Genomic DNA, 64,087 nt, shown 5'->3' with positions numbered 1-64,087 from the left:
TATTCTTCTCTATTTTCGGTGGGTGTTCCTAGTGTATAGTGTTGTGTGTATCACCAGCCTAATTTATCCCCACATCTCATCTTTCCAACCTCAACCTCCTCAACACCATGTGTCCGGTGGGTTTCCAAGTGAGATCTCAAGACAACAGGCGGGTGGTGGCCTGCAAGAGCGCATGCTCTGCCTTCAACTCTTACCCACCTGCACACACACAACTCATGGAATCATTGTTTCATTTTTTGTCATTTTGTAAGTTGGTTGGCTCAAGCTGCCAAAGAGAAAGGTGCAAAAGTTCACAGTGCATGGTTTAAATGGCCAACCCTCAAACTAATCCAATATATAAATCATTTTCATAGCCCAAATGGCTACCTCTCGGTTTTCAGCTTTCACCTCCATTATTCAACTTCAGTTTCACGCTGAAACAACCCAAAAGTGGCAATTGTTTTTTTTTTTTTTTTATGTTTTTCCTATTTTAATTCAAAATGGTAAGCATATTCGGATTCGGGGAGACCCATTTTTCTTTGTCTTTTGCTTTTTTTTTTTCACTTGCCTATGAAAAACAAATTGATAACTGATGGACTGTAAGCCTTTACCGGAGGCGGAGGTGAAGCGTTGTGTGAGCAGGTGAGGGAAGTTCCCTTGGAGGAGTGGAATATGCAGCCACTGTTATTATTAATCCTTTGACCGCACTAAGAATGGTTGAAGACTTTGCCAATCTAAGTCCAAATGATGCTATTGTGCAAAGTGGGGCTACGAGCATTGTGGGCCAATGCATCATTTAGCTTACACAAATTCGTGGTATCCACAACATTAGTATAATAAGAGACAAGGTTGGATCAAATGAAGCAAAAGAAAAAAATAAAGTCAACAAAGTACAATTTGATTGTACACAACTTATTATAAAATATATGAAGCCACTGCATATACCATTAGCATTTGATGGGCCAATTTTCTTTTTTATTTTCTTTAAATGCCCTCATCTCTTTCTCAATTCCCAATTCATGTTTTCAAATATTAATATTCAAAGCTTAGGTTTTTAAATCTAATTTCCAAAATCCCAATTCTCAAATAATTTTCAAAATTCCAATTTCTTTCAAATTTAATTTTCAAAATTCCAATTCTTAAATTTAATTTCCAAAGTTCCATTTCCTAAATTTAATTTTCAAAACTTCAATTCTCAAAATTTCCAAAATTTCCAAGAATTCCAATTTCCAAATTTAATCTTTAAAATACCATTTTTCAAAATTTCCAAAATTTTCAAAATTCCAAATTTAATTTTTAAAATGCCATCTTCAAATAAATTTTCCAAAAATTCTTAGATTCCAAATTTAATTTTTAAAATGTCATCTTAAAATAAATTTTCCAAAAATTCTCAATTCCCAATTCACGTTTTCAAATATTAATATTCAAAGCTTAGGTTTTTAAATATAATTTCCAAAATCCCAATTCTCAAATAATTTCCAAATTTAATTTCAAAAATTCTAATTCTTAAATTTAATTTTCAAAACTTCAATTTTCAAATAATTTTCGAGACTTAATTTTCAAATTTTAGTTTTTCAAATAATTTTAATTTGACTCCAATTTTCAAATATATATTTTTTAATTCTACCATTTTTCATCATTCATTAGGATTTTAAGTCACTAAAATTCTCGTTTTAAATAAACTTGCTACATTTCCTTTCAAATAAGCACTTTCACAAATTTTCCTTGATTTTAAAATGCTTTCCTTGATTTTTAATAAGCATGAAGACAATTCTCATAATTCTAAAACACTGGAATTTGTGGGATTAATTCAAACAAAATCAATTGGGCTTTGGTGGGGGCCCTACATATGATATCTTCCGATTGTCAACTACTATGCTTAATGAATATCGTTTGATCTTTGTCTTGCTCTTTGATATGCATGTGATAATTTTATACTTGAGCTAACCTTGTTTCCATGATAGTGCACTATTATTTGTTGTCAAGGTACTCTCTCACTCCCACTTTGCTTATTCTCATGCTCGATTTGTTTTATTATTTTATCATTTCATTCGTATCCATTAATTTCCTTATCAATTGTCACACTTGTTTCACCTTATTTAGTAGAGACCTTATTATAGGGCTTAGAGGAGTGTTACAGTTCACCACCGTACCTTCTTAATAGGTAACCTGACCCTCGGACTCGAACTCGATTTTTCACCGACCTATTTTTCCTTCCAAAGTCACACTTAGGGTTTTTTTTTCTTATTTTGTTTTTTCCTTTAAAAATAAAACATAAATAAGCAGTAACTCTAGGTCTTTTTCAAAAAAATAAAATTTTCAGCAAATAAATAAAAAAACAAGTTTCGCAATCGAGTGGGAACGCATTGAGCGAAAATGCGGGGTCCACACACCTACCTTTTGTGTCAATATTCAACCTAGAATTTGATCTCATTACTCTGTATCTCTAATGTGGTCCCATTGCATTGTACCTTAGTAATGTTATTGCTTTATACTTTGGTCCCATTATTTAATACCTTGGTCTCCTTTGTTTGTAATCTGGTTTCATATAGTTGTCCTTTCATTTAATACAAAAATTTTATTGGACAATTGAAAGGGTCCAAATTTGAATTTTAATTCATATTAATTTAGTGCTATAGACTTTTCCAAAATTTGAACTATTTTTTTTATATAAAATATGTTTCTAAATTTATTTTTATATGGTATTAACTTTGTTAGTGTATTACAATGGAGTGACAATTTTACTCCTAAGATTATTAAATCAAGACTACTTTCACTACAATGAGTATTATACTAACATATTCAAGTTGAAGACACAAAATTTGAAGCTCAAAATATAATTATGTTCTGAGTCTGAAATTAAAAATGGTATAGTGGTGTTATAAAATTAATAATTTAGTGGTAACTTAAGTTTTTAGGTGTTTTTGTCTAGATTTTTTTTTTCTTTTTGGGAAAATTGATGATTGAAAATTCTTATTTTTCTAGATTAAGTTTTAAAATATGATAAAACTAAAAAAAAAAAAAAAAACCAAGGTTTAGGTATGAAAAGGATTTGAAAAATTCATTTTGGGGTATGAAATAAAAAAAACCCCTAAGAAATTCCACAAGATAACCATTATTTTTCCTAGTTCCTATACTTCAAAAAGTCAAAATCAAGTCTGAAAAGTAAATCTTGAGAGTCCTTTCAATTAGCATGAAAAGCAAAGTTCGAAAATTTGAGCTCCAAAGCCATAATATGGGTTTGAGCAGATCCACTAATTAAGGAGCATAGAAAAATATTGCATTGTAGATATGATGAATACGCATAAGTGTTGATTGATATAACATTTATAAAAAGAAGTATTTGGGGTTAGGTAAAATGTGTACATTCTTTTATATTTAGTGGATTTTTAATATTGTGTTTAAGTTTTTGTATCTAAATTGGCGGAGACAATTTTTGTAAGAGTTTTTTCGAATATTTTTTATATTCTTGTGTGATTGAATATATTTTGAATTATGACTTGTATAATTTCTCGTTGATCAAAAGTAATAATTAAATCCCAATAATCAACCTATATGACAATGGAATCAATTTGAATAGATTTAAAATTTACTAATTTAATATATCCTATTTATGTATAAAAAATTGTGAGTATTGCCCCGAAATATGTTTCTAATATCAAGATAATATTTCTTACTTATTTTGTTTGGTTAATGAAAAATCATTATAAAAACAAAAAAGAAAATTGGAGATATTTGATTAAAATAATTAAAAAATCTCTAATTCAAACAATTCTCTTTATTTTTTTAAATATCGAAAATGATAATATTTTTTAAATAAAAATATCATTCATATATGCTAAAGCAAATTTTTATTTTTTATTTTTTTAAATTAAGATGTTTTTATTCCTTTAAAATTTTTATTTACGGAGCTTTAAACCAATATAGAGGTTGGATTTACAAATTTTGACCCAAATATCTCCAAGAACTTTATGTGAAAGGTGTAGCATATTGGAACCACCCATTTTGCCTCAATCTTCAACCAACGCCAACCACAAATCATACAAAAACAATAAAGAAAATACATTGAACCAGCTAAGACTTGACATCGGTTCCTTTGCCCTCCAATACTATCCAGCCACTAGTATAAGAGCGTGACACCACCGCAAAGCCCTCGAAACATCCCTTTTTTCTGTCTTGGCAGTAACTGCTAGTTGGTGATGGAGCAAACTGAGCTGGTCTTCATCCCATTTCCTGTCATCGGCCACCTTGCGTCTGCACTGGAGATTGCAAAGCTGATTACTAAGCGAGACCCCCGATTCTCAATCACGATTTTCATCATGAAGTTTCCGTTTGGGTCCACTGATGGTATGGACACGGACTCTGATTCCATACGTTTCGTCACACTTCCTCCTGTAGAGGTCAGCTCCGAAACGACCCCGTCTGGTCACTTCTTCTCTGAATTCCTCAAAGTTCACATACCACTCGTCCGAGACGCCGTCCACGAGCTCACTCGCTCCAACTCGGTTCGGCTCTCTGGGTTCGTTATTGATATGTTCTGCACCCACATGATTGACGTGGCCGATGAGTTTGGGGTGCCTTCCTATCTCTTCTTCTCTTCCGGCGCTGCTGTTCTTGGCTTCCTGTTACATGTTCAGTTCCTCCATGATTATGAGGGCTTGGATATTAATGAGTTCAAGGACTCGGATGCTGAGTTGGATGTTCCGACTTTTGTTAACTCAATTCCGGGTAAGGTCTTCCCTGCTGGGATGTTTGACAAGGAAAGCGGAGGGGCTGAGATGCTTCTGTATCACACGAGGAGATTCAGAGAAGTCAAGGGTATTCTGGTAAATACGTTTATTGAGCTTGAATCACATGCCATTCAATCACTTTCTGGCAGTACAGTACCCGAGGTGTATCCCGTTGGACCCATACTCAACACCCGAATGGGATCTGGTGGGGGTCAACAAGATGCTAGTGCCATCATGAATTGGCTTGATGATCAGCCTCCATCGTCCGTGGTTTTCCTGTGCTTCGGGAGCATGGGAAGCTTTGGTGCGGATCAAATCAAGGAGATAGCACATGCGTTAGAGCACAGTGGGCATCGCTTCTTGTGGTCCCTTCGCCAACCTCCCCCAAAGGGTAAAATGATTCCAAGCGACCATGAAAATATTGAGCAAGTTCTACCAGAAGGATTTTTACATCGGACGGCTAGAATTGGAAAGGTGATTGGATGGGCTCCACAAATAGCGGTTTTAGCCCACTCAGCTGTTGGAGGATTTGTATCTCATTGTGGGTGGAATTCTTTGCTAGAAAGCGTATGGTATGGTGTTCCAGTAGCCACATGGCCAATATATGCAGAACAACAAATCAACGCATTTCAAATGGTGAAAGATTTGGGGTTGGCAGTAGAAATTAAAATAGATTACAATAAGGATCGTGATCATATTGTAAGTGCTCATGAGATTGAAAATGGATTAAGGAACCTAATGAATATTAATAGTGAAGTGAGGAAGAAGAGGAAAGAAATGGAAAAAATAAGTCATAAAGTCATGATAGATGGCGGATCCTCACACTTTTCTTTAGGCCATTTTATTGAAGACATGGACAGCAAAGTGATGAAAGGGAAAGATGCATTGTAGGCTCCAATAATTTGTTAAGCAATTTGACTTTTCAAACTAGGAAATGTGTTCTCTCTTTCTTATTTAGGGAAGACGTTTACAAGGGCATGGATTTAGTTGTATGTCAATCTTATTGATCAATGAATACACAATTGGATATTTTCCTATGGGGAGCTGGACTAATGATAAAATCAACCATATGCTTAAAAATCTACAAAACCTATTGAATTTGTTTGACTGGAATAAATAAACATAAGAAGTTTTATAAGAATTTGTTCAATTGAATCACTAGTAGGGAGAACCCTCCATTTGAGATACAAATTGATAGAAATTTAATTAATTATTAGACAATATGTATCTTATTTTTTACAAGCACGATGCCTTAATAACAAATTAATGGTATCAAACTATTTGATGTGTTGGTATGAATTTAAGAAATTAACTATAGGAAAGAGTAATATCTCATCAATGCGGAACAAGGCATCCAAGCATGGAAGAGATTAATATATAGATTCAAAAGATTCTAATTATAGCCTTTTGAACGAGGAGGTAGTTGTTTTGAGTCTTGTAAGAAAGAAAATAAAGACAAGGAAGATGATTGGAATGGAGATGACGCTATAGAATTAAAGATTTTTTAGCTTTGATTATGGAAAGAGTTGATAGCAGATGATTTCTTTTTTTCTTTTAATATGAAAATGATTACCTTTGTTAATGAAAAATAAATACATATGGATATTGATATTTCAAATAGTTTCTCAATCATTTAAAGATTAAATTGGACAGATGTGGATCCTACATTTTCACGTGCATTCCCACTCAACGGCGTGATTCGTTTTTTTATTTGTTTAGTGAAAAATTGATTTTTAGAAAAGACTTGTAGTTGCCACTTATTTTAATTTTTTTTAAAGGGAAAAACAAAATAAGAAAGAAAAACCTTAAGTGTGACTCCTAAAAGAAAAACAGGTCTATGGAAAACCAAAGTCGGGTTCAGGGGTCAGATTACTTATTGGGAAGGTCCGTGATAAGCCGTAATACCCCTCTAACCCCGTATACATACGGCCTCTACTAAATGAATCAAGGGAATTGTGACAATTAATTAATTAATTATGGATATCAAGAAAAATAATCAATGTACAAGTCATGATGAAAATCAATATACACAAAAATAATGATGAAATCTAATTATAAGAATACATGAAATTAATAACAAAAGAATTGTGCAAAAATGATTTATTGAACTAAAAAAAATGGTTTTCAAGAAATTTCAAAGAATTTTATAAAAAATGATTTTGAATTAATGATTTCAATTTATTTATTTACAAAAAAAAAAAAAGAAGTTTCAATTTATTTATTCAATTTCATTTGTATTCAATTTTTAAAAAAGTTATTTACACTTATTGTATCAAAAGAATTTATTACAAAATTTCAATTTGAGCACAAAAATTATTTTACTTGATTTTACAAAAAAAAAAAAATGAATGAATTTTTACAATTTTATTTACAAAATTATTTTGATTCATTTTCATTTAAAAAAAAGAGTGATTTATACAAATTATTTAAAAATACAACTTTATTTGCAAAAGAAATTTTAATTAAAAAGAAGAAGAAAAAAAAAATTAAATCCTCTATTTCTAAAAAATGCTTTTAACCCCATTTTAATTAAGGAAAAAGAAAAAAAATTGGACAATTTTATTAAAAATTAATTTTTGGGGCAACTTTATTTACAAAACAATTTTTAGACAATTTTTATTAAACAAAGAAACTTTTGGACAATTTTATTAAAAATAATTTTTTAAATTCTATTAAAAACAATTCTTTTTTATTTTTCTAAATTTTTATAAATAAATATAAAAAAACTTTCTTTTATTAAGGAGAATATTTTTAAATTATTATTTTATTAAAACATATTTACTGAATTATTCTTCTTATTTAAACAAAATTTCTAATTTGTTCAATATTCAATTCTGTACGCAACAAATAAACATATACAAACAAATATTTACAAGAACTAATAAAAATAAAACCAAGTAAAAGTGGGAAATAAAATATGTACTCAAATTAACTTACAACAAGCTTCACGTGTTGTCAATTCGTACTCAGCCAACAAGGTTGTAGAGTGAACCCATGCAAAAACAAAAATAGCACAAATATAAATATCCAAAAACATGTAGAGTCCAAAAAAACTATTCAAACCCAAATTCAAATTTCCAATAAATTTCACCAATTAAAAATGGGCTCAAATTAATAAATATAACCCAAAAAAAACATCTCACATATCATAGACCTTAATCTAAAGTTTCAAAATCAATAGTCAAAATATAAGCTCAATTAATCAAACCCAAAACATGATAAATTAAGATAAAGCTCATTAGGCCGAAATTTAATATTCCATAATCCAAGCCTAATTTAATATATACCACAATTGTCCCATGTTCAAATGAAATAGTTCAAATTGGCCCAATCCATATCAAATATTCAAATCATCCAACAAATCTCACCTACTTGTGGGCCCAAAATTCACATCAATTAACAAGCTCACATTAATAATACACATGACCAAATGAAATAATATCTCAAACCCAATCTAATAAGTCCACATTAATAATACATATGACAAAAAGAAATAATATCTACACATGGCCAAAAGAAATAATATCTCAAGCCTAACCTAATAAGCTCAAACAAATAACCAATTAATAAGCCAAATAATATTTCAATCCCAATCCAATAAACATAAACAAATAACCAATTAACAATAGCCCAAGTCCAAATAAGCAATAATTGATATAGTCCAAATAAACAATATGCAATTGATATAGTCCAAATATCCTCAATTAATCCCACAAACCCAAATTAACAAATTTCAAATTAATTCACCAATAATAAATTAACCCAAATTTCATATTAATTAACAAAGCCCAAACATAAAGCCCACAAACAGACATAAATGCACAAGCCCAATTTCAACAACAATTACTATTAAAATCAAATCAAGAAAAATCAAGAAATAATGATAATAATAATAATAATAATAATAATAATAATAAACATGAAAACGGGTGTGATTGGGGAAGTGAGAGAATGAGGGAATGAGAGAAAAGATGAATGGGTCGCCAACCGTAGTTTAGTCATAGACATATATTATGTCGTATCTCCTTGCAGTTTAAGTTGAGAAGACCTCCAAACTGAAGGTCTCGAACCACATCCAATTTCTCAAATTGGGAGCCTGTTGCATAGTTTTAGGAATCTTGAAGATGAACAACGTGTGAATAATCTGGTGGCCTGCAAAAAAATTGTTGGAGATCATTAGCATCTTACACATGAATTTTAGTAATCAATAAAGAAATAAGAAAATCAATATGAATACATAAACGTGGTAAAAAAAGCAATACAATTGAATGAACTAACAAACAAATTAATGTGGATGAATAATTTACTAGTGGATGTTTATGTAATAATGAATCTTTAACACCCAAAACAAGTAACTGTCTTAAGTGGGTTAAAATATCAAGTCCCCGAAATAAGTGATGAAAATTAAAAAACAAGAAAGAATGCATTACCTCCGTAGTGGCCATTAAAGAATGAAATTATTGTTGTAAGCTTGAACCTTCAAAGAACCTGTAACTTGAAATGGGTGCTATAGTAGTTATCGGTCACTTGGAGAAGCTAATAATAAATGGAAAGGTCATTTGACCATTTGTACCATTAATTGGTTGGATAAATTTGGTAATGGTATATCATATTCAGATTTATAAGGTTAAAATAAATTAAATAAATAACAATAAGGCAATTTAAAAAAGGAAAGGGGAAGTCTCTCTGGATTGGAAAAAACAAGAATTGTGAACCCCAATATGTGAATAAATTAATAATAAACTGTCATCCTCATTTATTTGCACTGATGGAATGAAATAACAAGTGAAAAGAAACCACATTGAAATTGCACTTTCAATTAATTTGGTTAATCAAAGCAACCCTAAATCATGAAAATAACAAAATAGTGCATCGTGCCTATAACGAGGCCAATACATAAGAACAAAAATCAACAACCCCGTACCATATACCCTACAATAGAATGTATAGGATGATACAAAATATGAGAATCATACAAACACAAAAAATGTACATGTCACGATAATGGATTATTACATTTAGACCGGTTGTGACCTATGTCATTGCATCGAGAGCAATGAATTGCTCTCTTATGGCTAAACTGTGACTCAATACGTCCTTGTTGGGTTCTTCCTAGAGGACATCTCACATGGGGGGGGGGGGGGGGGGTTGGAGAGCAGGAAAGAGCTGCTTGTGCAATGTTGCAAACTCCCATCGTCACAAACTTTGGGCATATTATGTGTTGGTAATGGTTGAAACTGACCTGAGTAAATCAAATGTTACGTGGAGACATGAAAACATGGGTCAATATACTCATACACGTTGTGTCTCAGTGTGCGGATGACAGCACATACATGTGAACATGGCAAGCCGGACATTTGCCATGTCATGCAAGTACACGTACGTTGATTCAAATCGACAACCAAATAAACCTCCCCAGTAAACACCTTAAACGCCTCCCCCAAATAGGGCAACACACTAATCAGACCAGACCTCATGATATTTGACATTAGTTGCTCTTCAGTTTTTGGTCTGACCACGCTCTTCCACTTTTCTGTACCACACATGGGTGTCCAACATGGCTACAAGCTTATCCATGTGCATTAACAATAACGTATAAATTGTTTGGTGATGCTCATCTCTTAACCATACATTGAAGGACTTTGCAATGTTAGTTGTCATTTTATCCCATCACTTTCGAAGAAACTTTGACATTGCCCAATGTTTGGGATTGTTTTTCGCAACCCATTTTGCTAGGTTGTCATTGAAGCGCACAAGTTTTTGGAATGCCTCGTTGTAGTCTATATCCAACCTAGCATATGCAATGTTGTCCAAGAATAACAAAACATCTTCTTTCCCTTTCTTTCCTCTAATGTTTTGCTTATTAAAGAAGTTAGAAAAGTTTTCCTTCACATGTCAATAACAATATGCATGATTTCCTATCTCGAACAACTCGAAAACACTACGCAAGATTCCCTGATGTCTATCTGATATAATAACAACTTCTTTACCATCTAAGACTCCCTTTAATTTCTCCAAAAACCAATACTAGTCCTCATAATTTTCAAAACTGACCACACCAAGGGCTAGAGGGAACATTCCATCATCTGCATCATATGCAATGGTGGACAAAAGAGCTCCCTTATATGAACCGCTTAGGTGGTAAGAATCAATAGCCAATACAGGTCGACACCCCATGATGAACCCTTGAATTGAAAATGCATGGGCAATGAACAATTGCATGAAGTGACCTTCATGGGAAGTGTACTCTACAATAGTGTCGAGGTTGATTTCCCTTAGCCTATGGCATAACCAAGGGACAAACGTGTGGGACTCACGTGGAGCTCCATATATGCGCTCTTTTGCCTTCTCTTTAAGGTGCCATGCTTGGTTATATGTCAATTGAACTCCATGATCACGTTCAAAATCCTTACAAATTTGATGGGGAAGATAGTTTGGAGTGGTTCTAAACACATCTTCAACAACAACTGTGCCTCTCTTTGAAGAAACCTTGACCTTAGATGAACACTCATCTTGAGCTATATGATTATGATTCACTTGGTAAGTATGAACTCGCAAGATGACTTTTTCCTCTATAGCATGAGCTGTTATCTTTCAAGGACAACCCTCAACTGAACACTTTACAGACGTATGTGTAGGGGAATTTTTCTTGTACTTGTATTCAAACCTTCCACCTAATGACATATGGTAAATTGCGTTCCAAAACTCCTCAGCATTTTTAAATGTATGTCCCGATCCTAATATTGCCTGGCGAAAACAAATCGATTCCAAAGGGGTGTACTCACTAACTACACAATGCAACGCAAAACCTCTGGATAGCATCATAGTATTAGGAATTGCATCGCATGATGCATTAGAGGAAGGAAACGTGGTAGGTGGACCTCTACATTTACATACATTAACATAATTAGACTACATGATGCGTAAAATTGATATTCACAATATTTTAAATAGACATTCATGTTAAATTCCATTACCCAAATGCCAACTGTGTATTCGGTATATTTGCTTCAATGGCTTCCACATAAGGTAAGTCTACTAGGTATACATTTGCAAAGTCATCACAGTGGGAAACCACGTTATCCAAGTCATTCTCATCTTCTAAATCTTTGATGACTCTGGGGTTGAACTTGAGGGTGTAGTGCATTTTCATCGCATCAAAGGAGATGTCAAATTTCTCTAAGATTTTTTTGGTGAATTCTTCAAAAGGCATTCCTTTATAAATGTGAATACCTTTGCTTCTTCTACCCACGTATTCCTATTGCCCATCATTTTTTTAGAGAAGTTTTGCCTCCTATGAAAATGTAACAATATATCTTATTAGTTGCATCCATCAACCTATACAAACATAGCACAAATTTCATATTATAGAACAAACAATTATGCATATTATAGAAAATGGGGTTGATCTTTCCTCCCATGTGGGCTTTTGCTTTGAAGTTGACATTATTATTAGTTGCCATGTCCAGTTTATTAGTCATCATTTATACATAGACTTTTCCTTTTGTTACTTCACTTATTCTATTTTTTAACAAGTTGGTTGACTATTTCTCTATTTTTGCAGAGTGTTATGACTTTCTAGATCCCAATGGCAACATCGCACTTACTTTTGACACTCATAAATGGACAGATGATGGCTATGTGGTTAGTGTTTTGGCTCATGCTTAATAGTCAGCTTCAAATTTCTCTGAATTTTGTTCTGGTTGAATTGTATGCTGAAAATAATATTGACTTGCATGCATTTGATATTCAGCATCAATGAATAGTAAACATGGAAGGAGGTGTTTGGGCACTAGAATGATTATTGGAAACCATTTTGGATTTCAATGAGAAATCCCTTAATTGATTTGTTATGTATTGAATCCCTAGTTACTGGTCTGATTTAATATAATTAAGGGTCATTGAACTAGCTTTGAACTAATTTGTTTCTTTATTTGCCATTTATATTCATGTTAGCTACAAATTTCATGAAGTTGGAAATGATAATCTATCTACACATACTAAGTAGCCCACAATATCTCATACTATAGGGTGACCAGAACTTAGGTTTTATCAAAGAAAGTTAACAAACGAACTATTGTACTGAACTAGACTGCCACACGAGGAAGTAAATATAATGCTAACAGATTTGATTTGAACCAAAGGAGGAAAAATATGTCTGCAAAAGGAAAATCAATTTGCATTGACTAATCATATATTAGAATTAAAATATACGTATAAAACAAACTTCTAAAATGAATATGCAATACTAAATCGAACAAACATCAGTGAACCAAGTAAAATCCAGGCAAAATCAAAATATATTTTTATGTCATCTTCATCATCACCATTATCGTTCATGCTAATCACGGGTTGTCATATTGATGGAGAAACAAGTCAATCATGGTGACATCACAGGTTAATAAAAAGAAGTGGGTTTTGCATGTTAAGGCTATCGATCATGTAAATTGAACACAAACATAATTATCTAAACAAAAACTGTTGATACCACGACATGTAGTTGCAATTAACCCATGAAGATGCTCACTATTTCAAACTGTGAGCCATGTCTTATAAACACCATAACCCACAATGAAATATGGCAATCAAGAGATCAAGTCATCCACACAAAATAAAGAGTTGATAATCATAATGCTAAATAAAAAAATACCCATAAAAAAATATAAGTTAAACAAAAAAAACATCAGTTACGGGGTTTAAGTTTTTTAAAAAAAAGACTGCTTTGCCTGATGGTAAGAGAAGCTCCCTCCTCAATTCAGACAGCAATCAACCTCCAAAAAGTCCCATCTAATCTAAAAAATCCAACAATGCTCAACACGGAGGGCACCATCGATGGGGATCGATGAGAGAACAATATATGGCAAACTGAAATTGCGAGATAAATTAGGGCAATGTATTTGGGCTGAAATCAAATAGTCTGGATAGCCAAAATGAAGCATAAAATGAAATTGCTAAACCTACTAACCTCAACTATCAACTACTTCGCCACGGAGGCCAAATCCAGTGGTGATCGTCGACGACAATGGATCAATAGAGATGAAAAACTCCACTACCGACACCTAAAATCAGATGACCGGGAAAGACGAGATCAAGAGATAACGAAATTGGCATAGAGGATTAGGGCATTCTTTGGGAGGAAACGAGAGACGAAGTCAGGAATGTGAAAACACCTAATGCAGACTCCAATTTGGGGAAAACAAAGGGAGAAATCTAATGTGGATTTTAGTTTTTTTTTTTTTTTTTTTAAAAATACCCAACAAATGGCATTTTCAGCAAATTATACATTGTATATCCTCTTTATCAATTTTGAGACTTTGTTTGGATGTTGGGCTTAATTTTGTAACATCTATGGACCAAATGTTAATTTTTGGGCCCATCTGGGCCCAAAACACAATTCTCCCTACTTTAATTAATTGAAGGAAAAATCTGATACAGAAAGAGTCACCCGTTAGGATATATTACAAAACACAGTGTTAAGGCATGTTTGGAAATAGTTTCGAGAACAATATTTTCTTCTCTAAAAAAAAAAAAAAAAATCTGTAAAACATGTTTTTGATGAACAAAAAAAAATTATATATTTTCTTTTATCAAGAATAGAAAATATAATATTTTTTTTAAAATATCTTTTAATTTATTTCAACTATTTTCACTTGTTTTTTAAGAATTGTTTTAAGAAATAATTGTATAATAAAATAATACATATAAAAATTATTTTTAAAATATATTTAAAAACATTAAAAATTGATTAAAACATTTTAGGTTTTTAAACAGACTTTTGTTTTATAAAACCTTACGAACTAATTTTCAAAAACAATTATCAAAAGCTATTTTTCATAATTGTTTTCGAAAACAATTACCAAACAGAGCCCTAATTATTAATTTTTTCTTTACACTTGTAAGCTCGGTTCTGTCTTCAATTGATTTTTGTTTAATTTATTTTAAAAAAAATCTTTTTCAATGTATTAATCATAATATATATTTTTCACATAATATGTATGAATAAATAAATAATAAAAAATATAAATATTTTAAAAAATTTCTTATAATTAATTTGATAGAGTATTCTATTACCCATTGCTTGAGCATTTGAATACAAATTTAACAAGAGAAATGTTAATGCCTTAAAAGTGAATTAAATAAAAGATAAAATAGGGCTAATTATTTATGCTCACATAGAAATCAGTAAAACACTTGAAAATCTTGAAATGTCAAGATATAATGAAATTGGACTAAAAATGAGTCGTATAGGAATAAATGAAACATACATACAATTAAATGAGCCAAATTTCAATAAAATTGAGCAAAATAGAAATAAATAAGATTGATGTATGAACAAATAGGATGAACATATAAACAATGAGATAAATCTACAAATATATAGAACTAACTACTATGAAATAAGATAGACATGTGAATTAATTGAACCAAATTTAAAAGAGATAGGACTAGGCTATAATGAAGTGATAGAAGTCAACTTTCAATAAAATTATTGAAGGTGCAAAAAAATAAATTCAAGGTATGATCAAATAGTATCAAAGAATAGAAAAAAAAAATTAGATGAATCAAAATGCCACAAAATGTATGAATAAATGGGAATAAAGTATAATTGAAAGAGAAGTTAATTTCATTAATCTCTCTCGAGATTTTGGCTAAATACACCTAACCTCTATAGGTTTGAAATTTCATCAAATACCTCTTTTAGCTTTTCATTAATCTCCTATCTCACTCAAAATAAGTGAGGTTTTTGATGAAATTTAAAACCTATGAGGGTTAAAGCATATTTAGCCAAAGAAATGAGACCTATAAATAAACAATTATTATGAAAGTAATATAAATAAATTAGAGTCAATTTTGAATTAAGTTGTTCAAGATAGAAGGAAATGAAAATAATCTTCAAGAATTCCAATATAGTTATATCTTAAACACTTTATAGATTGCTTTCATCAAATGAGTGTGCTTTGCTCTCTATCTCTCAATATATATATATATATATATATACATATATATATATATAACCTACTTAGAAACCTGCTTATTAGAGCAGTTCAATGTTTAGGAGGTGATTTGATGAAGAAGACTGAGTATCAATCGTTATAAAATTCATTCCTATTGATCTCTAAAGTGCTAAGTAAAGAAATTTCATATCAAAGAAAATGTGTTTGCTTTCATTTTTTTAATTCCACTTATATATATATATATATATATATATATATATATATATATAGAAAACTACTCTCTAGAGCAATTCACTATTTAGGGAAAAATATGATCAAATCAATAGTAGGTGTTATAAATACCTGCTATATTTTAACACTTCCTTTAGACTTTTTAATCTTAGGTTGCTATGACATAATGTTTTAACTTTATTCATAGGTAAATTCCACCCTTAAGAGTTGAATTCCACTCCATTTATGTCATTTTGCCATAGGGAGTACTGAAATGCGCTTTTTAAAACACTATTTTTATGCTCTTATTTGTTTGCATAATACAATGGCCTAATCCGCTTTGACTTGAAAAAAAAAAATTCATTTTGGATAATATATACTATTAATAAATCCATGTATTACAATAATATCATACTTTACTAAATAGGAGTAAAATAATTGGGGACGACTTATTTATGGAAGAAAATGCTTGTGAATCCATTGTAGCAATAGTGGTATCAATGTGAAGTGGATACACATCCTACATATAGGACATAAGTTGCTAATTATATCTTATGAGTTATAAGTTATATGTTTAACTTCACAATAATCTATATAAACAATTGTAATTGATTAGTCAAACAGAACACGTAAACTAATCAATGGTCGATATGTTGATCTAGTTTCATATTTTCATGAAAAAAATATATGTGATCTTGTAGATACAATTTGAGAGTTACATAAATACTTCAAATCATTATAAATAATAGTGAAATAAGTATATATAAATAAATAAATAAAATAAAGGTTATTACTCGAGTCTTACTATGTTCTAGAATATGAGCATGATCCTCCTCATTTGATGTGTCAACTTGTATAAGTAAATTGAGGGACTCATCTTGTAAGGTGATATTGCTATTCAAATTTTGTATTTGATTACATCTTTGGCCATTTTCAAATTGTGTGACATGCACTCTTACATTTACCACATATTTTGGTTTATGTAGTTTGGCCTTTAAGCCACCTAGGTTCCCTTTATTCTTCACATTATTTAGATCCCAAAAAAGGTAATTCTCTAGGTTCATAGAATGAGTGTTTGTGTTTATGCCCATTTTTGAGGATATATGATCTTCCCTTTAAGATGTAATATTGAAAAGCTCATTAATTCTACATAATTTCAATATATTTGATGTTTGGTATCCATGAACACTTGATGTTTTTGTGAACCAGAATAAACTATCTTTTTTTCTTAGAGACCTCAAAGCACCAAAGCATATGGATTGTGAAGCATCATCACTTTCACTTTGGTTAGCAAGATTTGATTACATCTTAGATTTTTTTTTTTTAATATTTTGTCCACCTTTTCATGGTACAACTTAGGGAAATATCTTCTAAATGTGTCATTTTGATTATAACAATTATATGTGAACATGAGAATCTATTGGACTCAAACTATATGTATGTGCATTTCAAACTTTATCCCAACACTCACTCTTGTTTCTTGACTTTAAACTAATGAACTAAAAGGGTGGGGTGGCATTAAGCACTAAACGTATTTGGATAACCCTAAATCATAGGTGCATGCTCTTTAGTTATCTAGGCTCACTAGATCTACACAACAAAAATGATAATAATTCAAAAACTATAGATTTAGGGCTTAAAAAACATACCTTTGATCTAGATGTTCCTAAACCAAAATCCAAATGAAGAAAATGATGATGTAGGTCTCAAATACCTTGCAATCTTCTACTTGATAACTCTCACTTGGACTTTGACAAGTAATAATGGTGAAGTCCTCTCCATAAAGATGGAGTATAGGGTTCTTTGTTTTGGAAGACAGAATGGATAAAGCCACAAGCCTTAAACTATTAAGGGGGTTTATTGGAGCCAAAATATGTGATCTAATAACACATATATGATATGATTTATGCAATATGAAAAACTCACATCATCCAACTTAACTCAAATTGATGTTAAAACCTTAATTATGGATCGAACATATATTTTGAGTTTAATTTCAGGTTTGAAAGAGAAAAAAAAATACAAGTTGCTAAAGCCACTTTCATCCAAAGTAGAGTATAAGATCGATTATGCTTAAAGAGAGATTCAACACTTATAAGGCATGAGAAGGCAAAGGAAAAACAAGGAATTTATGAGCATTAAAGATGAAAAACTAATGTTTTGGATAGAGGTAGAGGGCAAACAATCATGAGGAAGAAGGTTTGAAATAATTACAATCATGCTTAATATGGAATTTCAGACTTAAACATTACAATAACAATATGACATACCTTGAATTTGACATGATTTTTAAAGCACTTTCCAAGATCTTTTTGGGGCAAGCTATACATGGTTTTGAAGCTTAAGAGGTTAAGAGTTCAACATTTCAAATGGTGCACAAATCAAAACTAAAACAAATAGGTTAGGGCCATTAGAAGGCAACTAGGTAGAATAGAAGGACCATTTTGAAGTTGAAATGGTGGTTTCATAAATTCAACTTGATTTTGAAATTTATTTTGAAATTTTGCTCAATTTTGAAATCACACACTACTATGGAATTTCACCTCCTCTACCTCAGGAATTGCATCTTTGGCACTCTATTAGCCTTAAGTGAAACTTAAACGATTAGAAATGAATATTTTAGTAATTTTAGAACAAAAAGAGGGAGAAATTCATATGATTATTTTGATATCTAATTGATAATTTGTATTAATATTTATTTATGAAGATATCCAATTTTTTTTTTCTAGTTGAATTAGATGTAACTATTTTTCCTAGCAAGATGGATTGTGATCATATTATATTATTTTATTGGTTTTTTTCCCACACACTACTTTTCACATGTTTTATTGATTAAGAATATGCAAATTACATGTTTTAGATTTCAAGAATTTTTTAGATGAGTTGTAGATATTGAAAATCAATTTATAGGATGTTTGGTTGAGATGAGTGACATTGATCAGCAATTTGTAAACTTTGTTTGAGAATATTAGGAGATTTATGTAATCATTAGTTTGTCAAAAAATTGCTAGAGAATGGGAGATTGTTAGTGGATTAGATTATTTAGATTAAGTTGATAATTTTATTCCATCCATTTTGGTTTTAGGACTATATGTACTTTCTTGTGGTTTACATATATTTTGAAGATTGAAGGTTGCTAACAAAATCAACCTAGAATTAAATAGGTATGTATGATTGAGTTAATTGAAAATAATGATATAAAAGACATAGAGTGGACTTATATGCATGGAAATTGAGAATAAAATTAATTTTGAAAGAATTTTAAATTGAGAATTTAAAAAAGAAAATATTTTTAATTGAAAAAAATAAAATCTTTTTAAGATTCTTAAATTTCCTAAATTGTTTTTTTATTTTTTTTGTTTTTTTTAAAAAAACATCTTTCCAAATCTTTCTAAGATTCTTAAGTTCCTAAATTAATTTTGGATAAAATATGATTTATAAATTAATTCTAAGTCCACTATATTTTCTCTAATATATACCTACTGGGAGAGTTCTCCAAAGAACTTATACGCATAAGGTTTAAGTTGTTTTATGTGCACTTAATAAGAAACTTTCAGATTGATTGTGATTTTTTTTTAGGGTTGTGAGAGAGAATCACATCTGCTAGGTGTTGAGGAGTCCATTGAGGAGCACGATGGTGCTATGTCATGGACATGACATTTAATGTAGTTGTGAGGTGTAAGTCTGAGGGAGTAGTAACCATAAAGTAAAAATAAATACCTGTTTTTCTTGTTTAGTGGATTATATCACTATGGTCTCTGACCTCATGGTTTTCACATGTTTAAAGTTTTTGGGAGACTTTATGGGTGGTTTTCCATGTAAATGGTTCTCTTTGTGCCATTGAATTTTTTTATTTTATCTATAATACTTAAAGAAAAATTTAAAAATAAAAATTTGAGCTAAAAAAAAGAGCTACCTATTTGCCTCTAAGTATTTCATAAGTAAGTTCTAAACTTTCATAATATAAATCATATTTTATTCTTTGTTTTAAGTTAAAATGAGATAAATGTAGAACTACCTTGTAGACCCTCATTTTGGTCTAGGTCTTTTTAGTTATTTTTGGAGCATATTTTCACCACGCATGAGAGAGCTGGCAACTGGTTTTTTGAGTGGGGGGACGGTTTTCGAAGGAGCCACATGCATGGGACGCATGGCCAAGGACACCACCAACTCACCATGGTGGTGGTTGGGGTAGAGACTAGCTAAGTGGATAGGGAGCAATGGAACGGGTGAGAGGGAAGGTGATATCTGGGGAGAAAAACAAAGGAAGAGTAGAGGAGATTTTCAGTTCCCGAGGGATAGGGAAGAAAAAATCTGGAGAGTGGGTTTTTGGGGTAGCTGGGGGGAGTGAGGGTCTAAGGATTTTTTTGGGGAAGCAAGAGGGGAATGAGCTAAGCATAGGATAAGAAAACGGACAGCAACTAGGGAGGATATCTGGATTTTTTTGGAGGAGTTCTCAGGTAAACACTGGTGCAGTTCTGTTTTTCCTTTTTGGATGCTCTCTTTTCTTGTTATTCTTCTCTGTTTTCGGTGGGTGTTCCAAGTGCATAGTGTTGTGTGTATCACCAGCTGAATTTATCCCCACAGCTCATCTTTCCAACCTCAACCTCCTCAACACCATGTGTCTGGTCGGTTTCCAAGTGAGATCTCAAGACAACAGGCGGGTGGTGGCCTGCAAGAGCGTATGCTTTGCCTTCAACTCTTACCCACCTGCACACACACAACTCATGGAATCATTGTTTCATTTTTTTGTCGTTCTGTAAGTTGGTTGGCTCAAGCTGCCAAAGAGAAAAGTGCAAAAGTTCATAGTGCATGGTTTAAATGGCCAACCCTCAAACTACTCCAATATATAAATCATTTTCATAGCCCAAATAGCTGCCTCTCGGTTTTTGACTTTCACCTCCATTATTCAATTTCAGTTTCACATTGAAACAACCCAAAAGTGGCAATTGATTTTTTTTTTTTTTTATGCTTTTCCTATTTTAATTCAAAATGGTAAGCAGATTCGGATTCGGGAAGACCCATTTTTCTTTGTCTTTTGCTTTTTTTTCACTTGCTTATGAAAAACAAACTGATAACTAATGGACTGTAAGCCTTTACCGGAGGCGGAGGTGAAGCGTTGTGTGAGCAGGTGAGGGAAGTTCCCTTGGAGGAGTGGAATATGCAGCCACTATTATTATTAATCCTTTGACTGCACTAAGAATGCTTGAAGACTTTGCCAATCTAAGTCCAAATAATGCTATTGTGCAAAGTGGGGTTACGAGCATTGGACCAATGCATCATTCAGCTTACACAAATTCGTGGTATCCACAACATTAGTATAATAAGAGACAAGGTTGGATCAAATGAAGCAAAAGAAAAAAATAAAGTCAACAAAGTACAATTTGATTATACACAACTTATTATAAAATATATGAAGCCTCTATATACACCATTAGCATTTGATGGGCCAATTTTCTTTTTTTTCTTTAAATGCCCTCATCTCTTTCTCAATTCCCAATTCACGTTTTCAAATATTAATATTCAAAGCTTAGGTTTTTAAATCTAATTTCCAAAATTCCAATTCTTAAATAATTTTCAAAATTCCAATTTCTTTCAAATTTAATTTTCAAAATTCCAATTCTTAAATTTAATTTCCAAAATTCCATTTCCTAAATTTAATTTTCAAAACTCCAATTCTCAAAATTTCCAAAATTTCAAATTTAATTTTTAAAATGTCATCTTCAAATAAATTTTCCAAAAATTCTTAGATTCCAAATTTAATTTTTAAAATGTCATCTTCAAATAAATTTTCCAAAAATTCTCAATTCCCAATTAATGTTTTCAAATATTAATATTCAAAGCTTAGGTTTTTAAATCTAATTTCCAAAATTCCAATTCTTAAATTTAATTTTCAAAACTCCAATTTTCAAATAATTTTTGAGACTTCAATTTTCAAATTTCAAATTTTTAAATAATTTTAATTTCACTCCACTTTTCAAATATATATTTTTAATTCTACCACTTTTCATCATTCATTAGGATTTTAAGTCACTAAAAATCTCGTTTTAAATAAACTTGCTACATTTTCAGGTAAACACTTTCACAAATTTTCCTTGATTTTAAAATGATTTTCATGCTTTCCTTGATTTTTAATAAGCATGAAGATAATTATCATAATTATGAAACACTGGAATTTGTGGGATTAATTCATGTAAAATCAATTGGGCTTTGGTGGGGGCCCTACATATGATATCTTCCGATTGTCAATTGCTATGCTTAATGAATATCGTTTGATCTTTGTCTTGCTTTTTGATATGTATGTGATAATTTTATACTTGAGCTAACCTTGTTTTCATGATAGCGCACTATTATTTGTTGTCAAGGTATGCTCTCACTCTCACTTTGCTTATTCTCATCCTCGATTTGTTTTATTATTTGATCATTTCATTAGTATCCATTGATTTCCTTGTTTCACCTTATTTAGTAAAGACCTTATTATAGGGCTTAGAGGGGTGTTACGGTTCACCACTGTACCTTCCTAATAGGTAACCTGACCCCCGGAACCCAACTCGGTTTTTCACTGACCTGTTTTTTCTTCAGGAGTCACACTTAGGGTTTTTCTTTCTTATTTTGTTTTTCCTTTTAAAAATAAAACAGAAATAAGTGGTGACTTCAGGTCTTTTTTTAAAAAATAAAATTTTTACCAAATAAATAAATAAATGAGTTTCGTCATCGAGTGGGAAAGCATTGAGCAAAAATACAGGGTCCACACACCTACCTTTTGTGTCAATATTCAACCTAGAATTTGATATCATTACTCTGTATCTCTAATGTGGTCCCATTGCATTGTACCTTATTAATGTTATTGCTTTATACTTTGGTCCCATTATTTAATACCTTGGTCTCCTTTGTTTGTAATCTAGTTTCATATATTTGTCCTTTCATTTAATACAAAAATTTTATTGGACAATTTAAATGGTCCAAATTTGAATTTTAATCATATAAATTTAGTGTTATGGACTTTTCCAAAATTTGAACTATTTTTTTTTATATAAAATATGTTTCTAAATTTATTTTTATATGGTATTAACTTTGTTAGTGTATTACAATGGAGTGACAATTTTACTCCTAAGATTATTAAATCAAGACTACTTTCCCTACAATGAGTATTATACTAACATATTCAAGTTAAAGACACAAAATTTGAAGCTCAAAATATAATTATGTTTTGAGTTCGAAATTAAAAATGGTACAGTGGTGTTATAAAATTAATAATTTAGTGGTAACTTAAGTTTTTAGGTGTTTTTGTCTAGATTTTTTTTTTCTTTTTGGGAAAATTGATGATTTAAAATTCTTTTTTTTTCTAGATTAAGTTTTAAAATAAGATAAAACTAAAAAAAAAACAAGGTTTAGGTATGAAAAGGATTTGAAAATTTCAATTTGGGGTATAAAATTGTTGAGATATTAGGAATGCTTTCCTTATATCATTATTTCCTTATATCATTTAGTGTTGAGATATTAGGAATGTTTAGATATTAGGAAAGTTGAGATATTATGAATATTGAGATATTAGGAATATTGAGATATTAGGAAAGTTGAGATATTAGGATATTAATTGTTATTTCCTTATGTCATTCTTTCCTTGTATCATTCTTTCCCATTCTTAGAATGACGATACCCTCTATATATACTCTGTACATGAACGAATGAAAAGATGAATGAAAAAAACTATCATTTATTAATTTGAACATGGTATCAGAGCCATGAAACTGAAATCCTGGATATTTTGTCGCTATGGTAGTCCGACAGCGATCAACCATCCTAAGACAAGCCCTAATATTGATAAGTCAACCTTCAAATGCACTCACTGCAATAAGACTGATCCCACCAGTCTGGATATCCCACAATTTCAAAGCAACGACTCTTGGTATGATCAGGAAAAAAATAAGGAACCGAGGGTTTGAACCATGGACCTTTAAATCATGTTTAGGTTATCAACGCTTTGTTATTAATGATAATAATCATGATCAACGGAAGAAGGATTCCAAGAAAACCTCGACCGCAACTATTGCCGAAATAAAAACAGAGGCTAATGTTGCTGAGAAAGCCTCTGCATTGGTAGCCGCTACAGATCATGGTGGTAAGTTTTTAAATACTTTTACACCTATTATTAATAGTGCATAGATAATTGATTCTGGTGCTACAGATCATATGACTTTTGAATCTAGACAGGTTTCAACCCTTAGACCTTCCTCACAAAAAAATTGTTCCCACAGCCAATGGTAACACAACCCCAGTCATTGGGGAAGGATCCTTAACTCTTACTGATACTTTGAATTTGGATTCTATTTTAGTTGTTCCATCTTTAGATTACAATCTTTTGTCAGTTTCTCAAATCACTGCAGCCTTATCTTGTATTGTCATTTTTTGGCCTGAATTTTGTGTGATTAAGGACATCCAAACAAGACAGGCGATTGGTTGTGGTATTAAGCGGGGAAAACTCTATTACTTGGACTTGCAGTCAAAGGATTCAAATAAGTTGCAACAAGCCTTGATGGCAGATGAATCTGAGGGAGAGAAGAAAAAATCTGAAATTTGGTTGTGGCATCGACGTTTGGGACATGCTTCCTTTGGTTATTTAAAAAAATTGTTTCCTAGTTTGTTTGCAAAGAGAGATATTTCTGGTTTCCGTTGTGATATTTGTGAATTGGCTAAAAGCCATCGTGCTTCGTTTCCGTTAATTTTAAATAAAAGTCTGTTTCCTTTTATGGTTATACATTCTGATGTTTGGGGCCCATCCAAAGTCCCAACTTTGAGTGGCTCACGTTGGTTTGTTACTTTTATTGATGATTGTACCAGAATGACATGGTTATGCTTGATGAAGACCAAAGATGAAGTGAACTTGTTGTTTCAAAATTTTCATAAAGTGATTGAAACTCAATACAATGCAAAGGTTCGGGTTCTGCGTAGTGATAATGGTGGAGAATATCAAAGTTATGATCTTCAAAAGTATTTGGAAGGACATGGCATCATTCATCAAACTACTTGTTCCAATACACCCCAGCAAAATGGAGTCGCTGAACGAAAAAATCGGCACTTGTTAGAGGTTGTTCGTGCTTCCTTGATAGCAGCAAAAACACCGATATCTTATTGGGGAGAAGCAATCACATCTGCCGCATACTTGATCAATCGGGTACCTTCTAGCTCAATTAACTTTCAAACACCACTCCAAGCTCTTATTAATGTCGTAGTTGCCCCAACCGTCCCAAATCTACCTCCTCGTGTTTTTGGTTGTGTGGCATTTGTGCATCTACACAAGCACCAACGCACCAAGCTAACTTCTCATGCATTACAATGTGTGTTTGTTGGATATGCATTGCACAAAAAGGGATATCGATGTTACCATCCTCCAACTCGACAAATGTATATTACAATGGATGTGGTGTTTCATGAAGATTCGATGTATTTTTCATCTGAGTCTGAACTTCAGGGGGAGTACCATAAGGAAATTCAGACTCTCGATTATGATTATCAGATATCTGAGGAAGATGAATCTAGACAATCTGAACTAGTGAACTAGGAAGTGGGTGAGTTAGATGTGAGTGGTCAACAATTTGGGTCCGAAGATGTCTTCACTGAAATACCAAACCAATCGTCGTCTGTTGAGGGTGTTCTTAATTTGAAACCTGATCCATTCATGAAACGGATACCACACCGTCATAATAGAGGTATTCCTAAACCCACATATGAACCTGAATTGTCTACTAAAGTCAAGTATCCCATGAGCAACTATGTGTCTAACCATCGTTTGTCTGAATCAAACAAGTCATTTGTAAATCAATTATCTACTGTAGCTATTCCTAACAGTGTGCAGGAAGCCTTAGCTGATCCAAGGTGGAAAGCAGCCATGAATGAAGAGATGAAATCATTGCAGAAGAATGAAACATGGGAACTCGTAGAATGTCCACCACGAAAGAAGCCAGTTGGGTGTCGTTGGATCTATACTGTAAAGTACAAGGCAGATGGTATTGACTATACAGAGGCATTTGCACCTGTACCTAAGATTAACACAGTTCGAGTATTACTGTCTTTAGCTGCAAACCTAAATTGGCCATTACAACAATTTGATGTGAAAAATGCCTTTCTACATGGCGAGTTATCTGAAGAAGTATATATGGATCTTCCACCAGGATGCATGGTGTCAGAAAAGCAATGTCAGAAGGTGTGCAAATTGAAGAAGTCATTGTATGGGTTGAAGCAATCCCCGAGAGCATGGTTTGGAAGGTTCACAAAGTCAATGAGAGCTTTTGGCTATCATCAAAGTAATTCAGATCACACTTTATTCCTGAAAAAGCAACATGGTAAGATTACGACACTCATCGTATATGTGGATGACATGGTAGTTACAGGAAATGATCCTGAAGAAAGAAAAGCTCTGCAAAATTATCTATCTAGAGAATTCGAAATAAAAGATCTAGGTCCTCTAAAATACTTTCTTGGGATTGAAGTTTCTCGATCAAGTGAAGGAATTTTTCTGTCTCAAAGAAAGTATGCCTTAAATCTTTTACAGGAGACTGGAATGTCGGGATGTCAACCTGTTAATACACCAATAGAAGAAGGTCTGAAATTGTATGTTGAGCCTAATCAAGTATCAACTGATAAGGGAAGATACCTGAGACTTGTGGGGAGATTAATGTACTTAGCTCATACAAGACCAGATCTTGCTTATGCATTGAGTGTAGTGAGTCAATACATGCATAATCCTGGAGAGCAACATATGAATGCAGTCATGCGTATTTTGAGGTATTTGAAGAATGCTCCTAGGAAGGGAATTTTGTTCGCTAAAAATGTTGATCATCAAAGTATAGAAGTATATACTGATGTTGATTGGGCCGGTGCAGTGGATGATAGGCGATCTACATCTGGTTACTTTACCTTTGTAGGTGGTAATCTTGTAACATGGAAAAGTAAGAAGCAAAATGTCATCGCTCGTTCAAGTGCAGAAGCGGAATTTAGAGGTATGACTCTAGGACTTTGTGAGGCATTATGGCTAAGACTCCTCTTACAGGATTTAGGTTACCTATCTAGGCAACCAATCCGATTGTTTTGTGACAATAAAGCCACGTGTGACATTGCTCATAATCCAGTACAACATGATCATACAAAGCATGTCGAGGTGGATAGATTCTTCATTAAGGAAAAGTTGGATGATAAGATTGTGGAATTGCCTAAGATTCGATCAGAAGATCAATTGGCCGATATCCTTACCAAAGCTGTCTCAAGTCAAGTGTTCTCAAAATTTTTAGACAAGTTGGGCATGTGTGACATCTATGCACCAACTTGAGGGGGAGTGTTGAGATATTAGGAATGCTTTCCTTATATCATTATTTTCTTATATCATTTAGTGTTGAGATATTAGGAATGTTTAGATATTAGGAAAGTTGAGATATTATGAATATTAAGAGATATTAGGATATTAATTGTTATTTCCTTATGTCATTCTTTCCTTGTATCATTCTTTCCCATTCTTAGAATGGTGATTCCCTCTATATATACTCTGTACATGAACGAATGAAAAGATGAATGAAAAAACTATCATTTATCAATTTGAACAAAAATAAATAAAAAAACCCTAAGAAAATCCACAAGACAACCGTTATTTTTCCTAGTGCCTATACTTCAAAAAGTCAAAATCAAGACTGAAAAGTAAATCTTGAGAGTCCTTTCAATTAGGATGAAAAGCAAAGATCGAAATTTGAGCACCAAAGCCATAATATGGGTTTGAGCTGATCCACTAAGGAGCATGGGAAAATATTGCATTGTAGATATGATGAATATGCACAAGTGTTGATTGACATAACATTTATAAAAAGAAGTATTTGTGTTAGGTAAAATGTGTACATTCTTTTATATTTAGTGGATTTTTAATATTGTGCTTAAGTTTTTGTATCTAAATTGGCGGAGACAATTTTTGTAAGAGTTTTTTTTTTAATATTTTTTTATATTCTTATGTGATTGAATATCTTTGGAATTATGACTTGTATAATTTCTCGTTGATCAAAAGTAATAATTAAATCCCAACAATCAACTTATACGATAATGGAATCAATTTGAATAGATTTAAAATTGATTAATTTAATATATCCTATTTATGTATAGAAAATTGTGAGTATTGCCCCGTAATATGTTTCTAATATCAAGATAATATTTCTTACTTATTTTGTTTGTCTAATGAAAAACCATTATAAAAACAAAAAGGAAAATTGAGATATTTGATTAAAATGATTAAAAAAATCTCTAATTCAAATCATTCTCTTTATTTTTTTTAAATATCGAAAATAATAATATTTTTTTATTAAAAATATCATTCATATATGCTAAAGCAATTTTTTTTTTTAAATATTAAGATATTTTTATTCCTTTGAAATTTTTATTTACGGAACTTTAAACCAATTGAGGTTGGCTTTACAAATTTTGGCCCAAATATCTCGAAGAACTTTATGTGACAGGTGTAGCATATTGGAACCACCCATTTTGCCTCAATCTTCAACCAACGCCAACCACAAATCATTCTAAAACAATAAAGAAAATACATTGAACCAGCTAAGACCTGACTATCCAGCCACTAGTATAAGAGTGTGACCCCACCGCAAAGCCCTCGAAACATCCCTTTTTTCTCTCTTTGCAGTAACTGCTAGTTAGTGATGGAGCAAACTGAGCTGGTCTTCATACCATTTCCTATCATCGGCCACCTTGCGTCTGCACTGGAGATTGCAAAGCTGATTACTAAGCGAGAGCCCCGATTCTCAATCACGATTTTCATCATGAAGTTTCCGTTTGGGTCCACTGATGGTATGGACACGGACTCTGATTCCATACGTTTCGTCACACTTCCTCCTGTAGAGGTCAGCTCCGAAACGACCCCGTCTGGTCACTTCTTCTCTGAATTCCTCAAAGTTCACATACCACTCGTCCGAGACGCCGTCCACGAGCTCACTCGCTCCAACTCGGTTCGGCTCTCTGGGTTCGTTATTGATATGTTTTGCACCCACATGATTGACGTGGCCGATGAGTTTGGGGTGCCTTCCTATCTGTTCTTCCCTTCCGGCGCTGCTTTTCTTGGCTTCCTGTTACATGTTCAGTTCCTCCATGATTATGAGGGCTTGGATATTAATGAGTTCAAGGACTCGGATGCTGAGTTGGGTGTTCTGACTTTTGTTAACTCAGTTCCGGGTAAGGTCTTCCCTGCTTGGATGTTTGAGAAGGAAAACGGAGGGGCTGAGATGCTTCTGTATCACACGAGGAGATTCAGAGAAGTCAAGGGTATTCTGGTAAATACGTTTATTGAGCTTGAATCACATGCTATTCAATCACTTTCTGGCAGTACAGTACCCGAGGTGTATCCCGTTGGACCCATACTCAACACCCGAATGGGATCTGGTGGGGGTCAACAAGATGCCAGTGCCACCATGAGTTGGCTTGACGATCAGCCTCCATCGTCTGTGATTTTCCTGTGCTTCGGGAGCAGGGGAAGCTTTGGTGCAGATCAGATCAAGGAGATAGCATATGGGTTAGAGCACAGCGGGCATCGCTTCTTGTGGTCCCTTCGCCAACCTCCCCAAAAGGGTAAAATGGAATTTTCAAGCGGCTATGAAAATATTGAGGAAGTTCTACCAGAAGGATTTTTACATCGGGCGGCTAGAATTGGAAAGGTGATTGGATGGGCTCCACAGATAGCAGTTTTAGCCCACTCAGCTGTCGGAGGATTTGTATCTCATTGTGGATGGAATTCTTTGCTAGAAAGCATATGGTATGGTGTTCCTGTAGCCACTTGGTCAATGTATGCAGAACAACAAATCAACGCATTTCAAATGGTGCAAGATTTGGGATTGGCAGTAGAAATTAAAATAGATTATAATAAGGATAGTGATTATGTTGTAAGTGCTCATGAGATTGAAAATGGATTAAGGAACCTAATGAATACTAATAGTGAAGTGAGGAAGAAGAGGAAAGAAATGAAAAAAATAAGTAGAAAAGTCATGATAGATGGTGGATCCTCACACTTTTCTTTAGGGCATTTTATTGAAGACATGATGGACAGCAAAGTGATATGAAAGGGAAAGGTGCATTGTAGGCTCCAATTAACTTATCATCTGCTTTGTTTCAATGGTCAAATAATATATATCTTAAGAAATTTGACTTTTCAAACTAGGAAATGTGTTCTCTCTTTCTTATTTAATGAAGACGTTTACAAGGGCATGGATTTAGTTGTATGTCAATCTCATTGATGAATGGATACACAATTAGTTGTTTTGAGTCTTGTAAGAAAAAAAATAAAGACGAGGAAGATGATTGGAGTGGAGATGAGGATTTAGAATTAATTTTTTTTTTAGTTTTGATTATGGAAAGAGTTGATAGTATATATGTAGACCTTAAAATTTGTTCAAATTTTATTTTTACATAAACTTTGAGCTCAATCTTGTTCTTAAATTTTAAATTTCAATTATATGTGTTTTTTGACTCACTCACCGTTTAATAGTTTTTATTATTTTATATTTTATTTTATTACTATTACTATTATTATTATTATTATATTCTATTTTATTTTTATTTATTTTTTATTTTTCTTTTTCTTTTCTCTCCTATCTCCTCTCTCCTCTCTTCCTTCTCCCTAACCACCCCCACCCACTCCTTCTCTCTCCTCCTCTCTTCCTACTCCCTAACCACCCCACCCACTCCTTCTCTCTCCTCCCACACCTCTCACCACCACCGACCACCATCTCATCTCTCCCTTTATTTTATTTTATTTTATTTTCCTTTTTCTCCTATTTCCTTCCCGAACTTTTCTCATACTCTCTCTCTTCCCCCAATTCCCAAGGTCGACCCCCTATTTTTCTCCCCCATTTTTTTCCCTTCCATTCTCTCCATCTTCTTCCTTGTCCCCTTACTCCCCTCCCCCCCATCTTCTTCCTTCTCCAACCCATAAACCTTGTCACCGATAGGATCACCGACTAGTCGTCGCTGGTGAGTCACTACCGGCCAACGACCCCTTCTCATTTCTCTCATTCCCTCACTTCCCCATCACACCCATTTTCATTATTATTATTATTATTATTATTATTATTACTATTTCTTTATTTTTCTTGATTTGATTTTAATAGTAATTGTTGTTGAAATTGGGTTTGTATATTTTTGTTTGTTTGTGGCCTTATGTTTGGACTTTGTTAATTAATATAAAATTTGGGTTAATTTATTGTTGATGGATTAATTTGAAATTTGTTAATTTGGTTTTGTGGTTATATTACATTTAGGATATTTGGATTATATCAATTGCATATTGTTTATTTGGACCTGGACCTATTGTTAATTTGTTATTTGTTTGGGCTTTTTGGATTAGGCTTGAAATATTATTTCCCTTGACCATGTATATTTTTTATGTGGGCTTGTTAATTGATGTAAATTTTGGGGCCCATAATGTGGGTAGGATTTGTTGGATTATTTGAATATTTTATATGAGCTTGGCCAATTCGAATTATTTAATTTGGACATGGGAAAATTGTGGTGTATATTAAATTAGGCTTAGATTATGAAATATTAAATTTAGGCATAATGAGATTTATCTTAATTTATCATGTTTTGAGTTTGATTAATTGAGCGTATATTTTTAATAACATTGTCCAAAAATTTATTTGTTTAACAAAAATTGTCCAAAAATTATTTTGTAAATAAAGTTGTCCCAAAAATTAATTTTTAATAAAATTGTCCAAAAATATTTTTTTAAATGAATTATTTTTCCTTAATTAAAACGGGATTAAAAGTGTTTTTTAGAAATAGATTATTTAAATCTTTGTTTTTCTTTTTAATTAAAATTTCTTCTGCAAATAAACTTATGTCATTTTAAATAATTTGTAAAAATCACTTTTTTTTAAAATGAAAATGAATCAAAATACTTTTGTAAATAAAATTGTAAAAATTCATTATTTTCTGAAAAAATAAAGTAAAATAATTTTTGTTGCCAAATTAAAATTTTGTAATAATTTTTTTTTTGATACAATAATTATAAATAATTTTTTTTTTTGAAAATTAAATACAAATGAAATTGAATCAAATCATTAATTAAAAATAAATTGAAACTACTTTTTTGTAAATAAATAAATTAAAATCATTAATTCAAAATCATTTTTTATAAAATCCTTTGAAATTTCTTGAAAATTATTTTTTTTTAGTTTAATAAATCATTTTGCATAATTCCTCATCATTTATTTTGTATATTCTTGTAATAAGATTTCATCATTATTTTTCTTATATTAATTTTCACCATGACTTGTATATTAATTATTTTTCTTGGTATTCATAATTAATTAATTAATTGTCATAATTTCCTTAATTCGTTTAGTAGAGGCTGTACGTATACGGGCTTAGAGGGGTGTTACGGCTCACCACCGTACCTTCCCAATAAGTAACATGGCCCCCGGACCCAGACTCGGTTTTTCACAGACCTATTTTTTTCTTCAAGAGTCACACTTAGGGTTTTTCTTTCTTATTTTGTTTCTCCCTTAAAAAATAAAACAAAAATAAATGACGACTCCAAGTCTTTTCAAAAAATCAAAATTTCGCCAAACAAATAAAAAAGAGAGTTTCACCATCGAGTGAGAACACATCGAGCGAAATGTGGGGTCCACAATATGATTTCCTTTTTCTTTTAATATGAAAATGATTACTTATATTAATGAAAAATAATTACTTATGGATATTGATATTTCAAATAGTTTCTCAATCATTTAAAGATTAAATTGGACGGGATATATTGCAATGAGTTGCTTCCAACCATGTGATTTTATTTGTTTTGAATCCAAAGAATTCACAGTTTAAAATGTGTTTATAAAATTAAGAAGAGTATATACATATGTGTTATTCATTGTGAGATATTACAATTACTACTTATGCAGACACAGTGTTCTCTAACTATGTAGATACTATCTATTCTGAACCTAAAGAATTTCATGATTTTAAAACGCATCTATAAAATTAAAAGAAGTATATACTTATCCAGTGTGGGATATCATAATCACTCCCCATGCAAATACAATATTCTCATGGGAGTCCATTTGTGTGTTTATGTGTGTGTGTGTGTGGATGTGTGTGTCCTATGAGATTGTAAGGCCAAAGAAACTCTCACATTGGAGTTTAAGATCACTTTGATACCATTTGTAATGACTTACTCCCATCTATATAGATATGTCTACTTTAGGCCCAAGGGGTCCTCATAACTTTAAAATGTGTTGACAAAATTAAGAGAAACTTGTGTATATATATATATATATATATATATATATATATATATAGTGTTAGAAACTTTTTCCACAATTTGATGTGAAATAAATATCACCTGTATTTCCTCAAAATGTTGATTCCAAGTAGATGCACAAAGGAACCATTTGGTATTAAAAAGAAAAAAAAAATACATGGATGGTAATATGTATTAATTCACTTTTGACTCTTGTAACACCCCATAGTTATTGTTAGGGACAAAACTGTAAATTAGAATAAAATACAAATTAATTAATTAAATAAATAAATTAAGGTATAAATGCCTTTTTGCATTAAAAGTCTAAGGTATAAATTAGATTTTCTTTGTCTTTTTAATTCAAAAAACCCTATTACACAGAGACTAGAAAGATTTGAAGGATAATGTAGGACAAAAAATTTGGAGGTTTAGGATTTGAAAATCAATTTTTTTAAGTAAGATTCTAACCCTTAGGTTAGTATTTTCAATTCATTAATTAGCTTTGAGAACTTTAAATATTATTTGAAAAGTCTTAATCTAGATTAGGGTTTGTTTATTTAAATTTTAAATAAAAAAGATTGAGAATTTATGAACATATGTTGATTTATTGATAGAGATAAGAAATTTTGAATATTCATTTAGCATATCTAAACAATTTTTTTTTTCAAAAAAAGAAGGCTAAAAATAAATCTTGAATCTTGAAAAAAAATAGTTTTGCATGGGCTTAGGATATTGAAAAAAAAAAAATTATGGATTTGGGATGGTGAATGTGGAACGACATGAAGGAAAAATATATATATAAATTTTTTTTGCTTTTGGTGCCTTGAAGAGTGTGTATTGGAAGTGTGGGTAGAAAAAAAAAATGAAGAAAAAGGAAGGTAACTTGTGTGTGTTATGAGGAAAGAAAAGAAATAAAATAAGAAAGAAATAACTAAGGGAATCCTACTGACGTAGGAGAATGGGGAAAATAGACATAATATTAATTAGGTGTTGAGAGTTGGGTGGGGTACAAGGTTAGTTGATGGTGTGATAATAATAATGATGATAGATATTAAGTAATAAAAAAATAAAATTTAATTAATGAAATAAAATTGTAGTTTAATTAAATTAGAGATGCATTCTTAGAAACAAATTTTGGAAAAGAGTTTTATATAAATTAGAAATATATTAATTTTATTTAAATAAGGAATAAATGAATTAAATAATGATTGGTACTTAGAAATCTTAATATTAATACATAATTTTTTTTTGGATTTTCAAACTTATAATTTTAAATAAATAATTAATAGTAATAGTTGTGTATGATGTTATGTTAGGTGAGAAGTAGATTCTTTAAAAATTTTAGTGTTTCTTCAAGGGAAAGGGAAATTAATGCAAATTTTGTAAAAGAAAATAATTTTATTTTTATATGTTATTTTGAAATGTGTAAAATGTTTTTTTTTTTTAACAAAAAAATATGGAGATCTTATATTTTTTGTAAGTTTGAATAAATTAAACAAAGTATTTGACTTTGATTTGTTTGACCCTAGTCAATAGGATATAATAATGGACATTTTTTACCATAGTCAACGTGATATAATAGTAGACTTTCTTTTGCTTGTTAATGTGATATAATAGTTGACCTTTACATTTCGTGGTGGGGAATGTAAATGATTTGGACTCCAACCTCTAGGGGTTTGGTTAAAGATTATTAATATTAGTAGTGTTTGGTTTTATCTACCTTAAAAGGAATAAATTTGAGGCTAACCACCTATTTGTAAAGTCCCACCTAACTCAACACCATTTATTATTCGATAATTAAAGTAAAAATATTTTGAATGTATTTGATTTGAATTTGATATGAAATTTTTTTAACATAAATATGATGAAAATATTTGGTTAAAAAGTGAGAAAACAAAGGCTATGTTTAGTTAAGAAAAACACCCAAAAGGGAGGGAGGGGGGTGAATTGGGTTTTTAAAATCTTTTCAATCACAACAAAATTAAACAAAAGATAAGCAAAGTAAAGAGATAGAGTTGAGAGAATTCATACTCGGGTTTATAGTGGTTCGACACTTCCTTGCCTACGTCCACTCTCCTCAACCTCCTAACTGAGTGAGGGTTCCACTAACTTGAAGCTTCAACCAAGCTTCCAATCTTCTTACACTTGGATTCCGGCTCCAATGGGCTCTTACACAACCTCTTCAAGATTCAACCCTCTTGAAGGCTTTAACACTCGGATTGTTACAAGATATAATCACTCAACCTAGCTTAAAGATGGCTCAAATACAAGACAAGGCTAGGATGACAAACAAGAGTGCACTAAAGGATATGCAAGTGGTGATTTAATGCACAATGAAAGAAATGAGAGCTTTTTGATCAAGAACAGGTAGGTAGGCTTTGAATGCAATTGTTCTCTTATCAATAAATGAAGTGGAGCTCTAAATTTATAGGTTTCTAAGCTCGGGAGTCAGAATCAGCAAAAGGCAACCTCGTCCGATCGAGTTAGGGGTCGACCGATTCACTAGCCGTTGGAGCATTTAATGCATGACAGGTTACCGTTGCCTCAACCAGACCTCGACCGGACATCGACAGGTAAAGGAATCACCTCGACCGGGAAGAGAAGGCTACTGGGAGAGAGAGAAGGTTTTTAACCTTCCTCGACCGGTCCTTGATCGGACGACCTCAACCGGTCGACCGGTTCCTCAACCAGTTGACCGGTTGGCCATAGCCTCGACCGGTTGAGCCATTTTGGCCCCGAAAAACCTATTTTTTTATTCCTTTCTTTTCTAACACATAGGCAAGGTCTTTAGGTAAATTATTAAGCCAATTTCGAAACATTTTGCCTAAGGTAGATTAGTTAAAAACTCGGGTTTTAATGAAGTCGACGTTTTAAAGAATAAACCGAGTTTTCTAAGATGCATGAAAAAGTATGAAAATCCTAAGTGCACTCATGCATTCATCTTACATTAGTTTCCTATGATCTCAAGTCTTCCAAGTGTCTCGATCTTATATCCATTTGGTCCTTTGATGAATTTTCGAGTTTATACCTGAGATTCTTAAACATTAAATCAATTAGTTACTTAACCATGGTTTGTTATCATCAAAACCCGATTAGGAGAACCCTTGGGCTAACAATCTCCCATTTTTTGATGATGACAAACCTTGGTTATCTAGGAGAGAAAGAAATCTCCCCCTCAAAACAATCATGGATCAATCAAACGATAAGCAATGTAAAACACGAAAAATCAATGGATAAAAATATCATATCATATATATAAGGAAATCTCACATGTACAATAAGATAGATATGACAATGATAACATGTGACATGTATGAGAGTCTCCTAGATCCTATAGATCATAGATCCTATAAATATCTCCCCCTTTGGCAACATAAAAAAGAAACGAAAGGGGATGTCTAGATAATCTCAAGGCTGAGGGGGTGGAGGAGGAAACACAGAGCGGAGATATGCCATCATCTCGTCATGCTGACTCGCCTGACGGCTCTCAATACGATCCATGCGCTGCTCGAGATGGTCGAAGGTAGCCTGCTGCTGATCCATACGCTCCTCTATGTGCTCAAATCGCTGTTGGAAGTGATCAAACCGAGAGGTGACTCCAGTCTGATACTGATCGAGATGCTCCTCCATAGAGTAGAAACAGGAGTCATGGACTAGGCCAAGCTCCTCCATACAAGTCCCAAGAGAGCTGATCTGCGCGGAGAGATCCATCCAAGGCGCATGATCAGGAACATGAGGTGTCTGAGATGGTGGCTCGGTATTATGGCTGAGATGAAGGACCTGCTGTGAAAGACGACTCAGTCATCATAGGCTCGGAGAAGGTAGCCTCAACATGAATGCCCTCTGATTGATGTGGAGGCGGAATGTCAAACTCGGGCCCTCTCTACTCAAAGTCCCTCTGAGGGTCCAACCCATCCTCCATCTCTCTGATCTCGGCCTCCTCCTCTACTCCGGGGTGTATCTGATCATGTCCCCGAGCCTGTCGCTCGGCTTTCCTAACCCAGGAGCCATCGGGTGCCTTCTCGAACTTCATGTGCCCCAAAGACTGGTCATCATACTTGTCATAGCTGGTGGGGGCCTCAAAATATGTCTCTCTACTCATGTTGACCCCGGCATCCTTGAAAGCACTGGTAAGGAAGCGGCCGAAGGGAAGTACTCGTGCCGATCTCTCAACACAAGAGATCATATGCATCATCATAAGGTATCCAATATGAATCCGTCTCCTGGTGAGGATCGAGTCCACAATGAAAGCCTCGAGGTAGGAGACCTCGTCTCGATGTCTTCCACGTGGCAAGAGAATCGAACAGATCATATGGTGAAGGACTCGGCTAGGGGAGTACTCGTGTCGAGCTCTCAACACAGGAGATCATATGCATCATCATAAGGTATCCAACATGAATCCGTCTCCTGGTGAGGATCGAGTCCACAATGAAAGCCTCGAGGTAGGAGACCTCGTCTCGATGTCCTCCACGTGGCAAGAGAATCGAATAGATTATATGGTGAAGGACTCGACTAGTCACTGTCAAGATGTGAGCCGATGGTTTCCCCATCCCCTAGGGATCGGCAAGTCCGCACAACCTCTGAACAGCCTTTCTAGGCTCAAATCCTGGCATAGTGGGCCACGCATTGGCCTCATAAACACGGAGTCCAACTGAAGGGATGTCGAGAATGCGGCAGATGCTCTCGGGACTCAATCGGATCTCAACGCCTCTCACAGTGGATAATACGAGTCCTCCAAGCTCGTAGGTCGCCCGAGAATAGAAAGCCCTCACCAGAGTCTGGAAGACCGGCTCAGAGATCATCACTATGGGCAGCCATCCCATCCGTCCAAATAGCCCCTCAAAGCCAAAGTGCTGAAGTTGGGAGAAATTGACACTTCTCCCTGGAATGACTTTCCTCTTGGCAAATTTTTGCTTGTAGCGCTGATAGTCCTCATTCGAACTGAAGAGTGCCATGTCAAACCTCGCCTTTCGGTGAGCCTCCGTCTGCTCGGGCTGAGATGGTTCAGCAGGGCGCTTGCCCTGAGCCCTGGAAGTGCCCGTCTCTCTCCTTGGTGCCATCAATGAAGCGAAAAAGGAGAAGAAGGAGTCCAAAGAGAGAATGAAAGCAAAGAGGAAGAAGCAACCACCAACCCGAAACCCTGGACGCCCGAAGATGGAGCTGAACAGCCTTGAGACGTGCAGTGCAGAGTGGAGACGCTCTCAAAAGGTGAAACACTGGGTTTCAAACCAAAACCCTAGCTCAAATCCATCCCAAAATCAAGTCCTCAGCCTGCAATCGGTCCGAAATCTGGCCAAAAAGTCTTCTGGAAGCAGGGATGTGAAGGGGTGGCAAGCTCTAGAGGAGAAAATGGGAGAAATGAAGCGCGCGCGGGGCATTTTAAATTCTCAGCCCCGATGAACCGGTCGACCGGTTCCTCAACCGATCGACCGCCTGGTCAACGATCAATTTTTCCAATTTTTTCTTGCATTTTCTTGTCTCGTGATCCTCCCCCCTACCCTTTTCAGTTGAAATCCCCAATTTTTTATGTCCAATGCCACGAGAATTTTGATTTTTGGTCAAAATTTGACCTCTTTCCTATGATTATTTCCATATGATGCATATGATATGAATTTCACGCAATCATAGAGTATATTCAAGAGTAATATCAACAAGAATTCATCAAGCAATCATTTGATCATAAAGAAATCACCCCTAGTTGTCTTCTAATATCAACAAATTGCTCTTCACTTAGGGGTTTTGTAAAAATATCGGCAAGTTGATCCTTTGTGCTTACAAATTCAAGTGTAATGTCACCCTTTTGTGCATGGTCTCTAAGAAAATGATGTCTGATTACTACTCAAAAAGTGTTATTTCATAGCTTGTAATTAACTCTTTTAAACACTTTTGAGTAGTAGTTATTGCCTTTTAACCCAATTAACATATTAAGGACCTTTGCAAGCACTTCTAATCAATTTGTGTTAAGTTTTGGTGTTTTGATAGCTTTTTGGTCACCAAAGCAATCCAAGAATGAGGGAGAGCTGTATATAGTTCATGGCAAAGCTTTTGGAAGCTCAAATTCATGAAGAACCAAGCTTTGGAGCTCCATAGCCCTTTGCCAAAGTCGTTCAAAGTATGCAAGCAAAGAACAACGGAGAGAGGAAAAACAGAGTGAAGAAAACAGAGGACAACAGCTGCAGTCTTATTTTTCACTTTTGGAGCACTTCCCGAAGTCCATTTTCTACATGCTATATACCATTTCAAAGCTCAGGAAGTCAAGAATCCAATGCTTCAAACAGTGTGCGATTCGGAGTTGAAATGAAGGAGTTACAGCCATTGGAAGCCAATCACTCCAAGTTAAAGGAAGAATTTTGCACGGCTGCGAAATCACCCTTTTGCTGCGAAATGATTTCGCAGCCATTTTGCACAGTACTGTGGAATTCCTCCTGAAGTTTCTCGATATTTGCGACACGTTGGAAGCCGAATACCGCAAGCTGAAAGCCAACTTCGCAACGCTGCGAAATCAGCCTTTTGTTGCGAAGTGATTTCGCAGCCCTTTTTGTGCGTCTGCAAAATCTCGCAGACCTCATTTTCACCTGCGAAATGGTCCTTAGTGCTTCCCGATATTTGCGACCGACACTTTTGGATATTTTTCTTCAGATTTTTTATGTCTAAATCCCCATTTTCTCCTTGTAACCCACCAATTATAGGATTCCTTAGTTATTAAGTTTGAAAAAAGGGTGAATAACCTCAGATATTTTGTTTTGTAATTTTCTTTATATATAGCTTTAGGGAGCTTGTTCTCAGATCATCATGTAATCCGACGGGATATAGATATATAAATATATAGAATATACAGAGCCTTGCTCTGCTTTTTTTTCTTCTCTTTCATTTTCATTTTCTAGCCAACCAAACTCTGAGGATTTTTCCTCAGAGGATGAGAGGCTAGGCTCTTTGTCTCTTGGAGTGAAGAAAGCCGGGTAAGTTTCCACATGCATAAATTGGAAGTTTTGTTGTTTTAGTTTTTAATGAAGAGAAAGTGTGACTCGTTAATGGTTTTTATCTTTTTAGTTAACTTAAAACACCTTTAAATCACCTAGGCCAACACTTGGTAAGGCAAGTGATCTCCGTCCATGGAGATTCACTAGTTTATCTCTTGCGAGCCTTTGGGAGGTGACTTGAAGGTAGGATTTTCTAGAATAGCCAACACTTGGTAAGCTTTTGGACTCCAAGGAGACATCCATTAGTTATCTCTTGCGAGCTTTTGATGGGTAATCCAAGGTTAAAGATCACCTTGAATGGAAAATGCTAGGTGAGAGGCACAAGCCATTGCAAGATGCATCAGTGAGAGGGATTTAGTGTTTGAACCCATTAATGGGAAGCATCTGTACAACACCGGTTGGAGAAGGAACTATATGTTAATTCTCTAATGCGAGGAAAAGAAACAAGTGACCGGAACTCCCTTTTTGTATGAGGAACCTGAGCCTAGTGATCTGAACTCCAAGAAACATTTTTCTTTGTAAGTAAAATCAGTTACTATTTTTGGTTAGTTTAAAACCGAACCTTTTTCATTCAAACATCTTTATGTTTTCTTTTAAAGCTAACCTTGAAATGAAAAAGCACCAATTCAACTTTGAATTAATATCATTTGTGAAATGAAAACTCATCCCAGTGAACGATCCTAGAGCCACTATGTTATAGTAGCTTTGTCTTTGCTACCCTAGTTCATGGTGTAATAGGTTATAAATTTTGTTGATTACTTCCTCAATCAAGGAGCACCAGCTGGACATGAATCAGCTGATACACCAAGTGGGCACGAATCAATGTCTTATCTCTATATGCTTCGTCCTAGAGTGTTGTACTGGATTTTTTGAGATGTTTATGGCACTAGTGTTATCACATTTTATAGGAACATGCTCAAAAATCAAATTGAAATCACTAAGTGTTTGTTTCATCCAAAGGATTTGTGCACAACATAAACCGGCTGCTATGTATTCGGCTTCCACCGTAGATAAAGCTACCGAATTTTGCTTCTTACTATGCCATGAAACAAGTGAATGTCCTAGGAAATGACAAGTGCCACTAGTGCTTTTCCTCTCAACTTTACAACCGGCAAAGTCGGCATCCGAGTATCCAATTAATTCAAAGTTATCACCCTTAGGAGACCATAGGCCTATGTCCATAGTTCCTTTTAAATATCTAAGGATTCGTTTTACAGCACTTAAATGAGATTCCTTAGGGCAAGATTGAAATCTAGCACACAAGCATACACTATACATGATGTCGGGTCTACTAGCGGTCAAGTATAGCAAAGAACCTATCATGCCTCTATACATAGTTGAGTTGACAGGCTTACCTTTCTTATCCATGTCAAGCTTGATGGATGAACTCATTGGAGTCTTCATTGTTTTGGCTTCCTCCATATTGAACCTTTTGAGGAGATCCCTTATATACTTGGCTTGATTGATGAAGGTTCCTTCCTTTAGTTGCTTGATTTGAAGTCCAATGAAGAAGTTAAGTTCTCCCATCATGCTCATTTCGAACTCACTATGCATGCATTTTGAGAATTCTTCATAAAAAGAGACATTAGTAGCTCCAAAAATGATATCATCAACGTATATTTGAACTAAGAGCATGTCATTATCTTTGGTTTTTATGAAAAGAGTTGTGTCAATTTTTCCCATTTTAAAACCCTTTTTCAAAAGAAATTTACTCAATCTTTCATACCATGCTCTAGGTGCTTGTTTCAAACCATAAAGTGCCTTTTTAAGTCTAAAAACATGATTAGGAAAGTTCAAACTTTGAAAACCAGGTGGTTGTTCAACATATACCTCTTCATTTATAAAGCCGTTTAAAAAAGCACTTTTCACATCCATTTGATATAAAACAAAGTTTTTAAAACATGCAAAGGCAAGTAGCATCCTAATGGCTTCCAATCTAGCTACGGGAGCAAAGGTTTCTTCATAATCTATCCTTTCTTCTTGATTAAAACCTTGGGCTACCAATCTTGCTTTATTCCTTATAATTATGCGATTTTCATCCATTTTGTTTCTAAAGACCCATCTAGTTCCAATAACACTTTGATTTTGAGGTCTTGGCACTAATTCCCATACTTCACTTCTTTCAAATTGGTTTAACTCTTCTTACATGGCATTTTAGGTTCAATTTGAGAGATAAAAGCAAGATTATTGCAAATATTTCTAAGGGATGATCTAGTTCTTACCCCACTAGATGGATTACCTATAATTTGATTTTGTGGGTGGTTGGTGACAAACTTCCAATCTTTAGGGAGGTCTTGGCTTGATTCACTTTGCACTTGTTGAGGAGGAGGTAGTACCAAAGGTGATTCCTCTTTCTTGGGATCCTCTACAACTTCTTCTTGTTGCCTTCTATCTTCAATTTGTAATTTTCCCATGGAGGTCTCCAAGCCTAAATCATCATCAAAGCTTTCTCTTTCTTGGAGAGAATTGTTAGATTCATAAAAAATAACATGGATGGACTCCTCAACTACCATGGTTCTTTTGTTAAAAACTCTAAAAGCTTTACTTGAAGTTGAGTAACCAAGAAAATTCCAACATCCGATTTTGCATCAAATTTTCCAAGATTGTCTTTGGTGTTTAATATAAAGCATTTGCACCCAAAGACTTTGAAATAGCTAATGTTGGGTTTCTTGTTTTTCCAAAGCTCATAGGGAGTTTTCTTAATAATAGGCCTTAATAAAATTCTATTTAAAACATAACAAGAAGTGTTAACGGCTTCAGCCCAAAAGTATTTTGGTAAATTGTTTTCATTTAGCATGGTTCTAGCCATTTCTTGAAGAATTCTATTTTTCCTTTCAACTACCCCATTTTGTTGAGGAGTTCTAGGAACCGAAAAGTTGTGGTTAATACCATGCTCATTGCAATAGTCTTCAAAATCAATATTTTCAAATTCTTTCCCATGATCACTTCTTATACAAGTAATTGTAAAACCTTTTTCATTTTGAACCTTGTTGCAAAACTTTGAAAACTCATAAAAGACTTCATTCTTTTGACTTAAAAATAAGACCTAAGTGTATCTAGAGAAGTCATCCACAATAACAAAAGCATAAGATTTTCCTCCAAGGCTTGGTGTCCTAGAGGGACCAAATAAATCCATATGCAACAATTCAAGAGGTCTAGTTGTTGAAATTAAATTTTTGTTTTTAAAAGAGTTTTTGATTTGCTTTCCCATTTGACAAGCTTCACAAACTTTGTCTTTTTGAAAATTTATTTTGGGAAGGCCTCTAACAAGTTCATCTTTGTTTAGTTGGGAAATGAGGTCCATGTTAGCATGTCCCAACCTCCTATGCCACAACCAACTTTGATCATGCATGCTTGAAAAGCATCTATCATGGCCATCATATTTTGAAATATTTATTGCATAAACATTATCACATCTATGGCCCATGAAGATGATTTTATCATTTTGAATATCTTTGATGATGCAATGAGATGCTTCAAAAATCACTTTAAAACCTTTGTCACAAAGTTGACTTATGCTCAAAAGATTATGTTTTAAACCATCAACTAATAAAACACTTTCAATAAGAGAGGATGTGTCATTACCAATGTTGCCTTGACCAATGATCCTTCCTTTTGAATTGTCTCCAAAGGTAACGTATCCTCCCTTTCTTTTTGTAAGGAAAGCGAACTTGGATTCATCCCCGGTCATGTGCCTTGAGCATCCACTATCCAAGAACCACTTATCCTTCATTGATCCCTACAAAATAAAATTCAAGTTGATTTAGGTACCCATATCTTTTTGGATCCTTGAGGGTTAGTGACCTTGGATTTCTCAACCCAAACCTTTTTAGCTTTAGCATTAGAAATCTTTTGAGTACCATTTCTTAAGGGACATGTACTACTAATGAGCCCTCCTCTTCCACAAAAGTTACAAGTGGTGGAAGGACTTGCACTTGCGGATTCTTTTACAAAGTAGTTTTTAAAATACTTTTGATTTTTTGATGATTTGAATCCTAGCCCTTGTTTGTCAAAGACACATTTTTGGCTAGCTAAGATCATTTCAAAAGATTTTTGTCCACAAGAGAAAATTGAAAGAGATGAGGTTAACCATTCATTTTTCTTTTTCAAAATCTCATTTTCACTCCTCAAAATCTCATTTTCCTTTTCAAGATGAGTTTTAGATAATTCATCAATTGAAAACTTTTCTTTCACTTCTTCAAGTTCCTTTTCAAGATCTTGAATTTTCTTTTTAAGAGAATTATTTTTCAAACTAAGTTTTTCAAAATCCTCATATAATTCTTAAAAAACATCATGCATATCTTCATCACTAAAGTTAGAGTTTACCTCATCAAGATCATCTATTGCCATGAAGCACATGTTTGCCACTTCCTTCTCATTTTCTTCTTCGGAGGATTCTTCACTTTCACTCCAAGTGGCCATCATTCCCTTCTTTATTCTTCTCTTGGCTTCACTCTTGTAGAGAGGACAATCATATTTGATGTGTCCCGATTTTTTGCACTTGAAGCATGTCAATTCTCTTTTCTCTTTTCATTTCTCCTTGTCACCATGGGATGAAGATTCCTTTTTAGAAGGATCCCTTCTAGAGGTGAATTTTCTTCCTCTAAACCTTTCACCTCTCATGAATTTATTGAGCTTCCTTGTGATGAGGGCGAGATCATCATCTTCATCACTTGGCTTTTCTTCTTCAACATCTTCTTCTTCCTTGGTTGTAGCTTTAAGGGCTATGCTCTTCTTCTTTTTGTCTTCACCCTCTTATAGCTTCTTTGTCGAATTGATCTCATATGTCATTAATGACCCTATGAGCTCTTCCATAGGTAGCTTACTCAAGTCTTTTGCTTCTTGAATTGCGGTGACTTTGGTATGCCACTTTGATGGGAGAGACCTCAATATCTTCATCACCTTCTCGGATTCTTTGTAGGTTTTTCCCAAAGCTTCAAGACCATTGACAATGTCGATGAACCTAGTAATCATCTCAACAATAGTCTCAGTTTCTTTCATTGAAAACAATTCATAATTATGAACAAGTAAATTGATTTTTGACTCTTTCACTTGATTAGTTCCTTCATGAGTTATTTCAAGCAACCTCCAAATTTCTTTAGCCAATTTGCATTGACATATTCTATTATATTCATTTCTATCCATAGCACATTGTAAAGTAAAAACGACTTTAACATTTAATTGAAAGTTTCTTCTATCAAGCGCATTCCATTCTTGTTTGGGTTTTGGAACCAAAACACCATCCACTAGTTTAGTGGGAAAAGTTGGACCATCTTCAATGACATCCCATACATCTAAATCAGTAGATTGCAAATACCAAGTCATTCTAGTTTTCCAATAGGGATAGTCAGTTCCCGTAAAGAATGGAGCTCTATGTTTTGAAAAATTTTCAGCTTGGGATGAGCTTGATGGAATAGCCATTTCCTCTTAGACGATTAAGTCTTAAAAGAAGAAGTCTAGCTCTGATACCAATTGAGAAAACAAAGGCTATGTTTAGTTAAGAAAAACACCTAAAAAGGGGGGGGGGGGGGGGGGAGGGTGAATTGGGTTTTTAAAATCTTTTCAATCACAACAAAATTAACAAAAGATAAGCAAAGTAAAGAGATAGAGTTGAGAGAATTCATACTCGGGTTTATAGTGGTTCGACACTTCCTTGCCTACATCCACTCTCCTCAACCTCCTAACCGAGTGAGGGTTCCACTAACTTGAAGCTTCAACCAAGCTTCCAATCTTCTTACACTTGGATTCCGGCTCCAATGGGCTCTTACACAACCTCTTCAAGATTCAACCCTCTTGAAGGCTTTAACACTCGGATTGTTACAAGATATAATCACTCAACCTAGCTTAAAGATGGCTCAAATACAAAACAAGGCTAGGATGACAAACAAGAGTGCACTAAAGGATATGCAAGTGGTGATTTAATGCACAATGAAAGAAATGAGAGCTTTTTGATCAAGAACAGGTAGGTAGGCTTTGAATGCAATTGTTCTCTTATCAATAAATGAAGTGGAGCTCTCAATTTATAGGTTTCTAAGCTCGGGAGTCAAAATCAGCAAAAGGCAACCTCGTCCAGTTGAGCTAGGGGTCGACCGGTTCACTAGCTGTTGGAGCATTTAATGCATGACAGGTTACCGTTGTCTCAACCGGACATCAACCGGTAAAGGAATCACCTCGACTGGGAAGAGAAGGCTACTGGGAGAGAGAGAAGGTTTTTAACCTTCCTCGACCGGTTCTCAACCGGTTGATCGGTTGGCCACAACCTCGATCGGTTGAGCCTTTTTGGCCTCGAAAAACCTATTTTTTGATTCCTTTCTTTTCTAACAATTAGGCAAGGTCTTTAGGTAAATTATTAAGCCAATTTTGAAACATTTTGCCTAAGGTAAATTAGTTAAAAACTCCGGTTTTAATGAAGTCGATGTTTTAAAGAATAAACCGAGTTTTCTAAGATGCATGAAAACGTATGAAAATCCTAAGTGCACTCATGCATTCATCTTACATTAGTTTCCTATGATCTCAAGTCTTCCAAGCGTCTCGATCTTATATCCATTTGGTCCTTTGATGAATTTTCGAGTTTATATCTGAGATTCTTAAATATTAAACCAATTAGTTACTTAACCATGGTTTGTTATCATCAAAACCCGATTAGGAGAACCCTTGGGCTAACACTTATAGGACCTCAGGCGCTACCAACTCTCCTAAAAGCAATTGCTTGTAGGAAAGACGCATACCCTAGCCTTATAGTGCATTCACCCAAGCGCCCACGGGCGAACACAAGGGGAGTTGATGGACGCGGCCAACCCTCCGATCTGCCAACAAAAAGTTTTGAATGTATTATTATGTTTGAACTCAAAAGTTTTTATGAAAAGGATTATACATTATATCTCTTATTTGAAATTTTAATTGAAAATGTTTAATCCATGAAAAAAATACTAATACTCTTGATTGGGCTTTGAGTTCATTCCTCTTCGTTGACAATTTTTTAGGTACCTTCAGTTCGGGCAAGGAGTGACTATTAGGATGTGATTTTAGCATTATTATGACTTTTGGTTTAAACTTTATTTTTTAGATATTATTTAAAAGTTAGAATTTAATGACTGTTTGAATTGTTAAGTTAGAAGTTGTTTGGACAATAGCACTTTAGTTGATGCGTTAATTTTAAAATTGAGATTTGAATATTATAAAATTTTGTTCTACTACTTTGTATAAGAATTTGGTAATTGGTAACTTCCACTTATAAAATGAATGTTTATGTTATTTCCAGTTTGAACCTTCGGGCTTGAGGTGTGAAATGGTTGTCACACCCTTAGAGTGGGTCTTAGGGTGTGACACAGTGGTATCAAAAATAGGTTTGTGATCTTGTTGGGAACTTGTTTTAGTTTACTTTGGGAATAGATGAATGACACATTATTTTAAGTTTTAGCTTCATCTAATATAAATTCCTATTATTCATTATAATTCTAAATTGCCTAATTGGTTTCTTAGCGAGTAATTCAACTATACCTTATTCTTTATGAGATAAGATGTCACTAAGAAGACCAACATTGATTTTCTCAAAACAGCCAGGTTAAAAATGATATACCTTCTCCACTTGAGGGTTTGCCTCTTATGAATGCAGAAAGGTTTTATAGGTACCTTAGGACTTTGGCTAGTTTGGTTGAACGTTAGGCTAGAGTTGTTGAGAACCAAGTTCATGGTCAATCCTCATCTTCCAAGGGTAGTTCCTTTGATGACTTTAAGAAGTTAGGTCTTCCTTACTTTTCTACTACTTCAGATCTAACAGAGACGGAGTCTTACATTCTTAAGATGAAGAAATTGTTTAACATCATAGATTGCTTTGAGGAGCAAAAGGCCTCTTATGCAACATTTATGTTAGACAAAAAGGCAGATCAATGGTGGCATATGACTAAGAAGCTTTTAGAGGATCAGAGACTTATAGTTTAGGGATAATTTAAGGAGACTTTCTATAAGAAGTACTTCCTTAATAGTGTTAAACGATAAAAGGTAGTAGAGTTTATTTGTTTGGAACATGGGGATATGGTTGTGGCCCAATATGAGACCAAATTTATAGAGTTGTTGCGTTTTTCTCCTCAATTGATTGTTATAGAGGATGAAAAGGCATTCGAAGTTTTAGGATGGATTGAAGCCCTACTTGAAGAATAAGATATTTATTCTAAAGCTTTGTGTCTATTAAGAGGTTGTGGACAAATCCCTTATTGTAGAAAAGGATAATAAGGAGTTTCATCAGCATAGGGAACAACAAAAGAAGAGGAATAAGAGTGATGGTGCTTATGATACCCAATCAAAGAAAAGGTCTATTTCAACTAGGAGTCAGAATAAAGGGAAAGTAGTGCCAAATTCATATGTGAGTTGTCTTACTTGTGGCAAGAAGCATAGGGGTAGGGCCATGCTATAGAGAGACTGGAGCTTACTTTGGTTATGGGCAGCAAGGAGATATGATTTGGGATTGTCCAAAGAATAAGGAGTTTATAATTGGGAAGCCTAAGGAGGAGAATAAGGAGGATAAACAAAAGCCCAAGGTCAAGGCCAGGTGTTTACTATGACTTAACAAGATGCTTAAGCCAATTTTGATGTGGTGATAGGTACTATTCAAATTCACACTTTATTTACTAGAGCCTTTAATCTAGGCTTGACACACTTTTTTGTTTCAATATCTTTTGCTGGTTGGTTGGGTATGCCTCTTGCTAGCATGGACTTTGATTTTAATATTGCTACTCCTATAAAAGATTCTGTTATGGCCAGTAGAATGCTTAGAGATTGTTTGGTGATGATTGGTTATAGGGAAATGTCAGTTGACTTAGTACTCCTTGACCTTTTGGATTTTGATGTGATTTTAGGGATAGATTGGTTAGCTTCCTACAATCCCCTTGTGGATTGTTTTGGGAAAAGGGTGATGTTTCACATTCTCGACTAGTCTAAGTTTAGTTTTGAGGGAAAACATGTGGATTGCCCACTGTGTATTATTTCAACCTTATGAGCTAGTTTCTTAGTTAGGAAAGGTTGTCAAGGCTTTTTGGTTTATGTGGTAAGTAATGAAAATGATTTAAAGTTGGAAGATATACCCATTGTAAGGGATTACCCTGATGTCTTTCTAGACAATTTGTTTGGCTTGCCACCAGAGAATAAGGTGGAGTACATATAATGTCATACTTAAATAAAAGGAAAATAATTAAGAAACAACTTCTTTGTGGGACTCTATCGTAATGTTAGTATTAGAAATGTAGAACAGAGATCTATAGTATCCTACATATAGGACATAAATTGTTACGTTAAGAGTTATAAATATGATATTTATTTAATTATATGATATGTTGATTTTACAATAATCCAAGTGAACATTGGTAACTTGATTTATACTATCAAGTAGAGCATGTAAGCTAACTCATGGTTGATGTTAGTTAAACTCTATGTTTTAATGAAAGAAAGACATGTCCCTTGTAGCTACTTGATAGTTAAATATACACATCAAACAATTATGAGCAATGGTAAGTAAAACAATTAAAGCTTACCTAAGTCATACTATATTTTGGAATATAAGAATAATTCTCTTTATTTGATGTGTTCACTTATATATACATTTGGGGATCCATCCATAAGATGATATTTCACTTTAGTTTTTGTATTTGATAACGTCTTTAGATATTTTCAAATTATGCAACCTTTTCTCTTACACTTACCACATTTCCTTGCTTTAAGGAGTTTGGTCCTTGAGCCATATGGTTCCCTTTGGTCTTCACAATATTTGAATCCCAAGCAAAGCAATATAGTCTTATTTTAATTAAGTAGAATTCCTAAAAAGCCATTTCGTTCTTGAACCTAATTAAAGCTTGAGTATAACCAAATCATGGAATTCCACATTTAATGAACAACAACATCGATAATTTAGATAAATTGTCATTCATCATATGATACTCTTTTTCTAAATTTTGTAATATGAAATTTAGTTTTTATTAAAATGAATTAAAATAAAAAATATATCCATAAAAAATTTTGATGTCATTGTACAGGTTTGATCAAAATTACTAAAGATAAAAAAGAGTTGAGAAAGAAACAAAAAAGTTAGAAAAAGGAGAAAAATTATGACTTCATTTTTAAATAGTTGGTAACTTATGAGATTCTTTGAATTTCAGTGTTACATATATTTTACCTTTATGAATTTCTTTTCGATGTAATTATAAAACAACTTTTTCTAGATATGAACATATAATTAAACCATATAAAATTGTTAGCTTTGGGTAGAGCAATAATCTAGCACCTATCAAAAAGTATCATCAATTAGTTAGGATCACATGTGCAATTCCAATCTTATTACTTTATATTTAAATCTTATTGCTTTATACCTCTTATATGGCCTCATTGCATTGGATCTTGATCTTCTTTGTTTATAATTTGGTCACATATGTTTATAATCTGGTCCCATATGTTTGTCCTTTCATTTAATGACCCAAAAAATTTGATTTTTGGTATGTACTAATTTTGGTACTTAGGTTTTCCAAAATTCTTAATATTTGCTTATATAAATTATCTTTCTATAGTTATTTTTATATGTTATTAACTTTATTAGTATTGTATTATAATAGATTGCCAATTTTGCTCTAGAAGGTAATAGTTCAAGACTAGTTCACTATCATGAGTCTTATACTAACATGTTCAAGTTGAAGACACAAAAGTTGAAGCCTAGGTAAGTATGTTGAGTTTGATATTAGAATAGTACAATATTGTTATACAATTCATAATTTGGTTATAACTTAAACAGCATTGCTATTTTTTGTTGGTTCTTGGTTGACTATAACCCCCCAACTATCTGCTTCAATACCTTCTAATCTCATGATCTTGCACAAAGGTGGGCTCGGACTTGTTCCAGGTAGACCCCTCCAATGATAAAGTCAGCTTAGAGGACTAAAGGAAAGAATTTATGGGGATCGATTCTCATACCTTTATTCCTTGTCTTGCTACTGTTTATATAGGCCTGATTTTGTAACCTTCACCTGGCCTTTATAACCCCTTTTCATTTTAGCATTTATCTTGTAACGTTAACCCATTAATGATGCATAATGGTTAGTTGTTTAAGGTTGCTCACTACTTACCGCTTGGATAAGCTTGGCTAAATAAGACCAATCAGGCAAACCTCGCTCGGAATAGGATGCTTATCTAGATGGGTCATTGCCTGGGGTGCCCCCATTTTTTACAATAATTTTTTTTTTAAATTATTTACAATTCAAATTTTTCTAAATTAAAATTTATTAATTTGATACAACTAAAATACCTCAGACTTGGATTTGAAAAAGATTTGAAAAATTCATTTTAGGGGTGCAAAATAAAAAAACCTTTAGAAAACCTGCAAGACCCATTTTTCTATCTTAGGTTCAAAACTCTAGAAAATCAAGATTATGTTTGAAGAATCTTAAGAGTCCTTTCAAGAAGGATAGACAAAGGTAAAAAATTTGAGTTGTTAATCCTTAATATAGTTTTGAGGTGACCTAGTAAGGAATATGATGGAGTAGTGCATTATGGTCATGAAGTGAAGAATTAGTATGTGTTGATCAGCATAAAACTTTTTGGAAGAAGCATATGTGCTACGTAAAGTCGTGTATAATTTTATTATATTTAGTGGATTTTTATTATTATTGATTTATAGTTATTGTATCTATAAAGATTAAGGCAATCTTTTGTAGGTTATTGTCCAAAAATGTGTTTTAGTTTTGTGTGATTGAATATATTTTAAATTATCATGGCTCATATAATTTCTTATGATGTTTATATAAATTGATAATTAAAATTCAATAACCAACCAGGTTACCCCCATGCAAGGTGTCATGGCTTGAACCCAATTGGCTATATATATTATAAGAACTTAAATTTTTAAATAAAACTAGTTGTGAAATAAAATCATTAGCAAAATTAAAGAGAGAAAAAAATATGACAATGGAAAAGAGTAAGAGGGTAATGATCCGCTCTCAATTGTATAGATATTGTCCACTCTATGCCCAAAAGGGATCGCACGACTTTAAAAGTTGTCTACATAGTTAAGAGAATCTTATACTTATATAATACAAAATTTGTTCTCCTATCGAATGTAAGATATTACAAATACCCGCTCATGCAAATATAACATCTTCGTTACGTCCCACAGGATTGCAGGACAAAACAAACCCCCACATTTAAGGTTAGAGATTGACTTTGATACCATTTGTAATAATCTGCATCCAACCGTGTAAATATCGTTTGCTCTAGGCTTAAAGAGACACTCATGGTTTTAAAACACGTGTATAGTGTTTAGAGGAACCCATATTTATATGATGTCATGAACGTTCTTTTTAATTCGATGTGGAACATCATAAAGAGTGCTCTTAAAAATTAATTTAATGGATTTTTTTATAAGGAGATAAACATTCCCCTTCATATAAAGTTAATTTTATAATTAATTAGTATAACACTTCTTACATATTGAAAATTTCCACTAATGGAAAAAACCACAAAAAAAGGGATTTGAGATATTTAATTATTAAAAATTGTTTAAAAATTAAAGTAATTTTTTTTATCACCTTGAATTTTAGTTTTCAAAAGCGCATAAGGCAATTTTATTTTTTTATTTTATTTTAATTTGTTTTGAATGATTAATTTTAAGGCTGAAAATGATTCTTTTAATTATTAATTAGCTATATAAGTAACAAAATTAATTATTCAAGATTCGTTAAATGAAAATATTATATATGAATGAGGATCCTTGCAACAAGAATCAGGCAATCTATTTATACATATTATCATCTATGTGTTTTTCCTTTTAGTATTTATAAGCATATGGATTTTTTTTTCATTAGCCGAAAAGGAAAGAAAATTAAGTTAATAATTCAATACTAAATACACAATCATTTTCACTTTGAAAGCTTTAATTATATTCCCTTAAAACAATTTTGTGCACATCTTTTTTATTATTTTCAAGTACAAAATGACGTAAAATTTACTCCTATCATTTCAACTTTTTTCACAATTAAACCTAGAAAAACTTGTAATTCTAAATCCTCGTGTTCATTTCATTTTGGGATATTCATGTTATTTCATTTTCTAATGGACTCAAGACAATTTCCTCCTATTTCTAAGAGGCTATTATAGAACGGTGGACTCTATTCTCTCACATGCTTGGATATGAATCGACTAAATATGACTCTTTTCCACTTTTAATTAAGTCTATATATGTCTAACTCCTCAAATATTTTCAAAAACAATATTATTTACTACTACAACATCAAACTTGTAGAAAAGAAGATACATATTACTTAAAAATAGGATAAATTTCTATGAATGACTACATGAAACGATAGTTCTCTATATATCCAACGTCAATAACAATTGAATTGAACATATTCCCAAACTCATTATGCATAGGAAAATAAAGTTTTAGCAACTCAATAGTTTTATTCACCTTGGTAAAACAAATTCAATAGTTTGTGAATTGTTTATTACATGGTTAATATTGTTTGTTAGTTTAACTCCTTTTAAGAAGTTAATCAATTGTGTATTCCTTGACCAATGGGATCTGTACGTAATTAAATTTATGCCCTTTTAAACTTTTTACTAAATAATATAAAGACCGAGAACAAACTTGTGAAATTCGAATGCTCAAATTTTTTTATTTCATCGAAGAAATTATTTGAAAATTGAAACACGTACGGCATATGATAAAGGATCTAAGGCCTACAATTGGTATATTAAATATCACCTTATTGCTTAATTACATGGAATGTTGGTCAATCACGTCTTCAATAAAATGACCCAAGGAAAAGTGCGAGGATCCACCCTCTATCATCACTTTTCTACTTATCTTTTTCATTTCTTCCCTCTTCTTCCTCACTTCATTGTCAATATTCATTAGATTCTTTAATCCAATTTCAATCTCCTGAGCACTTACAATATAACTACTATCCTTATTATAATCCATTTTAATTTCTACCGCTAATCCCAAATCTTTCACCATTTGAAACGCATTGATTTGTTGTTCTGCAAACATCGGCCAAGTGGCTACAGGAACACCATAATACATGCTTTCTAGCGTAGAATTCCATCCACAATGAGATACAAATCCTCCAACCGCTGAGTGGGCCAAAATAGCTACTTGTGGAGCCCATCCGATCACCTTTCCAATCCTGGCTGTCCGGTGTAAGAACCCTTCTGGTAGAACTTCCTCCACATTTGCATAATTGCTTGGAGATTCTATTTTACCCTTCGGTGGGGGTTGACGAAGGGACCACAGGAAGCGATGCCCGCTACGTTCTAGCCCATGTGCTATCTCTTTGACCTGATCCCCACCAAAGCTTCCCATGCTTCCGAAGCACAGGAATAGCACTGATGATGGAGGCTGATCATCAAGCCAGGTCATGACGGCGCTATCATCTTGTTGACGCCCAACAGATCCCCCTTGCGTGTTGAGTACTGGTCCAACGGGGTACACCGGGGGTATTGTACTGCCAGAAAATGATTGAATAGCGTGTGACTCGAGCTCAACAAATGTATTTACCATAATACCCTTGACTTGTCTGAATCTCCTTGTGTGATACAGAAACTTCTCAGCCCCACAGCCTTCCTTGTCAAACATCACAGAAGGGAAGACCTTACCTGGAACCGGGTTAGCATAACTCGGAACCTCCAGCTCAGCATGCGAGTCCTTGAACTCATTGAAATCCAAGCCCTCATAATCATGGAGGAACTGAAGATGGAACATGAAGCCAAGAAAAGCGGCGCTGGAAGTGAAGAAGAGATATGAAGGCACCTCAAACTCATCGGCCACATCAGTCATGGAGGTGCAGAACATATCAATAACGAACCCACCGAGCCGAACGGAGTTGGAGCGAGTGATCTCGTGGACGGCGTCTCTCGAGTGGTATCTGAGGTTTGAGGAATTTAGTGATCCCTGTAGTTCCAGGGCTGACCTCTACAGGAGGAAGTGTGAGGAAACGTATGGAATCAGAGTCGGAGGTCATACTATCATTGGACCCAAACGGAAACTTCATAATCAAGATTGTGATTGACAATCGGCGGTCTCGGTGAGTCATCAGCTTTGCAATCTCCACTGTGGCCGCAAGGTGGCCGATCCCAGGAGATGGGATGAAGACAAGCTCAGTTTGCTTCATCACTAACCAGCGATTACTGCAAAGAGAAAAATATTGGATGCGTTGAGGGCTTTGTGGTGGGGTGACACATACTTGTGGCTGATCGGGTTATAAACGACCTTTCAATAGTCTTGGCGGGCGAGGAACTGACGTCATGCCTTTGCTGGTTCAGTCTATTTCCTCCTACTTGTCGTTTTTGTATGATTCATGGTTGGCCTTTATTGAAGTTCGAGGCAACAATGGATAGTTTCAAGAATTCTGTATAAAACAAACAATTAAATATATGATTCATTCCCCCTCGAGGAAGGGTCCAAATAGGTAGGCTACACTTTTTCAAAAACTCCGGTGACCGAAGCTTGAAATCAAAATCACCAATTTCAGAAGCAAGCACACAACCAGCAGGCATTCTGGACATGTTCCATGGAGATTCAGAATTCTGGAAGGGAAGGAAGGAAAGAAAGGTTGCAAGAAAGATGTTCTATAGCAGAGGACTGGTTTGGCTTACGTTTCAGGATGCTATGTCTCTAATGGATTAGATAATCATGTAATATCAAGGGAAGAGCAGGATGCTTATGCTATTCAGAGCTTTGAGCGCGGTATTGTTGCCCAAGATGGTGGTTCCTTTGCATGGGCGCGGTATTGCTGCCCAAGATGGTGGTTCCTTTGCATGGGCGCGGTATTGCTGCCCAAGATGGTGGTTCCTTTGCATGGGAAATTGTTTTGGTTGAAGTTTATGGTGGAAAAGGGAACGCCCATGTAGGAGGCATCCTTTCCAGAATGTTATTTGTTCGTAATTTCACTAGTAAAGCTGAAGATTTAATTTTGGAAGGAGAACATGATGAGATGGTTAATTGTTAAATGTGATCATCACCAGATTTTTCATGGATAGAAAGAAAGAGATGGGTGTCTTCGCCAAGGAAGAGCAGTAGCAAAGGCTAGGGTATGGGTTTTCTTCTGGTCTTCTTCCCTGAAGACGACTCCATTATCAACAAGAAGAAGAATCTCTTTTGTTCTTATTCTTCCTCCTTGAAATACACCATGAGAACCCACAACTTCAACATCTTCACCAGGGTGCAATCCACCATCTCCATCAACGCCTTGATCATTTTTATCACCCACCACCATTGCAGCCTCCTCACCCCACTTCATTGCCTCCCAGAGATGGCTATCATAGAAATCTACAGCTAGCAAGCTTAGTGCCACACCCAAGACCTCCAAATCCACCCGCAATTCCATGTTCTCCACCACCTGGTTTCGAAAAGAGTGGAGGAGCAATTCGCAGAAATCATCCTCTTATGCGTTACAAGGCATGGGTTTGTACAAAAGAGGCACTAGAGAGATGAATGATCTTCTTGACGGTCATGTGACTAAGGATGTTACTTAGGACTAGTTTCGTGTGTTCTTGAGGGCATTGTATCGATCCTCCATCTTCCCCAGGACAAATGTTTTAATATTTTCTTCATTGTTGGCGTCGGAACTTGGGCTTATAGTTTAGGAAGAGACCGAGTCTTTCTCGAGACTAGTTCGTCGCTACGGCGAATTGAATAGCATGAGTGAGGAGTCCGGAGTGACGAGTTTCAATGTGACCCAGTTCTTGAAATTTGGAAAATAGGAGAAGACACAGGAAATGAGCATACCAGAGAGACAAAGTTGTCTTAACTGCTTGCAAGGCATTTGATGTGGGTGCCTAGACCATGAATGTTATCGGCTACATCGGAATTATCATGGCTAACAAGCAACTTATGTCCGCCGGTGATTACACATTCAACTATGCCCCCACTTTGACTGGGTTTCATTTTGTTGTTACTGCACTGATTGGTCTGGTGTCAAATGCTACTGGCTATTCTGCATCAAAGTATGTTCCTTTGTGAGAGTTTCTCTGGTTCTCAATTGTAGCCAATATTTCTATCACATGGATGAACTGGAGCCTCATGCTAAACTCAGTTGGATTCTATCAAATTTCAAAGCTGAGCATGATTCCAATGGAATGATTATTGCAGTTGTTGGAATGATAATTTATAGCTAGGCTGTGGAGATTAAAAAGCAGGCAAATGCGAAGCCAATGTCCAATGTTAAAAACAGCCTGACATAATAGGAAATTAGACTTCTGAAGGATGGGACAAAGAAAACACCAGTAAAGGATATTGAAATTGGTGAATCTAAGGAATAGATTGACACATGGTAGGCAAAACAGGCATGCATGGGTTGAAGGAGGATTCTGCTTTCATAGAGAAAAACGGCTAACACACGAAGAGGAGGGATCTCCACTTTCCATTAACAATCACATGACTATAAATAAAAGGATGTCATGGATTCTCTTCATGAGTACGTTTACATTGAGGGGGTGCACAATCTACAATGAAGACAGTCTGCATGTATAAATGGATCTCCAGTAGCACGCACTCCACATGAGTTTTGGAAGCAGCATAGCCATTTTGGGATGACAATTCTAGTGGTGCAAAAATTTTCAAAAAACTTTTTTTTTTCCTTACTGCTAGTTTTCATGCAACCACTGACCCTTTAGAGTTAAAATTTGTTACAACAACTTTAGAATATTTTTAAAAAATTTCCAAAGCTTGTATGACTTTCCTTACTCCTTGAACTTGAATTTAAAGTTTCATTTAAGTTAGAAAGCAATTCCAGAATAGAAGATATGAATGAGTCTTTAGGGGCCCTGTTTTTACCTAGTTCTGGAGACCCGAGATATTTTTGAAAAAATAAAATATCAGATGAATTTTTATATTTGAGTCAATATTTTTCTAGGCTTCTTGAAATTTATCTTAGAAACAAAATATTAAAAAATATGCCTTTTTGAAGGAGATATGATTTTTCAAAGTCGTGCCTACTGTGCATGCTGGATTCTGGACATCTGATTAGTTTGAGTGTTTTAAAAATATTTTTGGGTACTATCTGACCCTGGATTCATTTTTTTATGTGATATAGACACTTTGAACTCTGTGTGTGTGTGTTATTTTATTTTATTTTTATGATTTTATGAGATCATTTATTATTATTTTTAAAATCGTTTATGCATGTCACTTTTTCTTATCTAATCTAGACTTTGTAGAACCTTTAGGTGTCTTTGTTGTAAGCTGTTCTTTGAATGAGTGTTTGACTTTCGGAATGTTGATCTAGATGTGTAGGAGTTGTTTCCTAAAATTTTTCGTAATTAAATTCCACTTTAAGACATTTTTTTAGAAATTGTTCTATGATGTTTCCTTTTCTAACTGCATGATGATGGTTTTATACTTTACTTGAAATTGTTATTATTTTTGGAGTCATTTGATTTATCTTAGCTCAATTTTTGGCTTTGACATTGTATATTAGACATAATGGATATGTTATATAATTTATGCTTGTCCTAACCACTCTAGTATTTTTGGAGGAATCTTATAAAATATACTTGCTATCCAGGTATGCTCTCTATCCTCTAATTCCAAAATTTTATGAAAATGCATGTTATCATGAGCTATATCCATGTTTGAGCGCTATCCTTGATTGCGTTGATACTTGTTTGATTATCTCTAATAAAACACATGTTGAGTGATATACTATTCAAATTAATTTTGATTGTCTTATGATAGCAAGTAAGAAGTAGTTCAGGTACACACCCTAACTCTCCTTTATGATTGTAATTTGATTTCTTATTTGACATGCTAGTATTGACAGAATCTTGAAATCACCTTAACCTACCTAGGTATCTATAATCAACCAATTAATTACCTTATTTCCCTCAACTAGGTCAATAGAGACCTCTTTAGGGCTTAGAGGGGTGATACCTTTTAAAGGTACCTTCCCAATAGGTAACCTGATCCTCGGACCTAGACTCGGGTTTTTCAAAGACATGCTTTTTCAAAAACTATGGAGTCACTTGTTTAGGGTTTTCTTTCTTGTTTTATTTTCCCTTTAAAATAAAAATAAAATAAGTGGCGACTCCAACTTTTCCAAAACCAATTTTTCACTATATAAAAGCGAGTCTTGTCGATTAAGTGGGGACACACGTGAAAAATGCGGGTTGATTCCAATGGGGATTTTAAGGATCAAGCTTGAACACTAGTTGAGGAAAATGAGGCGTTTAATTGGTCAACTAAAGGGTACCTCCTTTTTTTTAGGTAAGGTGATTTTAGTTTGCTTGCTTGATTTGTTTGCTATCTTAACATGTTTGATTGCCTTGAATGATCATTGATTGCTTGCTTACTTTAGCATGATTCACTCTCACATATGATAGATAGGACTTTGATTGTTTGATATTTATCTGCTTGGTATGACTGCTTGTTGCATGACAACTCTTGATCTTGCATGATTATACGATTGCTTGTCTTTGTTCACTATCTCACTTTAGATCTTAGGTTTTTTGGATGCACCCACATCCTTCATTGTGCACTTTAAATTATCCTTGAGTATTGAGAGATGGGAAAGCCTTCACCATTAAGAAACCCCCTAGGAACACGAGGAAATGCATGTGTGGAGGTGATGACCACCTTGCATGGAAGCACCCCGTCTCCTTAGAGGGGTGCAGAGGGTTGCATACCACCGGAGGGTACAATTGCTTCTACTAGGGATCCTTTAACCCATCCATTTTATCTTATAGAGCCACCTCAACCTTATAGGCTAGCTTAGACCCAATTAAGATTTCATTCCTACACGTGGGTGCATCTGTGGACCTTTAGAGCTGCCTTGGTCACAATTAGGTTCAGTTATCCTCTTCATGGTCTCCTTTTGGTGTTCTCAAAGATTGGTAGATGTTTGAGTTTCAATTGGGCCACCTTTTTGCATTGTGATTAGTGTGTTTCCACCTCTTTTGAGCTTCATTCGTGTCATTTATCTTCCCGAGCCTTTGTACCTTATAGGATGTGTTATTCACTTCAATTTAGATTCGACTTCTTAGATCAGAGTTGGAGATAGATTGATCAGGGTTTCAAAGCAGTCAGGTATGGATCCTCAACATGATACAACTGATCGATTTACAGTCACCATGACTCTATTCATGAGGCATTAGTAGGTTTGAGCCAGATGATTGATGGACAGTGAGATAGATATCATCCAATTCAGGATGAGATGTCATGTGATTCATTGCCTCTCACCCCCACCACCCAATTAGCCAGTGACATTGTTGAGGGTGACATCATACATATGATGAGTTTAGTGGATACTAAGTCAAAGTTTATCAGATGAAAGTTCTTGTAGAGAACGTTAGTTTTTCTAAGATGGGAAATTTGATTGACATGGTTTTTTTCATGATGAGCCTGAGATGGATGTATTGGATGATAGTTGGATGGTTAGCACATATTAGCCAGAGATAGTTCACTCTCTTGATATGCTTGAGATCTTCATTGTTGAGAGTTTAGAAGAGATTCAGTTTATTTATGTTGGGGCATCCCACTTATGTTGATGATATGTTTGAGGACGATGTTAGCCCAGTTATGGTAATGGAGATTCATTTATTCCAGGAGACCCTAGTGACTTACTTGGAGTACACTACTTGTTATTAGAGAGTTGACCTCAGAGAGGAAATATGATTGACATATCTAGATAGAGACCAGTTCTCAGACCGTACCAATGTGGATCAACTGAAGAAGTATTACATTTGAGACCATGGTCACAGGATGGGTGGCCATTATTTCAGTTAACCTTACACTTTATCACCTCTCTCTATATATTAGACCGTTGCGAGCCCATTGAGCTTCAAGTGGTACGTTAAAGCCTTTTTTTCTTTCTTATAGCCTTGATTACCATTTCTACACTCGGGTTGGATGTATATTCATGCTTTGCTAGGAAAGTCTCATGAGCTTTAGACTTATAGGCCTATCTTCTCATTCTTGTTACCATCTCCTTATCACCTCGTTTGTTTTATTTTACTATCATCACATTTTCATTATCTTTCTTGCTTTTATCATTATTTGCTTCATCTTATCTCCTTTTTCTTAGGTTGATGATTCTTCACATCTTAGTGCAAAGAGGGCAGTCATATCACTCCATTCATCCCATCATTTGGCATTGATTCGGAGATTTTAGTTTGAGAGGTTGTCTCATGGGATGGGGTTCATGTATTCATCAGTGATTTGAGAGAGTTTGTTCATTCCTTACATCTTTCCCATTGGAGTTCAATTTATTGATGATCAGAGCATGTGCATTCCAAAAAAAAAAAAAAAAAAACCGAAAACAGAAAAAAGAAAGAAAAAAATAAAACAAATAACGAAAAAAAAAAAACAAAAAAACAATATAAAAAAAAACGCAATGATATGTTTGTGTATGGTACCTTGCTCAATTGGGCACTTATGTCACCTTTTGGGGTCTTTTTATTGGGTATATTTGTCATTGTGGATTCTTGTGAGATTTTTATGTAAGTTTTCACTTCTTGAGCCACTCTTGTTATGCATTTAGAGTGTCGAGGGTTCACGTGAGAGTTCTATGAGATCCTATGCTTCTTGGATCATGGTAGAAATGTATTAGGTATGAGAAATGAGTGACCTTTTACTAGGGTCTCCGAATCATTGTCTTATCTACCATTCCATCCTTGGTGACATGACTTTCCTTTATTGTACTAATATGGGTTGATCATCATTCATTCCACTTTCTCATTGTCTTCTTTTGTATCTCATCACCTCTTTCCAAATCTTCATTCCACCTTTTATCCATTTCCTACATCTTGATACACATTTCTGATTTGATACCTTTTTCACACTATTCACATGTTTCATTGATGGTTTGACCACTTATCATTTTTCTTATTCTACCATAGACATTTCCTTTGGTTACCTTTAGGTCCATGGCTCATGAGATCCTTCTATGCATTACATATTGTACACGAGAGTATGGTTTTGATCATTGGGTATTTGGGCCTAGTTTCCCTTCATTTCTATTACCCTATCACCCTAGCCTACATTACGTCCCATGTCTTAAGACCACCCTGAGGCCATGAGATCAGATGTCGTCTTTAATAACCCCTACTTGGACAGGTGTTTGAAATTTGGTTGATATTTAGATATCATCATGTTCTTCTAAGAGACATCTATTTGATGTTTGGACCCGATTCAGTTGTGGATATGGATGATTAGGATTGTACATTTGATGATGGATGATACGATGTTGTTTGATTTTTTTTTTATCTATCTACCATACATTTGATGCCATACTGGGACATATTTCCCTTTCGGTTGAGATTTATAAATCTTCATGGAGTTTCATGATCATCTCCACTCATGAGATACACACCGAGATGATGACCTGTTTGTTATCTTATCAGGATCCTCTAGTAAAGCCTCTTTTACGCCATTCAGTCAGGCCCACACTTTTTAATATTTAGATGTCCTCATGCTTCTTCTTTTGAGAGACACCTTTTCATGTTTGGACTTGATTCAGTTATGGATATGGATGATTAGGATTGCATATTTGATGATGGATGATTCAATGTTGTCTGATTTTTTATTTTTTTTTATCTACCATACATCTAATGCCATACTGGGGCGTATTTCTCTTTCGGTTAAGATTTATAGATCTTCATGGAGTTACATGATCATCTCCACTTACGAGATACACATCGAGACGATGACCTGTTTGTTATCTTATCATGATCCCCTAGTGGAGCCTCTTTTGGGCCATTTAGTCAGGCCCACTTTGATATTTAGATGTCCTCATGCTTCTTCTTCTGAGAGACACCTTTTGATGTTTGGACCCAATTCAGTTGTGGATGTAGATGACTAAGATTACACACTTGGTGATGGATGATTGGGTGTCATTTGATTTTTTCGACCTACCACACATCTAATGCCATATGGGGAATATTTCCATTTCGGTTGAGATTTGTAGATCTCCATTGATTTGCATGATCATCCCCATTTATGAGATACATGTCGAGTTCATGATTTGTTTTTATTTTACAATGATTCCCTAGTGAAGCCTTCCTTGAGCTATTCTATCAGGCTTATACTTTCTGATATTGTCGTGATTCTTTGATGGAGTTATCTCAGGCGCATAGACTCCCATATCATTATTTCAGTGGAGCACATGTCAGATCTCTTATACATCCCCATTGAGTTATTCTCGAGTCATCAGGATGGACCAGATGTACTAGTTGCTATACTGGGGCATATTTTCCTCGGTTGCCCACATGGTAAGATGCGTCAGTTGCTATACTAGGGCATATTCCCCTCTTCTGTTGTGGAAATGATCGTCTTCTCACAGAGTTGTTACCATTTTCTTTATTCAGTTAAGGGATATTTATTCGCATTACTAGTTATAGTATTGATGATTTATGCCGGGATGAGCCTTTAGAGGAGCCTGACCTTTGGGTTTTGACTGTCTCATTACCTACGACTCTTTAGTAGATCATTATGTTGGGCTAGTGACAATTGCCCCAGTGGACCATTTTTCTTGAGACCTACTAGTGGATCGTTCCTTTAAGATGATGACAGATTCCTCTAGCAAGGTATCTCGAGTTAAAGATATCCAGATTATTATGACACTTTGTCAAGCCTCATGATTTAGTTAGATGGGTTGTGAGACTTTATTTTATAGTTGATTTGACCATTCCGACTCTTCGACAAAGCATCTTTTGAGACTCATGGTGTCTCTTTTAGACATTTTCAATGGATCGAGATTTATGATGACACACCACACTGACGTTTTTTTCCTCTCATTATTCCCTTGCAGCTTAGCATTCAGAGCCACCACCATTTTAATAGGCGTTCAGAGCCATCATTTCAATAGGCAATTAGAACCATCATTTTCATAGGCGTTTAGAGCCACCATTTTCATAGGCGTTTAGAGCCACCATTTTCATAGGCATTTAGAGCCACCATTTTATAGGCGTTTAGGGCCTTCATTTTCATAGGTGTTC

The 64,087-nt window shown here is 34.2% G+C and overlaps 2 protein-coding genes and 1 pseudogene across 2 annotated transcripts; 2 read left to right on the top strand and 1 right to left on the bottom strand.

Moving 5' to 3' along the window:
- Nucleotides 1-3,987: 3,987 nt before the first annotated feature.
- On the top strand, nt 3,988-5,744 carry LOC109123572 (anthocyanidin 3-O-glucosyltransferase 2). The gene has a single exon (XM_019223784.2). The coding sequence runs from the start codon at nt 4,179-4,181 to the stop codon at nt 5,598-5,600; it is 1,422 nt and encodes a 473-aa protein (XP_019079329.1). The 5' UTR covers nt 3,988-4,178; the 3' UTR covers nt 5,601-5,744.
- A 22,721-nt stretch (nt 5,745-28,465) lies between these two features.
- Nucleotides 28,466-30,129, top strand: LOC132254769 (anthocyanidin 3-O-glucosyltransferase 2-like). The gene has a single exon (XM_059741240.1). The coding sequence runs from the start codon at nt 28,561-28,563 to the stop codon at nt 29,968-29,970; it is 1,410 nt and encodes a 469-aa protein (XP_059597223.1). The 5' UTR covers nt 28,466-28,560; the 3' UTR covers nt 29,971-30,129.
- Nucleotides 30,130-53,747: 23,618 nt separating this feature from the next.
- Nucleotides 53,748-55,654, bottom strand: LOC100855062 (anthocyanidin 3-O-glucosyltransferase 2-like; annotated as a pseudogene).
- Nucleotides 55,655-64,087: the final 8,433 nt, after the last annotated feature.

The sequence above is a fragment of the Vitis vinifera genome, chromosome 12, assembly GCF_030704535.1.
Source record: "Vitis vinifera cultivar Pinot Noir 40024 chromosome 12, ASM3070453v1".
NCBI lineage: Eukaryota > Viridiplantae > Streptophyta > Magnoliopsida > Vitales > Vitaceae > Vitis > Vitis vinifera.
Note: the sequence above shows the minus strand (reverse complement) of the source record. Positions and strands in the feature narration are given on the sequence as shown.

What these genes read in the sequence shown, in the direction of transcription:
- LOC109123572 (XM_019223784.2), top strand. Translation starts at nt 4,179, where the DNA reads ATGGAGCAAACTGAGCTGGTCTTCATCCCATTTCCTGTCATCGGCCAC.
- LOC132254769 (XM_059741240.1), top strand. Translation starts at nt 28,561, where the DNA reads ATGGAGCAAACTGAGCTGGTCTTCATACCATTTCCTATCATCGGCCAC.